Source organism: Chlorocebus sabaeus, chromosome 8, assembly GCF_047675955.1.
Source record: "Chlorocebus sabaeus isolate Y175 chromosome 8, mChlSab1.0.hap1, whole genome shotgun sequence".
NCBI lineage: Eukaryota > Metazoa > Chordata > Mammalia > Primates > Cercopithecidae > Chlorocebus > Chlorocebus sabaeus.
Genome location: NC_132911.1, coordinates 29,505,710 through 29,577,798, shown reverse-complemented (window position 1 = coordinate 29,577,798; position 72,089 = coordinate 29,505,710). Strand labels below are relative to the sequence as shown.

The 72,089-nt window shown below is 40.3% G+C and overlaps 1 pseudogene; it reads right to left on the bottom strand.

Annotated features, from left to right (window-relative positions):
* Window positions 1–41,380: 41,380 nt before the first annotated feature.
* On the bottom strand, window positions 41,381–62,658 carry LOC119618868 (cilia- and flagella-associated protein 144-like; annotated as a pseudogene).
* Window positions 62,659–72,089: the final 9,431 nt, after the last annotated feature.

The following is a 72,089-nucleotide window of genomic DNA, read 5'->3' as shown; positions in this document are numbered from 1 at the left end:
TCATTCCTCCAGAAAGGATTACTTATTTCCAGGATTCATTGTTGATTCCTCTTGCCATATTCACTATCAGTGCTTTCCACGGCTCCTCTCAAATTTGATTAGTTTTATTCTGTTTACTCTTGGGTGAATTTTTTTTTTTCTTTGAGCTTTAACTGTCACCTCTTGCTAGTCACTCCTGAATATTCAGCTGGAGTCCAGACCTCTGTCTTGAATTCTAGACTCATATGGTACATTGCACAATCTGGTCAATGCCAACCTTTCTACTCTTGTATTTTCTACCTATCTCCCCTTTACCCACCCTGACCTAGCTATACTTTCCTCCATTATTCTTTGATCATTCTAAGCTTATTCCTACCCCAGGGCCTTTGCACTTACTGTAACTTCTGCCTGGAATGCTCTTCCCCTAGAGGTGTACAAAGCTCATTTCATTCATGTCTCTGCTTAAGTATCACAGATTCAGAGAGTTCTTCACTTACCACTCCCACCTCTGTTTACATATTATCATAGAATTTATCACTATTCAAGTGTGTGTGTGTGAAGTGTGTGTGGTGTGTGAGCGCATGTGTATCTGCTGATCCTAAAATAATTAAGTTCCTCAAGGGCAAGAACTTTGAAGTATTCACTGGCATATCACTAGTACCTATAATATAGATGCTAATGATGCTTGTTTAATGGACAAATGTTTGCTTGAAATTTGTTTTTATGACTCATCATCTCTCACTAACTCCTACAAAGTGGTTTGTTACTAATATACCTGTTTATGAATTTAATCTCAAATCTCTCTATTTAGTTTTCTCCTAAATAAAAATTTCAACAGTTGAGGCTGGAATTTTATTTTCTTATAAGATTAGCTCAAAAAGCTAAATAAAACTTTTTGGGTTTTCTCATCAGAAAAAAGAAAGCTCAGGTGCACTGAGACTGGCCCCACAGTGTTTGCAATCACTGTCATGCTTGGGTTTTTGCAAGCTGGTCCCATAGGACAACTTCATCTTTCCTTTTCTGCCTGATGTCTTGCAATTGGTATTCCCACTAGTACTGCCCTAAATCCTGGCAAGAAGACCACTTGCTTTGAGCCCCATGCTTTGGAGAGCTCCACTCTCATCCTTCTTTGTTCCTTTCCATCCCCATTAAACGAGAAGTCCTTGGGATAAGAGCACAAAACCATCTGGACCCCATATATCTTCCTTCTGGAACACATTCCTGATACTTGAGACCTCAGAATTCTCTGCTCAAATGGTCACAATTAAAATTCCAAGGCCTGTGGCCCTCTTTCTGAGGTCTTTCCTCTCTAGAGTGAAGTATGCTTACTGTGTGTGCCCACTTGAGCCAAGTGATGGCCAAATCATTGACTGTTTCTTTTTTATTTTTTATTTTTTATTTTTTTTTATTTTTTTTTTTTGAGACGGAGTCTCGCTCTGTCGCCCAGGCTGGAGTGCAGTGGCGCAATCTCGGCTCACTGCAAGCTCCACCTCCCGGGTTCACGCCGTTCTCCTACCTCAGCCTCCCGAGTAGCTGGGACTACAGGCGCCCGCCACTGCGCCCGGCTAATTTTTTCTATTTTTAGTAGAGACGGGGTTTCACCATGATCTCGATCTCCTGACCTTGTGATCCGCCCGCCTCGGCCTCCCAAAGTGCTGGGATTACAGGCGTGAGCCACCGCGCCCGGCCTGTCATTGACTGTTTCAAGGACCATGGGTGAAGCTTTAACTTACGTTCTTGGTTGTACACTGGGCTACTTGTGGTAGGAACTGGAGGTGGGAAGAGACCATTTTTCAGGAGTAGATTTCTGGAAGTCTACGGATTCTGAATTCAGGTATATTTGTCAAGGTAGAAGTAGCAATGTTTTAACTAGTGATGCTAGCTTGATATATAACTCATACATTGGATGTATAATCTACATGGGCCTCCATTTGTACTCTTGGCCAAGGCAATGCCAATATTAGGGGTGAACCTGGATCCACAACTGTCTTCATAGAACTGCTGCCTTAGACTTATGTCTATGTGGATGCACTGATTCTAGATGAGGTGTTTGCACTTTTTTTTTTTTTAAAAAAAAGAGCTGAGTTTTTAGACAACTGAAATCTTACCTGGAAACCCAGCATATAAATATAGACATAAAATGAATATATAAATATAAAGATGTGAAATGAGTAGATAAATATAGATGTAAAAGGACTCTGGCTAACCACAGGAATGAAAGGCTCAGAGCTCTGTTGGCTCAGGGACTCCCCATTTTCATCTCCTCCCTCCCTTTCTTGAGTAGCCTTGAGGCACAGCCATGGAACTTCAGGACTTCACGGGCAGACACAGTTCAAAAACTAGGGCTTTGATCACCTTCTCACATTGGCATTTAGTACACTTACGTTCCATGGAATGTCCTTGGAATAGTGCTATTTAAACAAGCTTGGCAGAAGCAGGGCACTCTTAGACCCCATAGGCAATCTCCACGTCCAGCAAAGTGAAATTCCTGCAGAAGACAGGCTGGTTTACCTTGTATAACCCAGAGTTTCTCAAGCATGTCTTACCACGAAATGCTCTGCTCACAGAAGTCCTTTTAATAACTTGGTGAAATGTTGTCTAAGACAATTCCCTAATGTGAAACAGAGCTACATTCCCATAAAATCTACTCACTTAATTTTTCCCCTATAAAAGCTTAATGAGTAATTATAAATGATTAATATAAAATTTAGATTTAAAGGAATATAGCCCTTATAGAAATATTGCGATAAATATCTCTATACATTAAAACCATTTATTTTTACTACCTTAATTTTGTGTTATGTATTTTAATGCTGTATTTAAAAATGCCTTTCAGCCAGGAGTGGTGGCTCATTTCTGTAAACTCAGTGCTTTGGGAAGCTGAGGTGGGAGGGTCACTTGAGGCCAAGAGTTCAAGACCAGTCTGGGCAACATAGCAAGACCCCTTCTCTACAAAATTTTAAAAAAAATTACCAAGGTATGGTGGCATGTACATGTAGTCCCAGCTACTTGGGATGCTGAGATGGGACAGTCCTTGAGTCCAGAAGTTTGAGATTACAGTGAGCAATGATTGTGCTACTGCAATCCAGCCTGGGCAACAGAGCGAGAGTCTGTCTGTTAAAAAAAAAAAAAAGGGTTTTTTTTTTTTTGCTCTACAGAGAAAGGTCTAGCTTTCACTCATTTATTAAAAAATTCTGTAAGCTCTATTCATAGCTCCTGGCTTATTCTTGTAACTACCTCTATAGCTGGAATTCTATGTCTTTGTTGCAAACTCTGATATAACAGCAAAAGATCTATTATGTTCTGATAATCTCAGGCTGCTAAAGTTCCTGGATATTGTTTGGATGTATGAGAACTAATTCTCCATTTAAATAACTACTGTCTGCTATCTTCAACTTGATGCTCAGCTGGAAAATAGAGACTAAACACTATATTAAGTTCGCGCAGCATTTAGATTGGCAGTGGGATGGGTGGTCCTTCCCTACTGTCTCTTTCAGATTAGAAGACTCTTAGTCACTTGCCTTCTTGTCATACCTGTATTGATATTCTTTGTTAATTTCATTTAATACTTAAATCAGACACAATGAGATATTTACCCTCCGGCTCTTCTCAGATGCTAATGGTAACTTCAGTATTTCATTTTTCATCTGACCCATGTTTTTTACACAGGAGGCCATGAAATAAAAGGCTTTTATTTCCTTTTGAGTTTTAAAAGGGTTATAGACAATCAAGAAAAAAGTACAGTTTATTTTGCTCGCTTTCAATAAGTTCTCAGAATATGACAAGATGCTATAGATCATCAGTTCCTTCCTGCAGATACTTCTGGCCCGTACTATGCCCTCTAAAAATTCCACCCTGGGCTTCTCTGCCATTGCAGCATGGGTGCCAGATACCCAGAAACCCACTGGGGCTCACACATGCATAAGCTGGAAGGCACTGGGGGTGTTAACACTTGGGGCATGACCTTTGATCAATGGGTTTTGGGAACTGGTGAATGTTTCTTCCTCTATTCACAGTTCTAAAACATATTTCATATGGCTTGTCAAATAGTCCTTCAGGACTGAGAAGCCAATTACCCACAGTGCAGGCCAACTTGCCAATGCCCATTTCTATAATTTTTTCACCCAAAAACCTGAAACAGCACTATAGAGTTTAAGCTTTTATCACATGAGGAGATGCCTATTTAATTGATATTGTGTCTAATAAGACTTAAAGTGTAGTCCCAGAACATACTCCAGGCTAGCCCAATTCTCATCAAAAGTCCACAAGGAAGAAATAACATTGTGGAATATTGCCTCAAAAAGTAGCTGGGCATGGTGGCTCACACCTGTAGCCCCAGTGCTTTGGGAGGCCAAGGCAGGAGGAGCGCTTGAGATCAGGAGTTTGAGACCAGCCAGAGCAACATAGCGAGATCCCGTTTCTACCAAAAATTTTAAAAAGAGGAGCTGTCCATCCCTTGCTCAATCAATGAGACCATCAGGGAGCTACCTAAGCAACACTGAGGGATGCTAAAAGAAACAGGCCTATTACATCCTCTGCCTGTGCAGCAGGGATGTCACGGAGGGTGTTAATTGGCCAGGCATATAATACGTCTCTGTGGAACCTCCTAAGAAACTCTTCTCAGATCTGGGTATAAGACAAGCTCTGAATCTCCTGGGAAGCAGGTAAATTTTTATTTCATGGAAACTGTGACTACTATACTAATTTTTCCCTTTGTTTTGGCTGGCAGGAAGCACACATCCAGTTGTAATGATCTTATAGTCATTACACAGAGCCTATGACATGTATTTGGGTATTATTTTTTTTACCCTCACTTTTCCTTCACCCTGCCTGAGTGTCAATTTTGTCCATCCTGTTTTATGATAAATAAACGGACAGATATGTATGTGGAAGAAGAGTTCTGCAGTCAAACTTCTCATTGAGGAATTTTTAAAACTGATTTTTAAGTGACAAATAATTGTGTATGTTTATGGGGCACAGTGGGATGTTTTGATCTATGTCTGCATTGCAGAAAGATTAAGTCAAGCTAATTAATATAGCCATCACCTCACCAATTTATCATTTTCTTTTGTGGTGGGAATGTTAAAAATCTATTGTGGCAATTTTGAAATATACCATACATTGTTATTAACTGTGGTCAACATTCAGTGCAATGGATCACTAAAACATTCCATTGAGGATTAAAATTTTTTTTTCCAAGATGGTTCTTTTCTTGACTTTGATCTATTGTTTTAAACCTTTCAAAACTAACTCTAATTTCAAATTTTCTGTAAGGCTTTCCCTGACCTCTTCTGATTGAGTACAAATTTTCTTCCTCCAAGTTCCAGTGGAGCTTTATGCAAACCTTTATTTTATAATTTATTATAGTTTCCTGCTATCATTCAATACTTGAGGTCAGAGACCAATCCTTTTCCATCTCTGTTTGCGTGTTGGTTTGCACAATATTTGAAAATAGGTCTGATAGAGCTCTTTAATGTGACCTGCCTGTAGTGATCAATTTATTCTGGAACTTTTCTTTTCTTGTAAGGGATTACCTTATATATAAGATCCTATTATAGAAACCAACAGTCATCTTTTGATAGACAATGAAAACCCCATTTGACCTTCCTTAACCTTCTAAGAAACCAAGAAATTTTCTGCTCATTTGAGAACCATACAGCAATAATAATGAAGTCATGTGTTTGTAATGGGATACATGATTCCATATTGCTCTTGTCTCTCCCGAATGATACCTTAAAAGCAGATATTAATAGGATGCAAGTATTGTGTTTCCAAGTAGCATTGCATTATTGTGCTGGATCGTTGTGTTGACAGTTGGAAACTCATGAAAAGCTACAGTCACTGCAAAGTAGCCCCTCAGCTATGCAGATGCTAAACGGACCTTGCCATAGGTGTATTCCAGCTATTGAGTGGCTTATGCCAAGTAGTAAAGATGCCATCTGTTGACAAGTAAAGCCATTGACCCTAAGTCTTTGTTCTGGAGTAGCTGTGTCCATCTTCTTCCTCTACTAACCTCTACTAACCGAGCTGTATCTATCTTCTTCCACTACTAACCGATAGCACAGAACTATAACCACCTGAGAGTTAACAGTAGGCTTAGAGGGGTGAATGATTATGATCTTTCAGACTGAGAAATTTGGGTGGATTAAGTGGCTAGTCATTGTCAGAAAATGAAAGGCTGGGGTTAGAGAGGCAATTTCAGTAAAGGAAAATTGAAAAAGACATTATGCCTAGGTGGGACCAAGTCTTAGTCTGTTACTTTTAGGGTTGAGACAGCTGAAAATAATCTAAGACATTCTCAAAATCAGAGCCACGTTTTTTTTTGTTTCATGTTTGCATCACTAAGACTAGCGGAGATTATCAAGCAGATGGTAGACGATGTGAAAGATGTATAGAATAGTACGGTGGAAAGTCATGCATTTTGCGTCAAATATATCCACGTCCATAACTTGGCTCTACCACTTGTCATCTCTGTGTCCTTGGGAAAATGACTTAACCTTTCTGATCTTCAGTTACCTGGTATGTAGAAATGAGAGTAACACATATTGCATAGATTTTTGTGAAGATTACATGAGATTTTGTGTGTAATGTGTTGACATAGAAAAGATGCTCAATGATTGTTTGAATAAACTTTTGATGAGTAAATACAGATTAATGCCTCAGTTTTTCCTTCTGTGAAATGCTTTTATTAACTTTTTTGAAGGATAGAGTAAAAATAGAAATATCTGCACAGAATCTAGAATAGCTAAAACAATTTCGAAGAAGAATAAAGTGGGAGAAATCATTTTACCTGATTTGAATATGTTAAATATCTACTCTAGATCAAAGCAGTGTGATATTGACAAAGAGATAGACGCATAGATCAATGGAACAGACTAGAGAATCCAGAATGAGACCCACGCAAGTATGCTCAAGTAATTTTTAAATTAACAAATTTCAATTGTATTAAAAACACAACATAAAATGTGTCATCTTAACTATGTTTAAGGGCATTGTTAAACATAGTTAAGCACAGTTTGCTAGTGTCAAGTACATTCATGTGGTTGTGCAACAGATTTCTAGAACCTTTTCTGCCCAGCTAGTTTTTGGCAAAGATGCAAAAAGCAATTCAGTGTAGGAAAGACCATCTTTCTAATAAACGGAACTATAGCAATTGGACATCTATAGGCAAAAGAAAAAGAACTTTACCTAAACCTCACACTTTACACAAACATTAACTCAAAATAGAACATGGACTTAGACATAAAATGCAAAATTATACAACTTTTAGGAAAAAAAGGTCCCAGGAGTTGGTGAGGAGTTCATAGACTTGACACTAGTAACATGATCCAGAAAAAGAAAAATTGGTAAATTGGACACCGTTAGAACTGAAAACTTTGCTCTGTAGAAGACCCTGTGAGGACAAAGAGACAAGCTAGTGGATAGGAGGAAATATTTGCAAACCACATACCTCATAAAGTACTAGCATCTAGATTAATAAAGACTCTCAAAAGTCAGCAGTGAAATAACACACAATCCAATTAGAAAATGGGCAAAAGGTGTGACAGACATTTCACAGATGAGGCTGTACAGATGGTAAACAAGCACATGAAAAAGATGACTGTTAGCCATTAGGAAATGCAAATCAAAACCATAAAAATACATCAGTACACACCTATTAGAATGGCAAAATAAGAAGTAGTGACAACACCAAATGCTGATGAAGAGACAGAGAAACTGGATCACTCATACACTGCAGGTTGGCATGTAAACTGGCCAGCCACTCTGGGAAAGCACATGGCAGTTTCTTTAAAAACTAAACATGCTTTTACCATATGATCCAGCAACTGCACTTTTGGGCATTTATCTCAGAGAAATGAAAACTATGTTAACACACAGATATGTACACAAATGCTTATAGCAGCTTTACTTGTAATAGTTAAAACTGGAAACGCAATGGCTCAGGCCTGTAATCCCAGCACTTTGGGAGGCTGAAGCAGGAGGATTGCTTGAGCTCAGGAGTTTGAGACCAGCCTGGACAACACAATGATACCTTGTCTCTACAAAAAATACAAAAATTAGCCAGGCATGGTGGTGCACATCTGTGTTCCCAGCTACTCTGGAGGCTGAGGTGGGAGGATTACTTGAGCCCAGGATGTTGAGGCTGCAGTGAGCTGTGGTCATGTCACTCTACACTGGTCGGCAAAGTGATCTCCAAAAAAAAAAAAAAACCTCAAAACAAAAAACTGGAAACAACCCATATGTCCATAAATGGGCTAATGATTAAACAAATGGTGGTAGGTCCATACCATAGAATAACACTTAGCAATAAAAGTAGTAAACTATTGAAACACTTAACAACTTGAATATATTTCAGGGGAATTATGTGAGTGAAAAAAGTTAGTCTCAAATGTTAAATACAGTATGATTCCATTCACATACCAGTCTTAAAATGACAAAATTACAGAGATAGGAGAAGATTAGTGGTTTCTAGGGGTTAGGGAGAGGAGAGGGAGGGCGGTGGTTGTGACTACAAAGTGGTGGCAGGAGAGATTCATGTGAATCTTGACTGTGATGGTGGTTCCTGAACCTGCACATGTAATAAAATTTCATGGAACTAAATAATACACATGTACACACAGAGACATATACCCACTTGAATGAGTGCATATAAAATTGGTGAGATCTCAATAAAGTAGGTAGATAATAGCAATGTCGATTTCCTGGTTTTGATGTTGTATTATATTTATATAAGATGTGACCAGTGGAGGAAACTGGGAAAAGGGGAGATGAAATCCTTCTGTATCATTTTTTTAACAATTGCATCACAATTTGCAATGATCTCAAAATAAAAGCTGAAAAAAATACTGGCCTAGGATGCAAAGTCCTCTGCTACAGATAAAATTTAGTGCAATCCCATTTTAGCTGGGGCCTAATAATCAATAATCAATTGTGTTTCAAAGTTGCGGTGTTTGAGAAGATGAAGGAATTCACAGTCTAGCTAGGAGGAAATCTGCAGCTTCTAGAGCCGCATTGTCCACTAGACATTTCTGTGACAGTGAAAATGTTCTCCATCTGTGCTGTCCAGTACTATAGCCACCATCAACACGTGTGGGTCATGAACACTTGACATGTGGTTAATGCAACTTAGAAACTGAATGTTCAATTTTATTTAATTTAAAATAATGAATATTTAAATTTATGTAGCACATGTGGCTGGTGCTACCATATTGAATGGTGTCATTTTATTTTTATTTATTTATTTATTTTTATTTATTTTTTGAGACGGGAGTCTCGCTCTGTCGCCCAGGCTGGAGTGCAGTGGCACGATCTCAGCTCACTGCAAACTCTGCCTCCCGGGTTCACGCCATTCTCCTGCCTCAGCCTCCAGAGTAGCTGGGACTACAGGTGCCTGCCACCTCGCCCGGCTAATTTTTTTGTATTTTTAGTAGAGACGGAGTGTCACTGTGTTAACCAGGATGGTCTCGATCTCTTGACCTCGTGATCCGCCCGCCTCAGCCTCCCAAAGTGCTGGGATTACAGGCGTGAGCCACCGGGCCCGGCTTGAATGGTGTCATTTTAAAGAAACAGTGGGTTCAGAAAGTGGGAAGGAGCTTTTTGAACATAGGTAGCTCAAAGGAGTTGACTCAAACCATGTTTTCTCATTGAAGGGGAAGTTTAGAATAGGAGAAAACTTTTGGTTAGGATTTTGGAAGTTACAAAGTCAAGTGACTTAAAAAGAAAAAACAGACTTGGAGACTGAGTGTGGTGGCTCATGCCTATAATCCCAGTGCTTTGGGAGGCTGAGGCAGGAGGATCGCTTGGACCCAGGAGTTCGAGTCTGCAGTGAGCTACAACTGGGCCAGTGCACTCCAACCTGGATGCCAGAGTGAGACCCTGTCTCTAAAAACAAACACCCCCACCCCTAAATAGACTTGCAAGGGAGAGGTGAACCTAAGAGATATGACTTTCCCTGTGGTCTAGCGTAATAACAACTTTGCACTGGAATTGGTGAGCATAATAGTAGACTCTGAAGGAGAACTACACCAGACTACATCAACATATTGTATAATATGGTTGGTGCAAAAGTAATTGTGGTTTTTGCCATTAAAAGCAATGACAAAAACCACAACCACTTTCGTACCAACCTAATAAATCATACTGGTCCAAGCTGAATGGCATGTAACTCTGAATCCCCCAATTAGTATAGCATATGTGTCCTGTGGTCCTTTACTCTTACCAGTGTCAGAAGTATGGAGCATGGAAAGGCTCGGGCTTGTGGCCCCAGTTGCTAATGGCTCTGACTATACCCATGAGAGGTGGGGCCTCTCTCTGGGCCTCAGTAGAGGATTGGACTTTTGATTCTTTCCAATTCCCAGGTTTTGTTTGCTTGTTTATCTATTTTAGCATGCATACTTCAATTCAGCACATCTGAGGATATTCTATTGGCAGAGGGCTTCCGTGGGCAAAGTGCCACAGGATGACTGTGACCTTTAGATGCAGAGACTCTTCTTCCATCTCAAAAACCTTGAAAGTGGAATGCTATGCTTTCAAGAAATCAGATGAAAAATCTTCTGTTTGGTATATGATCCGTATTGTGATACTATGAATGCAATATTTGATTAATTAAAAAAATTATAAGAAAACCCAGACTTAATCCCGGGATGATTTACTCTAAAAGACAATTTTTTCCTAGAGTCCTTTGGAGGGTCTTAGCTTAACAGAGAAGTGTGATGCTTATTAGACAGTTTGTATATGGGGGCATATTTAGTGTTTTTTTTTTTTTTTTTTTTTTTTTTTTGGCTAAGAAGCTCTGCTCTGTCCCTCTGAATGCCTGCAGCACAGCTCTAAACAAGATATTCCCTCAGGGTCTCTCACACTGACAGAACTAGGAGACATCTTGTATTTTCTTCTGGCTTCTGGAGTGACATTTCTAGGATTGGTATTCAAAGGAGAATGCTTTGCAAAAGAGAATACATGCATAGACCTCTTTTTCGCAGGGAGCTCAGATCACTTGTCACTTTTCTGTGAGTGGCATAAGCGGCGCTGAGGCGCCTCTCTCCCTATTATGTACTAAAGGGCCCAATCCCCTTTATAGACATGTTGAACGTCCCTCTGCTTTCTCTATGAATTAGATTTCCTCTCTTGAGTTCAAAGTCTCACATGTACAAATAGAATGGTGTGCAGATGGAGAAGACAGAACTCTTTGAAGGAATTAAGTCCTGGAGGTCCCCAAGGAAAGGTTGGTGAGATAGCTTTTGGCTGTTATTCAGGAGTTAGCAGACTTCAGTTGGAAAGTTTCATGGCTAAAAATCCTGACTCGATGGGTGGCTGCAAACATGGTACCAGCAAACACAGACCAGGGAACGAATGGATTTCACATGTACTGCTCGATTTGTGTTTACCTTTTCTACAGGTGAGCTGGGACCACCTCAAGAGCAGAGTACCGGGATGGCTGAGGGACCTGGCATAGCTGGCTTCACATTCATGTAATATCATGTATGTTACACGATGTCATTTAGAATTTAAAATTTTATTTTAGCTTCTGGAGAAACAACTGTTAGGTCAAATTCTTATCCACAAATGTGTATAACTTTAAGTAAAGGAAATTAACTACAAAGATTAATGTGGGACTTGACCTCATCTCTAGCCGCGTTTTTTAATGAGGCGCATGCTACCTAAACCCATGTCCCAGTCAGCTGAGACAGCTGTTGCTGCGGCTTTGTCAGTTCTGCTCTTGGGCTTTGAAGGTCTCTCTTGGTTTGAAGAGAGAGAGAGAGCGCGTGTGTGTGTAGTGTTTTGGGGAAAGGTAGAGGAGAGTAAGAGGAAATCACTTTGGGTTCTTCTCTCTGGGTTTGCTGGTTTGTGTCTCCTGATTTATTAATTTCTTCAGACCGATTTCCTTCTTGGCCAGTATATTATCTCTTCTCAGCAATTAATCTTTCTATGATATGGGGAATATAGCAGTGGGATGAAGGAATCCAGTTATTTTAATGGTACAGACAACTTTTTAAAGATTTGACTTGCTTTCATTAAGTCATTTTAGAGGTGATGAAGAAAGTATAGATTATTGCTTAAGATACTCTCAACTTGTGTCCTAAAAATGAATTTTATGCTGAAATGGACAGCAGTGATGTGCCATTAAGAATTGTAGATTGTAAGGCCGGGCGTGGTGGCTCAAGCCTGTAATCTCAGCACTTTGGGAGGCCGAGACGGGTGGATCACGAGGTCAGGAGATCGAGACCATCCTGGCTAACATGGTGAAACCCTGTCTCTACTAAAACATACAAAAACACTAGCCGGGTGAGGTGGCCGGCGCCTGTAGTCCCAGCTACTCCGGAGGCTGAGGCAGGAGAATGGCGTAAACCCGGGAGGAGGAGCTTGCAGTGAGCTGGGATCTGGCCACTGCATTCCAGCCTGGGCAACAGAGCCAGACTCCGTCTCAAAAAAAAAAAAAAATAAAAAAAAAAAAAAAATAAAAAAAAAATTGTAGATTGTAACATTGGAAAAAAAAAAAAAAACCCAGTAGAAAATATGCATATTTCTACTGGTTATTCTTTTATGTTACCATCATGCATTCTTTATTGTGTCACTAGAATAAAGCTGAGTGATTGTAGGGATCACATATCAAGCTGTTAATGTTAATTACCTTTTTCAGAAATGAATTTTCTCATGTCCGTTTTTAATCTTACAGAGAATTATAGATGAGGTTTTAGGAAAATTTGCTCAGTTGTTTGGGAGATATCCAAATGCAAAAACAGAAAAAGTATTTGTCAGCTATTCAAAAAATTATTCAGATCTTCTGTTGTACTCAGAAACCTTGAAAATAGATCAATTTACATATGACATTTATTATAGTTATTTATAGCTTGATTTACAAAATATGCTCAGCATGCAAACTTGCTGGGTGCATACTGAAAGAAAGAATACTTAAAGGCATTTTAAGCTAAAGATAAAGTTTAAGCTGAACTCACGCACATGTTGGTGGAATGTGCATGTTCTAGAATGGGATATGTTTTGTCTATAAAAAAGACAAATGAATATGCCTTTATTAAAGTAAATGATTACAGGTTGAAGGCTTCAAATGAAGGCTTTTATCTTTAATTCTATTATTCATCTGTTTAAATTCTAATTTAGATTGAGTAATACCAGACACTGTAGGAAATGTAAGATATAAGACATGATTTTTTTTTTTTTTTTTTTTTTTTTTTTTTGAGACGGAGTCTTGCTCTGTCGCCCAGGCTGGAGGGCAGTGGCTGGATCTCGGCTCACTGCAAGCTCCGCCTCCCGGGTTCACGCCATTCTCCTGCCTCAGCCTCCCGAGTAGCTGGGACTACAGGCGCCCGCCACCTCGCCCGGCTAGTTTTATGTATTTTTTAGTAGAGACAGGGTTTCACCGTGTTAGCTAGGATGGTCTTGATCTCCCGACCTCGTGATCCACCTGTCTCGGCCTCCCAAAGTGCTGGGATTACAGGCTTGAGCCACCGCGCCCGGCCAAGACATGATTTCTTTTAGGTTCTTGCAGTTTAGTTAGGGAGATATAAATAGCGTGTGTGAAACATTCATTGCTGTATACGAGGCAGCGTGTAATCAGGAGGTGCATTGTGAGGTATGGGTTCTAATTACCAATGAACTTTAGAAAAGGAAGAGAAGAATGTGGATTGGAATAATCAGATGGAAGAGCTGGTATACCAGTTGTGTCAACCTGAGTGATTTAAAATTCAAGCTTTCTAGATTCATTTGGGTCCTCCAATGAATGAATGAATGAATGACCAATCCTTTCTTCTCTTTGGTTGGATCTCCTTCTAGAACTCTTTTTCATTTTATCCTTTCTGTTTCTTTCTTTTTTTTTTTTTTTTTTGTGAGTTTTTTATTGAGGTAAAATGCACATAATATAAATTGGCCATATTGAAGTGTACAATGAAGTGGCATTTAGCACATTCCCAATGTACAATCAGTATCTCTATCTAGTTCCATATATATATATATTTTTAAATTATTATTATACTTTAAGTTCTAGGGTACATGTGCATAACGTGCAGGTTTGTTACATATGTATACTTGTGCCATGTTGGTGTGCTGCACCCATCAACTCGTCATTTACATCAGGTATAACTCCCAATGCAATCCCTCCCCCCTCCCCCCCCCCCATGATAGGCCCCGGTGTGTGATGTTCCCCTTCCCGAGTCCAAGTGATCTCATTGTTCAGTTCCCGCCTATGAGTGAGAACATGCGGTGTTTGGTTTTCTGTTCTTGTGATAGTTTGCTGAGAATGATGGTTTCCAGCTGCATCCATGTCCCTACAAAGGACACAAACTCATCCTTTTTTATGGCTGCATAGTATTCCATGGTGTATATGTGCCACATTTTCTTAATCCAATCTGTCACTGATGGACATTTGGGTTGATTCCAAGTCTTTGCTATTGTGAATAGTGCTGCAATAAACATACGTGTGCATGTGTCTTTATAGCAGCATGATTTATAATCCTTTGGGTATATACCCAGTAATGGGATGGCTGGGTCATATGGTACTTCTAGTTCTAGATCTTTGAGGAATCGCCATACTGTTTTCCATAATGGTTGAACTAGTTTACAATCCCACCAACAGTGTAAAAGTGTTCCTTTTTCTCCACATCCTCTCCAGCACCTGTTGTTTCCTGACTTTTTAATGATTGCCATTCTAACTGGTGTGAGATGGTATCTCATTGTGGTTTTGATTTGCATTTCTCTGATGGCCAGTGATGATGAGCATTTTTTCATGTGTCTGTTGGCTATATGAATGTCTTCTTTTGAGAAATGTCAGTTCATATCCTTTGCCCACTTTTTGATGGGGTTGTTTTTCCTTGTAAATTTGTTTGAGTTCTTTGTAGGTTCTGGATATCAGCCGTTTGTCAGATGAGTAGATTGCAAAAATTTTCTCCCATTCTGTAGGTTGCCTGTTCACTCTGATGGTAGTTTCTTTTGCTGTGCAGAAGCTCTTTAGTTTAATGAGATCCCATTTGTCAATGTTGGCTTTTGTTGCCGTTGCTTTTGGTATTTTAGACATGAAGTCCTTGCCAATGCCTATGTCCTGAATGGTATTACCTAGGTTTTCTTCTAGGGTTTTTATGGTATTAGGTCTAACATTTAAGTCTCTAATCCATCTTGAATTAATTTTCATATAAGGAGTAAGGAAAGGATCCAGTTTCAGCTTTCTACTTATGGCTAGCCAATTTTCCCAGCACCATTTATTAAATAGGGAATCCTTTCCCCATTTCTTGTTTTTGTCAAGTTTGTCAAAGATCAGGTGGCTGTTTCCTGATAGTTTCATCTTTTTATCTCTTTGAGATTCAATTGGGCAATTTCCTCAGATCTAGCTTTTTGAACACCAAATCTCTTTTCCTGTGTTGACCTTGCTGTTTGAGGCATTTGCTGAATTTTATAATTTTGATGGCTATATCTATTTTTTATTCTTAGAAATTTTACTTATTTTCTTTTTTTCTTTTTTTTGAGATGGAGTCTCACTGTGTAGTCCAGGTTGGAGTGTAGTGGTGCAATCTCAGCTCACTGCAACCTCCGCCTCCCTGGTTCAAGCGATTCTCCTACCTCAGCCTCCCAAGTAGCTGGGATTATAGGCACCTGCCACCAGGGCTGGCTAACTTTTTGTATTTTTAGTAAAGATGGGGTTTCACCATCTTGGCCAGGCTGGTCTTAAACTCCTGACCTTGTGATCCACCCACCTTGGCCTCCCAAAGTGCTGCGATTACAGGCGTGAGCCATAGCATCGGCCCACTTATTTTCAATGTATCTTTCTTCTCAGCTTTCTCTTTCCTGATTTTAATATTTAAACAGTGTATTACTCTGAAGTTTTTTTCCCATATCTTCTTTTAGGTCCTTAATCATTTTAAACATATTATTTTATGATTTAATTTAAATTGTTTAATTATCTGAATTTAATGAAGATTTAGCTCTGCAGTTTATTGTGCCTTGGGTGGATAGATTCCTGGTATACTTATAAACTATTACTCGTGATTTACAGTTATTGAGCTCCAAGTTCATCTTCCTTGGCACTTTATTCGTGGGACTTCTATGTGGCTTGTATTGGGGCATAGCCAATACAGAGTTGTTTTGCATTCACATTCCGAGGTATTAACAACCCAGGACAAAATTTTATGTTGGTTTCTTTTTTTTCTTTGTTTTTGAGGTGGAGTTTCACTCTGTCAGGCTGCAGTGCAGTGATGCGATCTCGGCTCACTGCAACCTCCACCTCCCGGGTTCAAGCAACTCTCTCGCCTCAGCCACCCAGGCAGCTAGGGATTACAGGTGTCCACGACCACGCCTGGCTAATTTTTGTGTTTTTTCGGTGGAGACAGGGTTTCACCATGTCGGCCAGGCTGGGCTCGAACTCCTGACCTCAGGTGATCTACTTGCCTCAGCCTCCCAACGTCCTGGGATTACAGGCATGAGCTACCACGCCTGGCCTATGGTAGTTTCTTAGATTGAGAGTTAGTACATTACATGGCAGCCCAGACTCAGATACATGAGTTCCTTGGGGAGATTGTTTTTTCTACCCCAGGCTAGGCCTGAGACAGACAACTTTTAAAATTTTATTTTATTTTTTTAATGTCTGCCAGGGCTGATGGTTGTTTTTTTCCCCCTTTTTTCAGCTTTTTATAAGGATGGATTTTAAAGGGTCCTAGCTTTACACAGAGGCCTGAATTCTAATCTCCATGTGGACAAGAAACAAAAATCCCCAGGGTACCAATAACAAGGCCCATCCCCCTTCCCTGCTTGGGAAGTGACATTAGCTTGAAGGCTTACTTTTTTGGATTTTGGCTCTTTTTTTGTGTCTGGAATTTGAGAATTTTGTTTTCTTGCACATTCACCTATACTTTCAAAGAATGATTTTATATTTTATCCAGGATCTTTAGATTATACTGTAGAAGAACTGATTGCTTACTATTCTCCCCAGGAGAAGTTTTTAAAACTTTCTTTCCCTGTTGCACTTCAGGTCCGAAACGATCCCTTTACTTTCCAAAATTATCAATGAATCACTCTTTTTGGGGCATCTTTCTGTCTGCCTAATCCAAGTACAGATCTCTTTTATTTGGAAAAAGTTTTCACTTGACTCTCTGCCTTTTCTTCTTTCTGATCTTATTCTTTTCTGCCTTTCACAATCAAAGCCACTGATAGTGTTCTAATAAGACATTGCTAGCTGTATTGTCTGATGATCAGCTCATTTCTGAATGTCTTATGACTTTCCTCTCTAGCACTCACCCAAAACCATTCTCTCCACTGTCATCAATGACAACATATATGCTATATCCAAAAGGTTTTTCTCCTCCTCCAGATCTCATATATTACTTTGCTTCTCCGAGGCTTCTGTGTTGATTGTCTCCTATTTTAAATCTTATTTCTCTGAGGCTTATGATGTAAGACTCTCCGAATTCTCCTCTGGTTCTCCTTCTACATATGTAGGTCTACTCTCCTCTGACTTCTTCCTTAAATTCTTTTCTTTTCCTCATCCGTTAAATAGGAGTGTCGTTTCTCTTTTTGATCTTATGTTCTTCTTTCTCTATGTTGCCTTTAATTCTATATCACTTTTTTTTAAACAGATGATTCACAAATCTCTATCTTGTATCTCTTGAGCTAAACTCCCTGTTTTTCAGTCGTCTGTCATATACTTTATCCTGGGTGTCCTGTTGACGTGTCAAAATTGTTGGATTTCATACCAAACTTATGCTTTTCTTTTCCAAAATAGCTCATTCTTCTGATTTACTTAATTCTGTCTGTGTTATGACTACTCTTCTCATGGGCTTAAAAGTGATCCGAAAACTCTCATTTTTGTTAATTTTTTCTTTCCAATTTATCTCTGATTTGTCCCTTATTTTCCAATTTTATTGTTTCTCTCTCTGTTTGAACCATAGGCACATTATTTGTCTGGTTTATCTACCCATAGAGTCACTTTTTTATAACCCATCCTGCCCATCATCTTTAGATTAGCCTATGTAATTCATCAATGGCCCCGTCATTACCTGGCTCAAAAACTTTAAATGATTACCAAATAATAACAGTATTAATGCCAAATCCCTAACCTGATGGTTGCAAAATCCTGGAGAATTCAGTGCTGTCGTTCTAAGTCTGACTTCTTTGTTCTATGACTAATTTGTTTTGTGAACAGTGTGAAATCACTAGTCACCAGGAAATAGTTCCTTTTGCTCTAAAATGAAGTGCTAGCAAAGGAAAAAATGGCCAAAAGAGATTTTTCCAAAAAAGCAGAACCAAATGGCCAATAAAAGATGACTAGATGCTTAACCACCGTGAAATATCACCATATACCACCCGAACAGATCATATAAAAAAGACAGGCAATACCACATTTTGGCCAGGATGTACAGCAACAGGAAGTTTTATATACTGAACAGACAACTCCAGACAAAGGTGTATTGTCACCAGAAATGTGTACATATATTCACCAAAGGGCACATACAAGAACGTTCACCACAGCACTACTCAAATTAGCCAAAAACTTGAAACTACCTCAATTACCATAGAAGGGGTAAATAAATGGTGGTGTATTCACAAGTGGATAGCAGTGTTTAGCAGTGAGAATGGACCAACTACACGATATGGATGAATCTCACCAACATGATGAAACAGGCCAGGCACATGCAAGTACATGCCGTGTGACATCATCTCTATAACGTACAAAAATGGGCACAACGAATCCATGCCATGGTTATCCTTGGTGAGGGGCAGGGGTGGCAACTGAGAGGGAACACAGGAGGGTTCCATGGTGCTAGAAAGCTCTTTTCCCTGGCCTTTGGGCTGGACACAACGGTGCTTGCAGTTTGTGAATATTTACTGGGATCTCCATCTGTGACACATACACTTTTTGTATGGATATTTTACTTTAATGAGCCATTTAAAAGTGGGGACTTGGGGACAGAGCAAGACTCTTTCTCAAAAAAAACAAAAACAAACAAAAACAACAACAAAACTGGGGACTCAGAGTGCTATAGACAAATGGTAAAGTGTAGTGAATTATTCACCTAGTCCCCTTCCCGAATGAGATAACTTTACATCTGTGAAAATGCTCCCATTGGCCTGGCACGGTGACTCATGCCTGCAATCCCAGCACTCTAGGAGGCCAAGATGGGTGGATTGCTTGAAGCCAGGAGTTTGAGACCAACCTGGCCAACATAGCTAAACCCCATCTCTTTGAAAATACAAAAATTAGCCAGGTGTGGCGTTGCATGCCTGTAGTCCCAGCTACCCAGGAGGCTGAGGCAGGAGAATTCCTTGAACCCAGGAGGCAGAAGTTGCAGAGATTGCACCATTGCACTCCAGCCTGGGTGACAGAGTGAGTCTTCATAAAAAAAAAAAAAAAAAGAAGAAGAAAAAGAAAATGTTCTGACAACCATCTCTCAACATTAAAGTCAACGAATGCCGAAACTATACAGTAACTGTGAGTAAAAAGAGAAAAGTCAACAAACACCAGAGCCGTGGTCTCACATGCTCCTGTATCACATGGTGGGGTTTGAAGAAGGCAAAGGCAGATGAAATAAGCTCAGGGAAAGATGAAGAGTGGACGCCAGTGAAGGGCCTGAGTGTGGAGCGACCCCTAGCAGGATGAAATCTACCTGAAATCTGAAAATATTCAGAGTGTGACAGCAGAGAAGGGATCCAAAGTATTCAGCCCTCTTGCTTTTTGAGTTTTTAATAATAACCATTCTGGCTGGGGTGAGGTGGTATCTCATTGTGGTTTTAATTTGCATTTTCTTGATGATTCATGATGTTGAACATTTTTCCGTATGTTTTTTGGCCATTTGTATATCTTCTTTGGACTAGACTTACAATTTAAAGGGATAGACGTTCTTTAAATGGAAAAATCTGATTTAAAAGGATGGTCTTTTGGGGAGAAAAGCTTCTGGGAGAAAAAAAGGCAAAAGGGAAGGAAGGAAGAAGCAAGCTTTGAAACTTGGGTGGTGAAGAGGAAAAGAAAAAAGGGGAATTTTAGTGTCCTACAAGACAAAAGAGAACTAAAAACTGGCAGTCTCCTAACCTGCCCACTGCCACCAAAATAAACAAACAGATGAAACCCCATTGAAGTACCTGGACTTTTCTAGACAGAAAATAAATTAAACGAGAAATCTTCTAAAACACTGCAGTATCATAAAAATGAATAAAAGGAAAGTTTTTAGAGAAATAGTTCAGAAAATTAGGGAATGCATTTGCATGCAAATCCACCGAGAAAAAGTCCCTTCCTGCAGAACAACCATGAAGCAGAAGAAAATTGTAGGTCTACGTTCCAAAATGAATTAACTATACAGTCATGCTTCACTTCACGATGGGGATAAGTTCTGAGAAATGCGTCATTGGGCGATTTTGTAATTGTGTTGTGTGACCATCACAGAGTTTATTTACGCAAATCCAGGTGGTATACTTACTACCCACCTTGGCTGTGTGGTCTAGCCTATTACTCCTAGGTTACAAACCTATACAGCAGGTTACTGTACTCAATGCTGTAGGCAGTTGGAACATAATGGGAAATATTTCTGTATCTGAACATAACTAAACATAGAAAAGGTACAGTAAGAATGCAGTATCACAGGGGTGTACCTGTGTAGGGCACTTCCTATGAATGGAGTTCGCAGGACAGGATGTTGTTTGGGTGGGTCAGTGAGTGAGTGGTGAGGGAATGTGAAGGCCTAGGACGTTACTGCATCTTTAGACTAAGCTAACTTTATAAAACAATGTTTCTTTCTTCAATCACAAAGTAACTTTAGCTTACTGTAACTTTTTTTACTTTACAAACTTTTAATTTTTTAAAGCTTTTTGACTCGTAATAATATTTAGCTTAAAACACAAACATATTGTATAGCTGTACAAAAATATTTTCTTTCTTCGTATCCTTGTTCTATAAGCTTTTTTCTATTTTTATTTTTAATTTTTTTTTCTTAAAAAGAAGACACAAACACACATGAACCTAGGCCTACAAAGGGTCAGGATCATCAGTATCACTGTCTTCTACATCTTGTCTCACTGGGAGGTCTTCAGGGACAGAAACATGCATGGAACTGTCATCTCCTGTGATAACAATGCCTTCTTATGGAATACCTCCTGAAGGACCTGCCTGAGGCTGTTTCACAGTTAACTTAAAAAAAAAAATAAGTAGGAGCACACTTTAACATGATGAAAGTATAGTACAGTAAATACACAAACCAGTAACAGTCATTTAGTATCATGATCGAGTATGATATATTGTACATAATTGTATGTGCAAGACTTTTATATGACTGGCAACACAGTAGGTTTGTTTATACCCACATTGCCACAAACATGGAATGCATTGTGCTATGACATTGCAATGGCTACGACATCACTAGGCCATAGGAATTTTTCGGCTCCATTAGAATCTTATGGAACCACTGTCCTCTATGTGGTCCATTGTTGACTGAGATGCCATTATGTGATGCATGAAGGTGAAGCAAGCATTTGAGGATCTAGAATTCAAAAATTAAGAGCAGAAATAGAACAAAAAACAGGGAGAAAAAAAGAGTTCATTAAACTCAGGAATGAAATGGTAGAAAAAGACAAAATTGTCTCAGAAATGAAGAATAAATTACAAGATGTACAAGGGAGAATGGAGCAAATGAACATTTAAGAAGGGGCAGGAAAACAGGAAGACATCAAAGAAATGAAAATGAATGAAGAAAAAAGCAAAAAGCCTCACAAAATAGTAAAAATGGAAAACAGGCAAAGAACAAATAATACTCATGTTATCTGAGTTCCCAAAGAAGAAAAATAAAACAATAGAACAGAACTAACATTTGAAACTGTAATCTAAGAAAACTTTCCAAAAGTAGAAAGAGACATAAATCCACACATTGAAAGAAGTCATCTGGCAAAATTAACCCAGAAACAATGAATTCTCAGACTTATCGTGGCACAACTATTAGTTCTCAAAAAATAAAGTTCTCAAGACCTCTCTCCAGGTAAAAAGATGAAATCACTTAGGCAAACAAATTAGACTAGTGTCAGATTTTCAAAACCAGTATACAAAGCAAAGCGACAATGGATATTTTCCTATTCCTGTAAATCTCCCGGAGCTTTGCTCTGGGAGGTAGTTAAGTCACTTAGAAACGCGAAGATCCGGCCGGGTGTGGTGGCTAATGCCTGTAATCCTAGCACTTTTAGAAGCCGAGGCGGGTGGATCATGAGGTCAGGAAATCGAGACCATTCTGGCTAACACGGTGAAACCCCATCTCCACTAAAAACACAAAAAATTAGCCGGGCGTGGTGGTGGGCGCCTGTAGTCCCAGCTACTCAGGAGGCTGAGCCAGGAGAATGGCGTGAACCCGGGAGGTGGAGCTTGCAGTGAGCCGAGATCACGCCACTGCACTCCAGCCTGGGCGACAGAGCAAGACTCCATCTCAAAACAAAACAACAAACAAACAAACAAACAGAAAAAACAAACGCGTAGATCCTTTCAGAGTTTGCTTTTTAGATTGTTATGTGGGTCTGAGCAGTGCTAGTGTAGGGCTAATTATTCCATACCACTGAGGCAAGACCTTCTTCCATCCTTCCTCTACATCACGCCCAGTGAGTTTTGAGTTTCTCCATTCTGGGTGATGGGAACAGGTACTCTTCTTGGCCCTGTGTGAGAGCTGCTTCCTCTAACCCTTTTGCCTGGTTCTTTCCCTTGTCTTGAGTAGTTTGTCCATATGCACCCATTGATCAATACTCTGGTAAATACTCAAGGGGAACCCTTTACAGGTTTCTGGGGTTCTCTATTAAGTTTGAGATAATGGCAGGATGAGGCTTGAGATAAAATTGGAAAAATGACAGATGTAATTAATTGCTTTGTATCCTGGGTTTGTAGAGTTATTAATTCAGGTTGTGTAGTACTGGATCTAAAATACACCAAAGCTGGGATGAAATGAGGAATAAAGGACATGACTTTGAAGATTTAATGGCCCTAGAAGTCTAGACATACTTTTTCTTGAATTCTGAGTGTTCAGATTCCCTGAGCATTTCGATCGAGTTGGGTTGCCTCCGTCATTGGAATGAGGTCTCTTTATCATCAGAGCTCCTATTCTGTTTATTCAGACTGTTTTTCTACGAAAGAGACCTGGCAATGTGTGTTTTTGTTATGGCTAATGTATTGCTTCCTTAGGACAGTGGCCAGAGAGATAAATTAGCCGAGTTGACTAAGCTGGAACTAGTGACATTTCCATGTAATCCTATGTTTTTCTGCTCATTCCTTCTTTCATTCACTTAACAAAGAGCAATTGAGCCCCTACTATGTGCTAGGAATTATATTAGGTATCAGGAGGAATGTGAAGAAGAATAAGACATGAATTGTACCCTCAAGATGCTGGCAGCATCCCATGCAGGGCCTGCTCACCTTATAAGAAAATGAGCACCCCCAGGTAGAAGAGGTGAAATAATGGAAGTTTTTATGGCAAAGAATGTTGGTTTGGGGTGCCACTGTGGTCAGATTTGATCCCTGTGTATTAAACTTTGGGGCTGAAATGTCCTACTGTTCTCCACACCAAATGTTCCCTCGCTCTATCACAGTGACCTTCCAGGACACCTCTTTTAAAATGCTACCCCTCCTAGCAGTTTTTGAAGCAATGAATTAAGTTTTCAGAGGTGATCAAACCAGGCCTTCCGGAAGTGAGACAAGCAGGAAGGAGGCCAAGATGAGGGCTCATCCTGAAGCAGGAATAAAATCAAAGGCAAACCCAGAACAGGTGGTGTTTGGGGGGCCTGGGGATGTTATGGACCCCAAGAGGGTGCTGGAAGGAGTATTAGGTGGGTGGAGAAGGAGGAATGGGGAAACTTAATAAATCTGCCCATTTCTCATCAGCTATGGCTAAACATTTTAGATTTCGATTTTGGTGTACTTCACTTTGGGTTCAGCCAGAAGGCAGGAATGGGGTGCTTCAGTCCTCTACAAAATTTTCACAGCATCCAGCATAAGGAATCAGGAAAGGATAGCTTAGGTTCTGCTTTCAGTTAATCAAGGCACAGTGATGCACTGAGTAAGATCTGCTTTGAAGCTTAAAAGATGTGTTCAAAATCCTGAGTTTTTACTTACAAACTCCGTAGCTTCTGACACATTACTTAACCTCTTTGAACCTTAATTTCTTCATCCATAAAATGGGAAGTAATAACCCATAGTAAGGATTATCTGTAAGAATTAAATGAGAGTGTCTCTATAAAGTGCCTTGTATGGTGCATATTTCATAACAGAAACTCAACAAATATTTGCTACATTCCTCTGTATACATCCAAGAGCAACTGAAGCACAAAACTGGTCTTGAATACTCCATACTGGCATCATCCATATAAAAATGTATATGGATGGGCTGGGTGCGGTGGCTCACGCCTGTAATCCCAGAACTTTGGGAGGTCGAGGGGTGGGGGGAATCACCTGAGGTCAAGAGTTCAAGACCAGCCTGGCCAACATGGTGAAACCCCGTCTCTACTAAAAAATACAAAAATTAGCCTGGCATGGTGGCGGGTGCCTGCAATCCCAGCTACTCAGGAAGCTGAGGCAGGGAGAATTGCTTGAACCTGGGAGGCGTAAGTTACAGTGAGCCGAAATCACTCCACTGCGTTCCAGCCTGGGCAACACAGCGAGACTCTGTCTCAGAGGGAGAAAAAAAGAACTTAAATGGATGAAATCAACTGCACACTGGTCTAGATTGTTACTCAGTCAAGTGGCTGTTAATACAAATGAGTTAACGGCTATTGTTTCCACTGGAAAGGACATCTTTATTATGGGGCCTTGTGATTTTCCAGATTAAATCAATCTGGATTATTTTCATTAGCTGTTCCTTTATTACCATTATGGGCATAAGATGCAGGGAGGTAGATTTGGACGGAATGCAACATAGCAGAGACTTTCAAATTATTACTGTTTTCTGAAAGTATAATGTCCTGAAGTAAGTTCAGAGTCCTAGTTATGTTCAAGGAGAGGTTGGATTACTACTCATCCAAAATGGAACGGAGAGTTCGTCCAAATTACTTTCCAAGTATGATGTTTCCTAGACAGATAATTTAAGATTTATTACATCCAATGGAGGCGGGGAAGTCTAGTTAGCTATTGAAAAGGTCTTTCTGTTATGTGAAAAAAAAATACAAACAGCCAATCTGTAGGCAATGGGTAGTATTTTTGGAATGTTGATGAAGAATGTAGATTTTTATCTTTGAAATGCATGAACATTGGTGAGAAAAAACATTTCTTCAAGTATTATGAAAATGTTCTGATGTTTCAACAACTCAGCCACGGCTACACATTTTGGATTTTTGCTTCTGATTTATTTCACTCCCGAGTTCACCCAGGAGGCAGGAATAAGATGCTTCAGTTCTCCACAAAATTTCCATAGCATCCAGAGTAAGGAATCAGGAAGGAGTAGTCAGAAGATAAATTTGGAAACAGGAATTTTGAAATTATATCTTGACTTAGTCTTTGGTAGGTCACCTAATATAGATACCTCACCTGTAAATATCACCTACCTGTAGATAATAATGAAAATTACTGTGCTACCTTACCCAATACGATCACTGTGGGACCAAATAGGCATTTTTTAATGAAAACACTGTGCCAATTGGCTGGAACTGTACAAATGTTGGTTGCTATTATCTCAGCTTCACACGTTCAGCAACTTAGGAACTAGACACATACTATCTTTCGGTCATGTTGCATTATCTTTAGAAACGCAGAGAGATAGTTTGATTTTGTTTCTTATATTTTATTGATTTCTTCTCACTTTTATTTTCTTTCTTCTGCTTGCTTTGGGTATAATTTGTCCTTTTTCTAGTTCCTTAAGTTAGAGGTTAAGTCACTGATTTAAGAACTTTCTTATTTTCCAATATTAGCATTTAATGCCATGAATTTTCCTTTAATCACTGCTTGACCTGCATCCCATTAATTTTGATTGTGTTTTCATTTTTAAACCAATACCAGATATTTTCTAATTACCCTTGTGATTTTCTTATTTTAAAGTGTGTTTAATTTTCAAATGTTCGGGGATTTTTGAGATATCTTTCTGTTACTGAGTTCTAATTTAATTTCATTGTAGTTATAAAACATACTTTGCATTTATTTAATTCCCTTTAAATTTGTTGAGTTTTTTTTGTAGCTTAGAACATGGTTGCTCTTGGTGAATATTTTATATACACTTGAAAAAAATGTTTATCCTGATGTTGCTAAGTGGAATGTTATATAGTATCAAGAAGGTCAAACTGGTTTATACTATTATTTAGATTTTCTATATCCATACTAATTTTCTGTATATTTGTTTTATTAATTACTGATAGAGGAATGTTGAATTCTCTAACTTGAATTCTCTAACTACAGTGTCAGCTTGTGGATTTGCCTATTTCTCATTTGAGTCCATTAGTCTTTGCTTCATGTGTTTTGGAAAGTTGTGTTAGGTACATTTAGGATTGTTAGGATTGTTAAGTCTTCCTGGTGTATTAGATCCCTTTATCATTATGTAATATTCTTCATATTTTGCAGTATTCATTTTTTGGAAGCCTACTTTGTCTGATCTATATTTCTTTTGATTAGTGTTATTTTGTTATATCTTTTCCCCCCTTTTCGCTTGCTTTTGTCTTTATATATAAAAAGTGGGTTTCTTGTAGACTGAATATATCTGGGTCTTGCTACTTTTGCTACTTTTCCAATTTGACAATCTCAGCCTTCTAATGAGGAGAGATAGACTTCATTATTATTTAATAAAATTGTTGATATGGTTAGATTTAAATCTACTGTCTTGCTACTTCTTCTTTTTTTTTTTTTTTTTGAGACGGAGTCTCGCTCTGTCACACAAGCTGGAGTGCAGTGGCGCTATCCTGGCTCACTGAAAGCTCCGCCTCCTGGGTTCACGCCATTCTCCTGCCTCAGCCTCCCGAGTAGCTGGGACTACAGGTGCCCGCCACCGCGCCCGGCTCATTTTTTGTATTTTTAGTAGAGACGGGGTTTCACCATGGTCTCGATCTCCTGACCTTGTGATCCGCCCACCACGGCCTCCCAAAGTGCTGGGATTACAGGTGTGAGCCACCGCGCCCGGCCGCTACTTATTTTCTAAATGTCACCTTTTTTGTTTCTTTATTCTCTTTTCTGCCTTATTTTGCATTGAGTATTTTTTTTGTGATTACACAATTGAATTATTAGTTATACCTCTTTTATTTTACTATTTATTTATTTATTTATTTTTAAATTATACTTTAAGTTCTAGGACACATGTGCACAACGTGCAGGTTTGTTACATACGTATACATTTGCCATGTTGGTGTGCTGCACCCATCAACTCATCATTTACATTAGGTATATCTCCTAATGTTATCCCTCCCCCCTCCTCCCACTCCACAACAGGCCCCAGTATGTGATGTTCCCCTTCCCGCATCCAGGTGTTCTCATTGCTCAATTCCCACCTATGAGTGAGAACATGCGGTGTTTGGTTTTCTGTTCTTGCGATAGTTTGCTGAGAATGATGGTTTCCAGTTGCATCCATGTCCCTACAAAGGACATGAACTCATCCTTTTTTATGGCTGCATAGTATTCCATGGTGTATATGTGCCACGTTTTCTTAATCCAGTCTATCATTGGTGGATCTTTGGGTTGGTTCCAAGTCTTTGCTATTGTGAATAGTGCCACAATAAACATACATGTGCATGTGTCTTTATAGCAGCATGATTTATAATCCTTTGGGTATATACCCAGTAATGGGATGGCTGGGTCAAATAGTAATTCTAGTTCTAGATCCTTGAGGAATCACCACACTCTCTTCCACAATAGTTGAACTAGTTTACAGTCCCACCAACAGTGTAAAAGTGTTCCTATTTCTCCACATCGTCTCCAGCACCTGTTGTTTCCTGACTTTTTAATTATTGCCATTCTAACTGGTGTGAGATGGTATCTCTTGTGGTTTTGATTTGCGTTTCTCTGATGGCAAGTGATGATGAGCATTTTTTCATGTGTCTGTTGGCTGCATAAATGTCTTCTTTTGAGAAGTGTCTGTTCATATCCTTTGCCCACTTTTTGAGGGGGTTGTTTGTTTTTTTCTTGTAAATTTGTTTGAGTTCTTTGTAGGTTCTGGATATCAGCCGTTTGTCAGATGAGTAGATTGCAAAAATTATCTCCCATTCTGTAGGTTGCCTGTTCACTCTGATGGTAGTTTCTTTTGCTGTGCAGAAGCTCTTTAGTTTAATTAGATCCCATTTGTCAATGTTGGCTTTTGTTGCCATTGCTTTTGGTGTTTTAGACATGAAGTCCTGGCCCATGCCTATGTCCTCAATGGTATTACCTAGGTTTTCTTCTAGGGTTTTTATGGTTTTAGGTCTAACATTTAAGTCTCTAATCCATCTTGAATTAATTTTTGTATAAGGTGTAAGGAAGGGATCCAGTTTCAGCTTTCTACATAGGGCTAGCCAATTTTATTTATTAAATAGGGAATCATTTCCCCATTTCTTGTTTTTGTCAAGTTTGTCAAAGATCAGATGGTTGTAGATGTGTGGTATTATTTCTGAGGGCTCTGTTCTGTTCCATTGGTCTATATCTCTGTTTTGGTACCAGTACCATACTGTTTTGGTTACTGTAGCCTTGTAGTACAGTTTCAAGTCAGGTAGTGTGATGTCTCCAGCTTTGTTCTTTTGGCTTAGGACTCTCTTGGCAATGTGGGCTCTTTTTTGGTTTCATATGAACTTTAAAGTCGTTTTTTCCAATTCTGTGAAGAAACCCATTGGTAGCTTAATGGGAATGGCATTGAATCTATAAATTACCTTGGGCAGTATAATGATTCTTCCTATCCATGGGCATGGAATGTTTTCCCATTTGTTTGTGTCCTCTTTTATTTCGTTGAGCAGTGGTTTGTAGTTCTCCTTGAAGAGGTCCTTCACGTTCCTTGTAAGTTGGATTCCTAGGTATTTTGTTCTATTTGAAGCAATTGTGAATGGAAGTTCATTCATGATTTGGCTCTCTGTTTGTCTGTTATTGGTGTATAAGAATGCTTGTGATTTTTGCACATTGATTTTGTATCCCGAGATTTTGCTGAAGTTGCTTATCAGCTTAAGGAGATTTTGGGCTGAGACAATGGGGTTTTCTACATATACAATCATGTCATCTGCAAACAGGGACAATTTGACTTCCTCTTTTCCTAATTAAATATCCTTTATTTCTTTCTCCTCCCTGATTGCCCTGGCCAGAACTTCCAACACTATGTTGAATAGGAGTGGTGAGAGAGGGCATCCCTGTCTTGTGCCAGTTTTCAAAGGGAATGCTTCCAGTTTTTGCCCATTCAGTATGATATTGGCTGTGGGTTTGTCATAAATAGCTCTTATGATTTTGAGATATGTTCCATCAATACCTAGTTTATTGAGAGTTTTTAGCATGAAGGGCTGTTGAATTTTGTCCAAGGCCTTTTCTGCATCTATTGAGATAATCATGTGGTTTTTGTCTTTGGTTCTGTTTATATGCTGGATTACGTTTATTGATTTGCATATGTTGAACCAGCCTTGCATCCCAGGGATGAAGCCCACTTGATCATGGTGGATAAGCTTTTTGATGTGCTGCTGTATCTGGTTTGCCAGTATTTTATTGAGGATTTTTGCATTGATGTTCATCAGGGATATTGGTCTAAAATTCTCTTTTTTTTTGCTGTGTCTCTGCCAGGTTTTGGTATCAGGATGATGTTGGCCTCATAAAATGAGTTAGGGAGGATTCCTTTTTTTTCTATTGACTGGAATAGTTTCAGAACGAATGGTACCAGCTCCTCCTTGTATCTCTGGTAGAATTTGGCTGTGAATCTGTCTGGTCCTGGACTTTTTTTGGTTGGTAGGCTATTAATTATTGCCTCAATTTCAGAGCCTGCTATTGGTCTATTCAGGGATTCAACTTCTTCCTGGTTTAGTCTTGGGGGAGTGTAAGTGTCCAGGAAATTATCCATTTCTTCTAGGTTTTCTAGTTTATTTGCATAGAGGTGTTATAGTATTCTCTGATGGTAGTTTGTATTTCTGTGGGGTTGGTGGTGATATCCCCTTTATCATTTTTTATTGCATCTATTTGATTCTTCTCTCATTCCTTCTTTATTAGTCTTGCTAGTGGTCTATCAATTTTGTTGATCTTTTCAAAATACCAGCTCCTGGATTCATTGATTTTGTGTCTCTATCTCCTTCAGTTCTGCTCTGATCTTAGTTATTTCTTGCCTTCTGCTAGCTTTTGAATGTGTTTGCTCTTGCTTCTCTAGTTCTTTTAACTGTGATGTTAGGGTGTCAATTTTAGATCTTTCCTGCTTTGTCTTGTGGGCATTTAGTGCTATAAATTTCCCTCTATACACTGCTTTAAATGTGTCCCAGAGATTCTGGTATGTTGTATCTTTGTTCTCATTGGTTTCAAAGAACATCTTTATTTTTGCTTTCATTTCATTATGTACCCAGTAGTCATTCAGGAGCAGGTTGTTCAGTTTCCATGTAGTTGGGCGGTTTTGATTGATTTTCTTAGTCCTGAGTTCTAGTTTGATTGCACTGTGGTCTGAGAGACAGTTTGTTATAATTTCTATTCTTTTACATTTGCTGAGGAGTGCTTTACTTCCAACTATGTGGTCAATTTTGGAATAAGTGTGATGTGGTGCTGAGAAGAATGTATATTCTGTTGATTTAGGATAGAGAGTTCTGTAGATGTCTATTAGGTCTGCTTGGTGCAGAGCTGAGTTCAATTCCTGGATATCCTTGTTAACTTTCTGTCTCATTGATCTGTCTATTGTTGACAGTGGGGTGTTGAAGTCTCCCATTATTATTGTATGGGAGTCTAAGTCTCTTTGTAAGTCTCTAAGGACTTGCTTTATGAATCTGGGTGCTCCTATATTGGGCACATATATATTTAGGATAGTTAGCTCTTCTTGTTGAATTGATCCCTTTACCATTATGTAATGGCCTTCTTTGTCTCTTTTGATCTTTGATGGTTTAAAGTCTGTTTTATCAGAGACTAGGATTGCAACCCCTGCTTTTTTTTGTTCTCCATTTGCTTGGTAGATCTTCCTCAATCCCTTTATTTTGAGCCTATGTATGTCTCTGCGTGTGAGATGGGTCTCCTGAATACAGCAAATTATGGGTCTTGACTCTTAATCCAATTTGCCAGTCTGTGTCTTTTAATTGGACCATTTACATTTAAGGTTAATATTGTTATGTGTGAACTTGATCCTGTCATTGTGATATTAGCTGGTTATTTTGCTCGTTAGTTGATGCAGTTTCTTCCCAGCATCGATGGTCTTTACATTTTGGCATGTTTTTGCAATGGCTGGTACTGATTGTTCCTTTCCATGTTTAGTGCTTCCTTCAGGATCTCTTGTAGGGCAGGCCTGGTGGTGACAAAATCTCTAAGTATTTGCTTGTCTGTAAAGGATTTTATTTCTCCTTCACTGATGAAATTTAGTTTGGCTGGATATGAAATTCTGGGTTGAAAATTCTTTTCTTTAAAAATGTTGAATATTGGCCCCCACTCTCTTCTGGCTTACAGAGTTTCTGCCAAGAGATCTGCTATTAGTCTGATGGGCTTCCCTTTGTGGGTAACCCGACCTTTCTCTCTGGCTGCCCTTAACATTTTTTCCTTCATTTCAACCTTGGTGAGTCTGACAATTATGTGTCTTGGGGTTGCTCTTCTCGAGGAGTACCTTTTTGGCATTCTCTGTATTTCCTGAATTTGAATGTTGGCCTGCTTTGCTAGGTTGGGGAAGTTCTCCTGGATAATATCCTGAAGAGTGTTTTCCAACTTGGTTCCATTCTCCCCGTCACTTTCAGGTACACCACTCAGAGGTAGATTTGGTCTTTTCACATAGTCCCATATTTCTTGGAGGCTTTGTTCACTTCTTTTTACTCTTTTTTCTCTAAACTTCTCTTCTCACTTCATTTCATTCATTTGATCTTCAATCATTGATATCCTTTCTTCCAGTTGATTGACTCGGTTACTGAAGCTTGTTCATTCATGTAGTTCTTGTGCCATGGTTTTCAGCTCCATCAGGTCATTTAAGGACTTTTCTACATTGGTTATTCTAGTTAGCCATTCATCTAATCTTTTTAAAAAATTTTTAGCTTCTTTGCAGTGGGTTCGAACTTCCTCCTTTAGCTCAGAGAAGTTTAATCGTTTGAAGCCTTCTTCTCTCGACTTGTCAAAGTCATTCTCCATCCAGCTTTGTTCCATTGCTGGTGAGGAGCTGCATTCCTTTGGAGTGGGGGAAGCACTCAGATTTTTAGAATTTTCAGCTTTTCTGCTCTGCTTTTTCCCCATCTTTGTGGTTTTATCTACCTTTGGTCTTTGATGATGGTGACACACAGATGGGGTTTTGGTATGGATGTCCTTTCTGTTTGTTAGTTTTCCTTCTAACAGTCAGGACCCTCAGCTGCAGGTCTGTTGGAGTTTGCTGGAGGTCCACTCCAGACCCTGTTTGTCTGGGTATCAGCAGCAGAGGCTGCAGAAGAGAGAATATTGCTGAACAGCAAATGCTGCTGCCTGATCGTTCCTCTGGAAGCTTTGTCTCAGAGGGGTACCCGGCTGTGTGACGTGTCAGTCTGTCCTTACTGGGGGGTGCCTCCCAGTGAGGCTACTCGGGGGTCGGGGACCAACTTGAGGAGGCAGTCTGTCCGTTCTCAGATCTCAAACTCCGTGCTGGGAGAACCACTACTCTCTTCAAAACTGTCAGACAGGGACATTTAAATCTGTAGAGGTTTCTGCTGCCTTTTGTTTGGCTATGCTGTGTCCCCAGAGGTGGAGTCTACAGAGGCAGGCAGGCAGGCCTCCTTGAGCTGCGGTGGGCTTCACCCAGTTCGAGCTTCCTGGCAGCTTTCTTTACCTACTTAAGCCTCAGCAATGGTGAGCGCCCCTCCCCCAGCCTTGCTGCCGCCTTGCAGTTAGATCTCAGACTGCTGTGCTAGCAATGAGGGAGGCTCTGTGGGCGTGGGACCCTCTGAGCTAGGGGCGGGATATAATCTCCTGATGTGCTCTTTGGTAAGAACCTTGGCAAAGCACAGTATTAGGGTGGGAGTGACCCAATTTTCCAGGTGCTGTGCGTCATGGTTTCCCTTGGCTGGAAAAGGGAATTCCCTTACCCCTTGTGTTCCTGGGTGAGGCGATGCCTAGCCCTGCTTCAGTTCTCACTCGATGGGCTGTGTCCACTGTCCTGCACCCAATGTCCGACATGCCCCAGTGAGATGAACCCGGTACCTCAGTTGGAAATGCAGAAATCATCCGTCTTCTGTGTCGCTCATGCTGGAAGTTGTAGCCTGGAGCTGTTTCTATTTGGACATCTTGGAGCCACCCCAGTTATACGTCTTTTAAATTGTTTAGTAGTTGATGTAGGATTAACAAAAGACATCTTTTCATATTACGGTCTATGGTTAAGTAATTATATTGCTTCCTTTATAGTACAACGGTATGTTTTATTTCCTCTGTTTCATCTTTTGTGTGATTTTTGTCATGTATTTTACTCCTATATATGTCATAAATTTCACAATATATTGCTATTATTTTGGCCAAGACAGTTTTCCTTTAGAGAGATTAAAAATAAGAAAAAAATACTTTTCTATATATTCTGATATTACCAGTTTTATTGCCCTCTATTTCTTTGTGTGGGTCGAAATTTCTGTCTCTTATCATTCTCCCTTTGCCTACGGAGCTTTCTTTACCCTTTTAATGCAGGTTTACTGGCAATGAATTTTCTCAACTGTTGTCTTTTAGAAAATATTTTTATTTTGCTTTCATTTACAAAAGATATATTTTTCTGGGCGTAGAATCTAGGTTGACTTTTTTTCTTTCAGCACTTTAAAGATGCCTCTCTTGTCTTGTCTTGTATAGTTTTTGATGCAAAGTCTGTCATTCTTATCTTTTTATCTCTGTATGTAATGTTTCTGTTTTCTCTGGTTGCCTTCAAGATTTTCTCTTTATCTTTGATTTCAGCAGTGTGAGTATGATGGGTCTTTGCGTCTGTGTCTATTTATCTAGCTCGTGTTTCTCTGAGCTATTCAGATTTGGTGTGTTGTCTCTCATTAATTATGGAAAATCATCTGTTATTACCTCTTCGAATATTTCTTCTGCAGTATCTTTCTCTCTTTTCCATCTGGAATTTTAATTACGTGTATGTTAAACTGTTTGATACTCTACCATAGTTCTTTAATGCTCTGTTTTTTCTTTATTCTGTTTTATTTTGGATAATATTTTTTCATTCATCTTCAGTTTTACTTGTTTTTTCTTAAACTATGCCTTATTGAAAGAATTTTGTATTTCAGATATCATGTTTATTGAAAGTAATATAGCAACAACAAATCCTAAACTCATTGTATCATGCTTTTTCTTTCTAGCTTTCCATGTGAATTCTTTTTAAATTTTAATTAATTATTATTATTTTTTTTAGATGGAGTCTCATTCTGTTGCCCAGGCTGAAGTGCAATGATGCAATCTCAGATCATTGCAACCTCTGCCTCCTGGATTCAAGCAATTCTCCTGCCTCTGCCTCCTGAGTAGTTAGGATTATAAGTGTGCACCACCACACCTGGCTGATTTTTGTATTTTTAGTAGAGATGGGGGTTCACCATGTTGGCAAGGCTGGTCTTGAGCTCCTGACCTCAAGTGATCTACCTGCCTGTCTTGGCCTCCCAAAGTGCTAGGATTACAGACATGAGCCACCACATCTGGCCATCCATGTGACTTTTTGATAGTATTGCTTTGCTAAAATTTCTATCTGTTCATGTAAGTTACCCACTAATTCAGCTAGATTATTTAAAATATTCTATTTTATTTTAGTTGTTTAAAAATCTGTCTGATAATGCTAATGCCCATATCATCTCTGGGTCTTATTAATCTATTGGTTGCTCTGTGTCTTCATAGTGGTTTGCTTTATATTGTTATTTTGTCTGTCTTGTTATTTTTGATTGACTTTTACACATTATATGTAAAAGAATAGTGATATCTGAGGTAAGTTGTATTTATGTTCTGAAATGGGCATGACTTTTCTTATTTCATCCTATTAGTGTACAAGCTTGAGTTACTCTTGTCAGTACATATGTTGAGCTTAGGTTTTGTGATTATTGTAGTTACCTTCAGTAGACCGTGAGCTTCAAATTCCTTTGGGGGTGAACTGCTTCTAACTTGCACTTGATATGGGGCCTGAGACATTGAGAATTTTTCTCTATATTTATGTTTCATCATTAGTTTCTAGCAGCCTCTGCATGTTTCCATCACAGATAGGATATTTATTCATATTCTCGCCGTTATACCCTCAGGTGTAGACTGCTGTTGTATGTTATTTGGTGTGAGGCTTGTGATACAGCGGGGAAGATCTTTGTTCTTCTGATTCAGCACTTGTCTTAGGTAAGTCCTGTGTCATTGAGCCTCAGTCGTGGCACTTTCTCAGTATTCTTATCCCTCCCCTCCATTTCAGCCAAACTCTGCCTTATATTAGGTTGGTGCAAAAGTAATTGTGATTTTTGCCATAGCTTTTAATGGCAAAATCCACAATTTCTTTTTCACCAACCTAATATCGATGGGAGCTCTTGTGTAGTCAGATTTTTCTGTTTTGCCTTCAGTGGCAACAGGCCACTGCTTTGTATGAGTGTAGGGTCCTGGGCCATAGAGAGTTTCTCACTGTTCCAGAAGTTTTCTTACCCTGTAGCAGAGAACTTATGCTTTCTTTCTCCTTGAGAAGCAGGGATCTTTGCCAGGGCTCTGAAAGCAGGAGGTTTTCTTGCCTTCTCTGCAGCAGCTTTAGACTTTTGCTTCATGTAAAAGAAGTGGGCGAGACCTTGTGCTTGTTCCACCGCAGCAGCAGATGTTCATGACTAGAATGTTGGCACCATTGAAGAGACTCACTCAAGTTTCCTATCCTGTCTGAAATCCTTCTCAAGAGTACCTGGTAAAGGTTTAAGAACAATAACTGGTGAGTGGGTGCAGATACTGCCTGTATATAAGGAGTCTAGGGATTGCACATTGTGTCATTAACCTACACTTGACCTTAAGAATTTGTTAAAATTGTAGCTGTTTTCTTTTTACTTGCTTTTATGGCACCTGCCTTTTCTTTTTGTGTTCTGCCAAAAGAGAAATAGTTTGTGTGCTCCATCTCTCCTTAGAGGGGTCTATGACTCACTGGAACTTACTTCACTTGGTTGCTTTGTGTTCTCAGCTCTCTGATGGGCTCAAGAATAGGTTCTTTGGCTTTTTCTCATTATTGGGGTGGGATCAATATTCTGTTGGGCTTTCTATATCCTAAGTGGAAGTGGAACTTGAGGAAAGTTTAGTAAAGGAATTATTTGTAGGAATGCAGATCAGATCCATGAAAACCACAGGATAATGCAGTACCCTGGGGCAAGTAGTAACAGGACTTTGTTACCATCATGTTATGGGTTAAATTGTGTCCCTTAAACAGACATGTTGAAGTCGTAACCTCCTGTTCTGGTGAATGTGATCTTATTTGGAAAGGGAATCTTTGCAGACATAATCAAATGAAGATGAGATCATTATGGTGGGCCCTAATCTTGTATGTCTAACATCCTTATAATAAGAGGAGAAGAGATATAGACAGAGATACAGGGAAAACATCAGGTGAAGCTGAAGGAGAGATTGGAGTGATGCATCTGTACGCTAAGGAATGGCAAGGATTGCCAGCAACTTTCAGAAACAAGGCATGTGCAAGGAAGGATCCTCACTTACACCCTGCAGAGAGAGCATGGCCATACTAAAACCTTGATTTCAAACTTCTGGCTTCAGAGCCATGAGACAAATGTCTGTTGTTTGAAGCATGGAAATTTCTTATGGCAACCTGAGGGAACTAACATACACCCTTAGGCCTGAAGGGGTAAAGAGACAGAGGGAAAGAGCTGTGTGGAGCTCTCATCTCAGGATGACACTAACATGGGGCTGAAGGGGACTCCAGGGAATAAGCAACCCAACCTCTCCATCCTCTATCCTTTCATCCTCTTGCTAGGGGGTCATCTTTGATTAAACTCAACTGGAAGTCAGGGGCAAGTGTGTCAGTTGAGGTAGTCCATATAACTCAGCCTCCTGGGGCAGACAGCAGAGTGGGGAAGACTGACTAGAAGATGTGAGAAATAAAAAGAAGATAGTGAGTCCAGCAGGGCTTTGTGTAATAGACAATGTAACCCTCTAAATTTGTTTCTGAGATGGTATGGTATCACTAGAAAGACCACAAAGTTGGTAGATCCGTGGTGTGTTCTGGCTCTGCACTGACTCATTGTGACTCGAACACTTCATTTAACCTTTCTGATATTCTATTTCCTCATCTGTAAGAAGGGATTAAGCTAGATGACCTCTGCGGTCTCTTCTCGGCCTTTTATCGTGTGTACAGGAATGAGTAATCTTATGTCAGACAAAATGAGGTCTAAAATAAATGGTCTGAGTTCATAACTTGGAATTTTTATGATTTTTCAACCCAGTTCAGTGAAGAAAACGATGATTATTGTTGATGATAATTATACCTTTACTTACCAGCTGTTTTTAAAAATGTGTTTTCATGTCTATTATCTCTTTTTAAGTAGTAGCTCTGTGAAAACCTTGCTACTTAGGGGTTAAAATTCTTTATGTCTTTGTGTTTACAGTCCAAATGGCTCAACTCAGAGAAAAGTTGAATTGCTTGTTAATGAGACTTGTTTTTGTCAAGGAACTCACCACTTACTCTTTGTAGTTCTTTCCTTTCAGGTACCCTTTCAGTATAGAGTTGCAGAGAGAGAGAGAAAAAGAGAAAGTTTTTGGGCCTTATGTATTCTCTAGTCACTAAGGAGCCAAAAGTTTTTTTTATTGATTCTCTTTCAGTCTTTGAAGTCAAAGGTCTTCTTTCACATGGGCTGCAGAATTGTTGGTGTGGGGATGCCTGTGAGGGCTCTGACATTGCCGGTCCAGATGCTAGAGTTAGCTTTGAGCAAAGGCAAAGACTAATGACCCAGTAATGTTATACATCACAGACAAACCAGATGGAATCAGTTTCAGACTTCCTGGTGTCTGCAAAGGGAGATTTTTCTTTTGTGTGAATCTCAACTCAATTGATACCTCATTCAGAATGGCTCCTCTTATCACACAAATCCATGTTTATCATTTTCCTTCTGCTCTCCAAATATTCTCAGATAATATTTCATCACAGATGACCTTCTGATGTCAACTCATTTCTCAGGGCAGGGATCAGGAAGACCTCCAGTATGGTGACATGGAGAAAGATATGCTGATTTAGGGACAAGCAAAGCAATCAAATTCATGATAGACACATACTCATGAGAATATATGATTATGTTCTTTCTTGAATATTGTAACAGGTCTATAACATGTAACTGTGCATTGGATGACTGAGTGGTAAGAGATGCCCTTGTAGGAAGCAACAGGGCAAGAGATATTAGCACCGGGTGGGGAAAAGGAATGAGAGTAAGTACGGAAATAAAAGAGAAAAAGAGACGGTAGTATTAGTTTATATTCATTCACTTTCCTTAATATAACCTACCTCTTACGATTTTGGCAATGGTTCATTCATCTGATATGAAGTAGCAGATTGCAAGCTAGCTAAGTGTGAGTCAATGACCACAGAAAGAGGCATCGAGGCAGAGGGAAGCCCAGGATTCAGAGAGACCAGCTGGTAGCAGCGGGTGACAGTTTGACCACTGGAGAGGGTTCGTGTTTACTTCTAAGAAGTGGTGTTTTTGGAACGTCTGGGGCAGAAAAGAAGTCTCAAGTAATCTTAGGTCCATAAACCAAGGGGTCTGTGGATAGAACTCAATTTTAATGTATTTGTTTCTTTTGTGATCCTATGTGTTTAAAAAACATTATTCTGCCAGAGAGGTCTATGGTACAAAAAAGGTTAAGAATTTCTGAATTGGTGGAATTGCAAAATACGGAACCAACCTAAGTGCCCATTGACCAACTAGTGGAAAAAGAAAATGTGGCATATATACACCATGGAATACTACTCAGCCATAAAAAGGAACAAAATAATATCTTTTGCAGCAACCTGGATGGAGCTGGAGGCCATTATTCTAAATGAAGTAACTCAGGAATGGAAAAACCCAATACCATATGTTTCCACTTATAAGAGGGAGCTAAGCTATGAGGGTGCAAAGGCATAAGAATGATATAATGGACTTTGAGTACTTGGGGAGGGAGGTTTGGATGGGGGGAGGGATAAAAGACTGCATATCGGGTACAGTATACACTGCTTGGGTGACAGGTGCATTAAAATCTGAGAAATCATCACTAAAGAACTTATCCATATAACCCAAAACCACCTGTACTCCCAAAACTATTAAAGAAAATAGAGGATACTTAATGGTTCAATGAGTGAGATAGATTTATGTATTTGTCAACTTTGTTTTGTAGTAAATACACTACAACACTTAAAAAAATTCTGAATTAGGAAAAGAATTCAGTAAAGAGGCACCTAGATGACTGATGTTGGTTCATTTACTAGGTTCCATGCCAGCAGGTAAACTGAGGTCTGAATCGGCAAGCTGCACACACTGCTAGGTCATAAAGGCAGAACAAACAGCTGGTCAAGGTTAAGGTGATCAATGAAATGTCAACATGTTGCACAGCCCTTACACATTTAATATATGATATGTGCATAACACAATTTTTTTGATATTTGAACTTAGCATAGTTTCCTGGTAAGAGTAACTCTTCCACCTGGTAAAGCTTGTTACTTACTTCCTTTCTTACATCAAAATAAATTCCAGAAGGATCAAATGCTTAAATGTTAAAATATGAATCTATAAAAACACTAGAAAAAACCTTCATGAATTACAAAAAAAAGATCTTAGAATGGGTAAGACTCTTTTAAATATGATATAAAACAAAGAATCATAAGGAAGAGGATAAACAGATTTGCCTACATAAAAATAAAAAAATTTACTTGAAAAAAGTACTATTGGAAAGTCAAAAGACAGCCTGGAAAAAAAATAATGGCAACACTTGTAACAAAAGGACTCATTTTCCACAGTACCAAATTGCTTCTAAAAACAGGAAAGAAAAAGACCAAAATTCAGAGAAAAATGTGTATAAAACATAAAGAGGGAGTTTGCGTAAAAAAGAATGAATCTGTCTTACAGAGACTCATGCTCACTGATAATGAAAGAAATACAAAATAAATGGACAGATTATCATATTACCCCCATTGAATTGGCAAAGATTTAATAGTTTGATCTCTCCCTCGGTTGGCTAGGACCTATGCAAACAAATATTCTTGCACACTGTTGTTCCTGGGAGAACAAATTGGTACAAGTGTTTGAAGATCAATTTGGCAATATCTATAAAAATTCTAAATGCTTCATTCCTTCGACTCACCATTTCTACTTTTATGAATTTATTTTGTAGATAAATTCACATAAATTTGCAAAGTTATGTGTACAGGCTGTTCCTTGCTGCTTTCTAATAATAACAAAAGCAAATATATAGACACAAAGAAGTAGCCTACATGTTCATCCAAGGTGGCAGTGTGCCCTCATGATGCTACATTAATATAATGGCTTATAGCTATTAAAATGGGCCACACATACTGTATTAATATGGAAACCTCTCTAACATATATTATATTAAAAAATAAGTTGCAGAATAGTATGTAAGAAATGATCTTATTTGCTTTAAAAAACATTCAGAATATTCACAAAGCTTGGAATGTTAGCAGTGGTTAACCTGGTAGTGCAGAATGGTAGGTTGGGATGGGGAGTGAAGAGGGAGCAGCGGAAGATTGGAGATTTGCAGAATCTTTGTACCTACTCCCACTCTATAGCTTCTGTATTATTTTAAAAATTTAAAGCAAATTTATAAAATATTTTAGAAAAAACATTTTTTTTTTAAGAAAAGGGATTACTTACTGCTATGGTTTGAATGTTTGTGCCCTCTGAACCTCATGTTGAGATGTAATTGATGTGGGGTCTTTAGGATGTGATTAGGTCATGGGGGCTCTGCCCTCATGAATGGATTAATGCCATTATTGCCAGAGTGGGTTAGTTATTGAGAGGCTGGGTTTGCTATAAAAGCAAGTTCATCCTGATTTCTTATCTCTGTCTCACATGCTGACTTCTGCCTTCTGCCCCCCAGCATGGGTTGACCCTTGCCTGATGCCAGTGCCATGCTCTTAGACTTCCCATCCTCCATATCTGTGAGAAATAAATTCATTTTCTTTATAAATTATTCGGCCTGTGGTATTTTGTTATGGCAGCAGAAAACAAACTGAGACACGTACCAAGAAAAAAGAATGCCTACCTAGATATTAGATATTCCCATTTATATGGTGTTGAGAGATTGGGGAGGGACATATTAAGGCAAGTTTGGTGGCTTTAGGAATGCCTCTAGACCCACCTCAGTGGTATATGTTCACCCTCTTGTATTTTTCTAAAGGTAATATTTCTGTGGGCCATGCAAACTCAGGGTACTAAATCCTCTGGGATGCTACTTGTGGTCATTATCTTTTCCTAAACTCCATATTTTAGTCTTGTACAGAGTGATGTCATTGCAGACCCAGAAGTTACCTACTTCCTTTCTTACCTGTGATTCAACCTGTGGTTGTGGCATTCCGGGTTGACCAGGAGAGGTGACGTTGAGAGATGCTCATTGAGTGTGCCTTCCCCAGTATCCCAGCATTGCAAAGCCTAGGAAGATCTGAGCAGGACAGCCCTAGCTGGGCCAGCCACACTTATCCTTCCCGCTATAGCAAGCCTGCTACAAGATGTTGTGAAATTTTAAAGATACAATGCTTCCCCATGCACACTTCACATCCATGCGAGCCAGGTCTTTACTCTCTCCCTTTTAGATTTAGATCTTTTGTTGTGTAAGTGGTGTGAGCTTCACCTAGAATGGTCTCTCTGTCTTCCATAATCTCCTGTCTCCTAGGAGAGGTGCCATATCTGAAGAGGTGCTGTTGCAAATGATCAGTGTATTTACTCTCCTCCTCACTGGTAAAACCTGGGCTTTACTGTGCTATTTACTCAAGTCTCTGTGAAGCAGCCCTGCTTCAGAGCTGCACGTTTTAGACTGGAGTTGGGTGAATGAATGAGAAGGCTCGGCTCCAAGGGCTCTGAATCCCATCCGATTTCCTTATTTTTCAGTCTGTGTCTCTGGATATTTCTTCCTTGATCCTTGGGAAGCATGATGAATGAGATTCAGAAGCCTGGCATCTGTAGGTTTCTCCAGGTTATCATGCTGAGACATCTGCTTCCAGGTGACTATGTGACCTGTGGGTTGTCCAGGGAAGGTAGCTGGGAGGTAGTTGGGCATGGGGGTCTGAAGATCCATTTGAGGTCCAGTCACATTTAGAGGGAGCTGATGTGAAAGGCCCAGATGAAACTGCCCAAGGAGCATCTGCAGTGGCAAGAGTCGAGGGTGGGGCTGCAACATCAGGGGAGCACCATGGGCCCAGAGGCTACTACCCCTGAACTTTCCGAAGGTCTAAGACAATATCAGAAGCCCTTGTGGAAGGATTCATGTGATATTGGGTATAGGGTTTCTGCATTCATAACTCCTTGAGGTCCAGTCCCTGCAAGGTCTGGTTCTGGGATGGAACTCATCTGGGATTGCCTCCTCTCTTGGGTGTCCTACTATGGACTTGGCACTGCTTGTCTGGTCTGGTCTCTATCAGCGTCTCTCTCCAGCCTTCTGTCATCTCCAGGCAATGGTCTGCTGTCTCCAGGCAACAGTGTCCCTGTACTGCCCTGCCCCAGCTTCTCAGAACCCAGCCTGGTTACTAGAATCACCCCCGCATACTGCCAGGAAAGGGCTCACTGTCAAAGGGCAGGCTCAGGAAGTATTGGACACATGATTAGACCTGATGTTGGCCAATTATTTTCCTCCTGATCATATGCTTTCCACTTCTCTCTTCCACCTTCTCTGCTACTTGTCCTGCAGTTTGCTGTGTGGTTACAGACGAGTTTCACAGAGAAGCCAGTTCCAAATGTAGAGGCTAATGAAGTCTGGCTGATCACGCAGGAGACGAAAGGAACAGACTGTTGAGGCTGAATGTCAGTTTGCCATTGTCTTGCATTCCCTATGCCCACCATGTTAGGCTTCCAGGAATCCACAATCCTGGCCCAAGAACTGTCACAGTAGTAGGGAAACCATGTCTCTAGGATGAGGTTTGTGAGCCCCCTACAGGTCTGGTTAGGGGTGACTGGAATGGGGGTGGAGGCTAGAATACAGAGGATTAGAAACTAGGGCTAGGAGGAGAAGTAGGGTGAAAAAGAAGGCAGTAGTGGAAATTGGGACCCTGATGAACATAATGGTGGCAAACGCACAGGTTAAAACCAACAGAGGAGAACTAGGCAGGGCAATCCTCAAGGTAGGGTAGTGGGCAGGGATGACGTTAACAGGTAAGGCAGAAATGGAAAAAGTTGGATGGAACAGGAGAGTAGGGTGCAACCTGAGAATTGAGAAAAAATGAGAGAAAGGGCTGGATGATGAAAGCAGCAAGGAATGGAAAAAAGTGAAGGCTGGGGTTGAGATGGAGAAATTCAAGATAGCTGTCTTGACATGTTTTCATATGAGAGCTCTAGTTACTCACTTGTCCACAGGGGTCAAAATGTGCCCCAGACCTACCTCAACATTTATCTCACACACCCACTCCTTGCGTCACCCCATGACTGAATGCCCATTGTGAAACTTATATGCCCTTCCCTTTTGATCTAGTGAATAGGCTCCACCAACCTAAAAATGTACCAGTTTCTAGGTTTAAGTGTAATCATGGGGGCCGGATGTGGTGGCTCACACCTGTAATCCTAGCACTTTAGGAGGCCAGGATGGGCGGATCGCCCGAGGTCAGGAGTTTGAGACCAGCCTGGCCAACATGGCAAAACCCCATCTCCATAAAAAATATAAAAATTAGCCAGGTGTGGTGGCAGGCGCCTGTAATCCCAGCTACTCAGGAGGCTGAGGCAGGAGAATCGCTTGAACCCAGGAGGCGGAGGTTGCAGTCAGTCAAGATTGCACCACTGCATTCCAGCCTGAGTGACAGAGTAAGACTCCTTAAAAACAAACAAACAAACAAACAAAAAAGAACAATCATGGGAAATAAAGAGAAGAAACGGGCTATAGTATTAGTCTCTGTTCTTGGGATGCCATGTAGTTTTGCCCCTCAGTAGGCAAATATTTACCAAAGGGCTAGAAAAGAGTTAGGAGGTTGGGGCCTAGGAGAGCAGTTCTGAAGCAGCACTTGGGAAACTGGGAGAAAGTCAGTGCTCTTTAACTTACCACATTGTTCAAAGCCCTTTCCCATCATTTACATCACTGCTTGAATATGTGGGATTAGAGAAGGGATATATATTATGTTCATTTTACCCATGAGGACACTGAAGACCGGAGAGGGAACTACCATAGGCAGGCAGTGGATGACAAAGCAGGTGGGACTAGAATTTGGGGCAAAAGGAGGCGCAGGTAGGAGGGAGTACAAATTGGCTGAAAGCACCGACCAGTAGTATTACCTCCACCTACGTCTCTGGGCTGGGTCCTGTAGGGAGGAAGTGCCTAAGAGCAGAACTGTACTTTTTGAAGCTTATCCCTTGCTCCTGGTGGTCCGTTGGTTTGATGCATTACTCTTAACCAGAACCAGAAACGTAGAGCTGAAGCTAGTAGAATAACTGCCCACTCCTGAGTGCCTAAAGACTACATTTAGGTTTCCTTGATCACTACCTGAGCCATGATTGTGTCACTGCACTCCAGCCTAGGTGGCAGAGTGAGAGCCTGTCTCACAAAAATAGTTCCTATTGGTATTGATTTCTAGCTTTATTCCACTGTAGTCTGAGAAGATACTTAATATTATTTTCATTTTAATTAATTAATTTATTATTTAATTTTTGTTTTTCTTTATTTCTTCTAAAAATAAAATGGGATACATGTGCAGAACACGCAGGTTTGTTACATAGGTATACGTGTGCCATGGTGGTTTGCTGCGCCTATTGACCCGTCTTCTAAGTTCCCTTCCCTCACCCCCTATCCCCAACAGGCCCTGATGTGTGTTGTTCCTCTCTCTGTGTCCACGTGTTCTCATTGTTCAACTCCCATTTGTGAGTGACAACATGCGGTGTTTGGTTTTTCTGTTCCTGTTAGTTTGCTGAGGATGATGGCTCCCAGCTTCATCCATGCTCCTGCAAAGGACATGATCTCATTCATTTTTATGGCTGCATAGTATTCCATGGTAAATATGTACCACATTTTCTTTATCCAGTCTATCATTGGTGGACATTTGGGTTGGTTCCATGTCTTTGTTATTGTAAATAGTGCTGCAATAAACATATGTGTGCATGTGTGTTTATAGTCAAATGATTTATATTCCTTTGGGTATATACCCAGTAATGGGATTGCCAGATCAAATGGTATTTCTGGTTCTAGATCCTTGAGGAATTGCCATACTGTCTTCCACAATGGTTGAACTAATTTACGTTCCCACCAACAGTGTAAAAGCATTCTTATTTCTCTGCAGCCTTGACAGCATTTATTGCTTTCTGACTTTTTAATAATCACCATTCTGACTGGTGTGAGATGGTATCTCATTGTGGTTTTGATTTGCATTTCTCTGATGATCAATGATGTTGAACTTTTTTCATGTTTGTTGGCTGCATAAATGTTTTCTTTTGAGAAGTATCTGTTCATATTTTTTGCCCACTTTTTGATGGAGTTGTTTGTTTGTTTTTCTTGTAAACTTGTTTAAGTTCCTTGTAAATTCTGGATATTAGACCTTTGTCAGATGGACAGATTGCAAAAATTTTCTCCCATTCCATAGGTTGCCTGTTCATGCTGATGATAGTTTCTTTTGCTGTGCAGAAGTTCTTTAGTTTAATTAGATCTTATTTGTCAATTTTGGCTTTTGTTGCAGTTGCTTTCAATGTTTTTGTCATGAAGTCTTTGCCCATGCCTATGTCCTGAATGGTATTGCCTAGGTTTTCTTCTATGGTTTTTATGATTTTGGGTTTTACATTTAAGTCTTTAATCCATACTGAGTTAATTTTTGTATAGGGTGTGAGGAAGGAGTCCAGTTTCAGTTTTCTGCATATGACTAGCTAGTTTTCCCAGCAGCATTTACTGAATAGGAGATCATTTCTCCATTGCTTGTTTTTGTCAAGTTTGTCAAAGATTAGTTGGTTGTAGATGTGTGGTGTTATTTCTGAGGTCTCTTTCTGTTCCACTGGTCTATATATCTGTTTTGGTACTAGTACCATCCTGTCGTAATGGAGTTTGAAGTCAGGTAGTGTGATGCCTCCAGCTTTGCTCTTTTTGCTTAGGATTGTCTTGGCTTTATGGGGTCTTCTTTGATTCCATATGAAATTTAAAATCATTTTTCCAAATTCTGTGAAGAATGTTAATGGTAATTTGATGGGAATAGCATTGAATCTATAAATTACTTTGGGCAGTATGGCCATTTTCACAGTATTGATTCTTCCTATCCATGAGAATGGAATGTTTTTCCATTTGTTTATGTCCTCTCTTATTTCCTTGAGCAGTGGTTTGTAGTTCTCCTTGAAGAGGTCCTTCACATCTCTTGTTACCTGTGTTCCTGGGTATTTTATTCTCTTTGTAGCAATGGCAAATGGGAGTTTATTCATGATTTGGCTCTCTGCTTGTCTATTGTTGGAGTAAAGGAGTACTTGTGATTTTTGCACACTGATTTTGTATCCTTAGACTTTGTTGAAGTTGCTTGTCAGTTTAAGGAGTTTGAGCTGAGATGATGGGGTTTTCTAGATATAAAACCATGTCATCTCCAAAGAGAGACAATTTGACTTCATCTCTTCCTAATTGAATACACTTTATTTCTTTCTCTTGCCTGATCGCTCTGGCCAGAACTTCCAATACTATGTTGAACAGGAGTGTTGAGAGAGGGCCTCCTTGTCTTGTTCTGGTTTTCAAAGGGAATGTTTCCAGCTTTTGCCCATTCAATATGATATTGGCTGTGGGTTTGTCATAAATAGCTCTTATTATTTTGAGATATGTTCCATCAATACCTAGTTTATTGAGAGTTTTTAACATGAAGGGTGTTGAATTTTATCAAAGGCCTTTTCTGTATCTATTGAGATCATCATGTGGTTTTTGTTGTTGGTTTTATTTATGTGATGGATTATGTTTATTGATTTGCATATGTTGAACCAGCCTTGCATCCCATGGTTGAAGCCAACTTGATCAACGTGGATAAGTTTTTTGATGTGCTGCTGGATACGGTTGCCAGTATTTTATTGAGGATTTTTGCATTGATGTTCATCAGGGATATCAGCCTGAAGTTTTCTTTTTTTTTTTTGTAGTGTCTTTTCCCAGTTTTGGTATCAGGATGATGCTGGCTTCGTAAAATGAATTGGAGTGGGGTCTCTCCCTTTCAATTGTTTGGAATAGTTTCAGAAGGAATGGTACCAGCTCCTCTTTGTACTTCTGGTAGCATTCAGCGGTGAATCCATTTGGTCCTGGGCTTTTTTTGGTTGATAGGCTATTAATTACTGCCTCAATTTCAGAAAAGCTTGTTATGTGTCTATTCAGGGATTCAACTTCTTTCTGGTTTAGTCTTGGGAGTGAGTATGTGTTCAGGAATGTATCCATTTCTTCTAGATTTTCTAGTTTATTTGTGTTTAGGTAGTTGTAGTATTCTCTGATGGCAGGTTGTATTTCTATGGGGTCAGTAGTGATGTGTCCTTTATCATTTTCTATTATGTCTATTTGATTCTTCTCTCTTTTCTTCTTTATAAGTCTAGCTAGTGGTCTATCTATTTTGTTATTTATTTATTTATTTTCAAAAAACCAGCTCCTGGGTTCATTGATCTTTTCGGAGGGTTTTTCATGTCTTTATCTCCTTCAATTCTTCTCTGATCTTAGTTATTTCTTGTCTTCTGCTAGCTTTTGGATTAGTTTGCTTGTGCCTCTCCAGCTCTTTTAAATGTGATGTTAGGGTGTCAATTTGAGATCTTTCTAGCTTTCTGATGTAGGCATTTAGTGCTATACATTTCCCTCTTAACATTGCTTTAGCTGTGTCCCAGAGATTCTGGTACATTGTCTCTTTGTTCTCATTGGTTACAAAGAACTTCTTGATTTCTGCCTTAATTTCCTTATCTACCCAAGAGTCATTCAGGAGCAGGTTGTTCATTTCTATGTTATTGTGTGGCTTTGAATGAGTTTCTTAATCCTAAGTTCTAATTTGATTGCACTGTGGTCTGAGAGACTGGAGACTGTTATGATTTCTCCCACAACCAAGGTTCTGTTGTGTTGCCTTTTGATTCCTTTCTCTTCCTCCCTTGTGTGATTGCTTTATAAAAACTGTTAGTTTTGTATTTCTATATGTTTTTGTGTGAATATCGACCTTTTGTTTCCATGCTTAAGACACTTTTGAACATTTTCTGTAGGGCTGGTCTGGGAAATACTTTATTTCTTCATTGGTGAACTTTATCTTGGTAGGATATACAATTCTTGGCTGACAGCTTTTTTTTTCTTCCAGTATTTTGAAAATTCCATCTCATTCTCTTCTGGTCTGTAAGATTTCTGCTGAGAAGATCTGCTGTCAATCTGATGGGGTTTACATTGTAGGTTACTACAAGCTTTTCTCCCGGCTAATTTTAAAAATCTTCCTTTCATGTTGACTTTAGATAGTCTGAATATAATATGCAGTGGTGAAGTCCTTTTTGTAATGTATCTGTCTGGAATTAGCTGTGCCTCCTATATCTGAATGTTTGACTCTTTTGCTAGACTTGGGAAGTTTTCATTGATTATTTTCTTAAATGGGTTTTCTAAACTTTTTGTTTTCTCTTCCCCCTTGGGAATACCGATAATTTGTAAGTTTGCTTGGCTTAGGTAGTCCCAGATATCTCAAAGGTTTTGTTGATTGTTTTATTTTTTTTCCTCATTTTTGTCTGACTGGTTGATATCAAAAAACCTGTCTTTAAGTTCTAAGACTCTTTCTTCTGCTTGGTCTAGTCTGTTATTGAAGTTTTTGAATGTATTTTGTATTTTCTTCATTGGATTTTTTAGTTCCAAAATTTTTTTTTAAAGATACTTTCTTGGTTAATTTTTCATTATATCCTGAATTGGTTTTCTGATTTCTTTGTATTGATTTTCAGATTTCTATTGCATCTCACTTAGCTTCTCAAAAATCAGTATTTTAAATTCTTTATCTGGATTTTTGAGGAATTATCTTTTATTGGAATCTGTTGCTGAAAAGTTGTTGTGATCCTTTGGTGGTGTCATATTTCCCTGCTTTTTCATGTTTTCTGTGTCCTTTCATTGGTATCTGCACATCTAATGTAGCAGTTCCTTGTTCCAGTGTTTTGAAGTTGCTTTTGTAGGGAAGAATTTTTCCTGAAGATGTATGTGTGTTGTTGGTTGAGTAGGATATTTTGGCTTTTATTTGGGGTACCTACAATAGTGTGATTTTTAAAAATGACTTCTTTGGCAGTGCATAGGGTGAGTGATATCTGTTATTTCCTCGGTGGCTTAGGGTATAGTTATTAGCTTAGGTTGTGGCGAAGTTTTGTTGGAAACTTAGATGCTAACTGAGCCAGTCTTTAGGCCCCAGTAGTTGCAGCAGTGGAGTGAATGTTCCTGTTTTAAGCTCCAGAGCAGCATAAACTGGCTCTGTTGTTAGCAGATCTTGAAGGGCTAATCCTTGAGCCTCCATGTAACTTGCTTAGAAGCTAGTAGACGGAGTGATGTTTCATGTGTGTGGGTGAATTCTCAGGCCCCTGGGCATCTGGTGTGGTGTGGGTGATGGCAGTAGTGGTGATGGAGCAACCCACTGGTACTCAAGTAGTCCATGTTGGTGTTCCTAGCAGCTGTGATGGGTTGGGTGGGCTAGTTCCTGTTTCCACAGCCACTCATAGTACGATGGTATGTATTGTGCTAAGTGTGTTTAGGAAAGCTTGGTCTTCTCTGTCCTTCCCCTGGCTGGGTGTTGGCTGCAACCACATCTCCTTGAACTCAGCCTAAGGGTGGGTCACAACCTACAGTTAAACCCTCAAAATGATGCCAGTTCTGGGCTTGTGACCAGAGAGGGTGGGGCCCTCAGCCCTCCCTCAGGTAACCAGCATGGACAAGAAGCTGTAGGGAGTGTGATCCACTTAGTCTTAATCTCACAGCAGCATATAGCAGGATGGTGAGTATTGTCCTAGGCATGCATGCATAGGGTAGCCTTGTTCCCTGTTCATTCTTGGTCAGTTGGCAGCTGCAGTGATTCAGTCTGAACTCAGCCTGAGATCAGGGCACAGCCCAGTGTTAAACTCTCAAAATGGTGCCTTGGGGCCAAGACCAGAAAGGGCAGACTCCCTTCAGATAAGCAGCATGGGCAAGAAGTTGTGTGGAGTGCAGTCCACTCACGTCTCAGTCTCAACAGCACCCTGCAGCAGGGCAGTAGGGACCCTTCCAGGGAGGGGAGCATGGAAGTGCCTGGTCTCCCCTGTCTCTCCTTGGAGCAAGGCAATGGCAGCAGCCATGTCTGTAGATCTCTAGTATCTAGGCCTCAAAATGGCACCAAGCTGAGGCTGTGGGGATGCCTCTGAGATTCCATGTGGGTTCCCTTTATGGAGCAACATTTCTGTGCAATTGTTAGGCAGCTCTGTATGTCAAACACAAAGGCTTAGTGGGTCAAGGGTTTTTTCCATAGCTAAGATTGTAAAAGCCAAGACCTGGGAGTTTCTCTTTTACTGTTTCTTTGCATCCAGGAGCCTCTCCTGGCTCTCCATCAGTCCCCAGTTGGGAAAGCTGTCTCAAACCCTCTCCTTACTTACTTCTGGTCCTTCTTGTGCCTTCTCTGGTGAACCCGAGATGATCTCTTCAAAATGTCAGTATCTTCTGGTTCCTCTCCATGAAGGAGGCACATGCTACCTGTTAGTAGTGAGTCATTTTGATTTCTCTCTCTACTTCACCTTTCTGAGACTTGTAACAGGGAGAAAAATAATAAAGGCTGCCTGAACAAAACATGTAAAACAAATAGCAAAGTAAAACCTCTCCGGGTTAATCCCATGGAAAACTGGGAAACTATTTCAGACTCTCTCCACTGTATCTCAAAGCCTGTAGGCATTATTGGGCAGCACTGAATAAACAGAATGAGAAATTTCATGTAGTAAGAAGCCAGTGTGCCCTTCCTAGAGTGTTGGTGGGATGGTCTCCTATGGAGGTCCCTGGCAACTTCCCCTCAGCTTTATGAACTGTGAGAAGCCAGGTAAATGAACACCTTGAATAGAAAGCAGGTAGGCATCTTGCCTATTGTTTTAATTTGCCATTCCACAATGTTCCTGGACAGAATTGTTCCCTTCTGGATTCAGGGGTGGGTGTTTGATTTCACTGTGTCTGTGTTTCATGACAGATTCTGAGTCCCCAGCACCGGCATCTAAACCGGACTCTGGACTCTGCAGACTTTGGACTTGCTGGCTTCCACAACTGTGTGATCCAATTCCTTAAAATCAATCTTTCTTTCTCTCTTTCTTTTCTTTTCTTTCTTTTTTTCTTTTTCTTTCTTTCCTCTCTTCTTTCCTTCTCTCTCTCCTTCCTTCCTTCCTTCCTTCTTTCCTTCCTCCTTTCCTTCCTCCTTTCCTTTCCTTTCTTTTCCTTCCTTCCTTCTTCTCTCCCTCCCTCCCTCCCTCCCTCCCTCACTCCCTCCTTCCTTCCTTCCTTCCTTCCTTCCTTCCTTCCCTCCTTCCTTCCTTCTTTCTCCCTTTTCTATTTATCTATCTATCAATCATAAACCTACTTCTCTGGCTTCAGGACTGTAGACTAGTTTGGGAATAAGGCAGCGTAAGAAAAATTCAGAATTGGCCAGGTGTGGTGGCTCACACCTGTAATCCCAGTACTTTAGGAGGCTGAGGTGGACGGATCATGAAGTCAGGAGATCAAGACCACCCTGGCCAACATGGTGAAACCCTGTCTCTACTAAAAATACCAAAAAAATTATTTGGGTGGTGCGTGCCTATAGTCCCAGCTACTCGGGAGGCTGAGGCAGGAGAATTGCTTGAACCCAGGAGGTGGAGTTTGCAGTGAGCCGAGATTACGTCGCTGCACTCCAGCCTGGCAACAGAGCGAGACTCTGTCAAAAGAAAAAAAAAAAAAAAATTCAGAATTAACTTTCCAGAGACAGGATTGTGGTAGAAACAGGGCATATGGAAATGGGAAAAATCTTAGTGGCTTTTATGGTGGTGATAATAATTGTATTACATAGGCAAAAAGAATAAGAGTTTTGGGATGTACCATGCTTTAATAAGAGTCTTTGAGACAGACCTATGTGAATCTTTCTGAGCAAAGAATTACAATAAACTAAAACAAACATTCCTATTTTCTGAGTGAAAGGAAAAGAGAAAAGGCTGAAATAGCTTCTCACTCCATCCAAGTACCCCTTAAGCAGTTTTTGTCAAGCATCTGCAAGTTGACATAAGGTTGATCCGTTCAATCTGGTTCTAAATTGTTCTGTTAAATGCTAGACAACTTTTGTCACAGAAGCTGCCCCCACCTCCTTCAGGATGATTGTCTATAATTAAGGAGGAAACCAGAAAATAATGATAGGGTTCTCTTTTGCCTTTCTAATGGCTTTCTTATTAAGCATGTCTGAAAAAGCTACTGAGATGTTGATTTCCTACATAACCAAAAGAAGTCAGCCATTATATAATTACTTCTTTTTAAAAACGACAAAGGGAAATGTGTCAGAAATGCTTTCAGTGGGCTAAAGACACCATGAAGCACAATGAAAAAAAAATTTTCTCCAACAACAAAAAAGCAGTGAATAAATTAGTCATTAAAGAAACATTTTTGGGAACTCTTCTGAGGTGCCAGTTGCATATCATCCATGGGGTGATCTTTGGGGCTTGATTGTGGCAGGAAAAGCAAAATAGGAAGGAGGGAATGTGGAAGAGGGCAGTGGGGCTGTGGGTGGTATAATGCTATTTGTGCCTTTTAATGGTAAAAAGAGTCCTCACATTTTCTCTATTGGAAGAGACCAAGATGCTCACAAACTGAGACTTGATGTGGATCCCTGGTGTTATTGCTTGGAAAGTGGCAAGGTCCATGTTCCCAGTGCCCCTTGATTACCAGCTTAATTCCTATACTGGGTGCTCAAGGAATAGTGAAAAATATTTGGTAGGAGGGATTCTCTTCTCCCTTTGCTGCCTTCTTTTCTCTCCCTTTTTCTTCCCCCTAGACAGAAGAAAGAGAGAGACTGTTAGGATAATTACCCATCAAAGTCACTCAGTGAAAGCGGGCCAATATTAGAAGAACATGGTTTGTCTGTCTTGTAGGCATTTATTCTGTAGGGCGGAGAGGCCTATAGAATCCACAGGTTATTTTAGGCCAAGGCCACACACTATAAATGGCTGGGGATTCATTTCCAAATTCTGCTGTAATTTCCTCTCTGGTGACCTGGGCTTCTCTTTAAGTCTTCTTTCTCTAGAATCACACTGAGTGCTTTCAGGTTGAGGCTGACTCCATGCTAAGTAAAGGAGAGGTGATCAAGAAGAGCTTTTGTGCTGACCCAATATACACATCACCCTTTTATATAGCAGCTCCATTTTGTTCTTTGAGTTCATTTTATGCTTTACTTGTAAGGAGCTGCTCCTCTTTGAAGGTGGGCTGATGAACAGGGTGGAAATAAGCTTGGAATGGTATCAAGAAGTGAGAGTGTGTGGCTAGTGATTGCCTTGAAACATCTTGTTGGCATCTCAGATCACACTGTCATGGAAAGAGCCTGGATTGAGAGACCTGGATTTTAGTCCTAGGACAAGCCGTTAAACCCCCTCAAATCTCAATTTCTTCATCCATAAAATGAGAAGGGGGAGGATTAAATTTTTTAATATTTTAAATTTCTTGGAATTAAAAGTAGTTTGCATGAATTACCTGTGTCAATTATAAAATAATAGGATATTAGAATCAGAAGAACATGTAGAGGTCACTAGAGATCCTAATGTCCTGTGCAATAAAGTTATTTTCTTTGCAATATCCCTAATAGGTGATCATCCAACATTAATTTGAATATTCCTGGTACAAGGAGCACATTGCCTCACAAGTGAGCCATTTCAAATTTTTAAACAACCCAATTATATGGCAAAAATATGCATCCCTGTAATATTTAGTCATTGATCTAATTCTTGCTGTTCCAGGGGCCCTGTTTGTGATGGTTAATTTTACGTATGAACTTGACTAGGCCAGGTACCCGGATATTTGGTCAGACACCAGTCTAGATGCTGCTGTGAAGATATTTTTAGAAGAGATCAACACTTACATCAGTAGATTTTGAGTAATGCAAGTTACCTCCTCATAATGTGGGTGGATCTTATCCAATCAGTTGGAGGCCTCAGGAAAATACAGACAGATCCCTCAAGGAACAGGGAACTCTGCCTTAAGACAGTCCTCAGACTCTAGCTGTAACATTAACTCTTCCCTGGGTCTCTGGCTCACTGGCCTGCCCTGAAGACTTTAGACTTGCTGGCCTCCACAGTTGTGTGATTCAATTCCTGAAAAATAAACCTATATGTATGTATGTATCTATCTATCTATCTCTCTGTCTATCTATAATTATCATCTCCTATTGGCTGTGTTTCTCTGGAAAACCTTGATTAAAGCACCTAGTACAATACTGCAATACTACCTACTATAATACAATACACCAATACTTCAGGCCTTCAAATATTTGAAGAAAGTATTCATATCAGCCCATGTGAAGTTGGGTCCTGAGAAGAGATGGTTTAATGGAGCCTTTTCTAGGCAAAGAAAAGCAAACTTACCTCTGGATTCATGGGTTGAGGGGACACAGGCAACAACAAAATGCCAAGAGATAAATGAGAAAATAAAGAATGCAAAGTGCTGAAGGTGTTAGCAGAAAGCTTTGCACCTACTATATCCTCCTTTAATGAGAGCTGTTACGATGAATAAAGACATGCCAAGGCCAGGCAGACAATACAATCATCCCCACCAGTGTCCTCTAACATTTGTAGAGTTTGTGGGGCTATCACAATATTTGCTTTCACGCTTGGGAGATAATTGGCACTTAGCTGTTACAGCAGCAGCAGTAGGGGAAAAAAAACACACACACATGGGGAAGGGGGTAGGTCTGGTTTTCATCTGCTGGATCCGGCACATGCCCATGTGAATGAAAAATAACAGCTATAGATGGCTCAGTGCCTGGACATCTGTCGTCACCCTGTCTGGTAGCTGCGCTTTCTTCCTTAACCATGAATGAGGTGACTGTAGGGGAAATGGAAAATCTTTGCAATGTGGGAGCCAAGGACAGTGTTCCTGAGGCAGCACTGAAATTTGCTGCAGTCTGATTCTTTGCGTGGGAGCTTACTGTTGAATGCTTGTACTAGGAAGGGGAGCTGTGGCTGCTTTTCCTCGGGCTCCCATGATGGGCTTCTCTGGCCCCAGCTGAATCTGTGGAACCAACACTCTGAGAATCTTACAGAAACAAAATGAAAATAAACATCTTACAAGCCCACTACCCAAGCCATAACTGTTTTTGTTTTTTTTTTTTTTCAGTTTTTACCCACCTGCCAACATCCTTTAGCGTAATTATAATCAGTGTGTGAATAGAATTTTGTATAATATATATTGTTTTCCCTTAAAATTTTATGATAAACATGTTCTTACATTGTTTCTCTCCATCAGCACTATTTTATAGCTGTGGTATTATTTCAGAGCGGATGTACCGTGGTTAAGTTCACCCTCCCTCATTGTTAAACATTTCCAATAGTTGTTATAAAAAACCCTACAATGAATAACTTTTTGGATATAGCTTCTTTCCTCTTTTGAATAACTTCCTTCAGCATTTCCAGAGAATGAGTCAAGAGATGTAAGTATTTTTATGTCTTGATATAGATCGCTGTATTGTTTCCCAAAAGGGTTTGTATTGGTATAAATTACCAAAAACAAGGCACAAATAGGTCACTCTGCCAGAATATTCCCAGATTGGGTATTAATTATAGTGAATATAAAATGATATGATAGTGTAGCTTTTTTTCATTTTTAAAAAAATTAACAACCGTCATCTTTTTTTGTGTATTACTTCCCAATTACATTTCTTCTTGTGTGTATTGTTTGTGCCTGCTGGGGTCTATTGGGGTACTGATTTTTACAAATTAATTTCAATGAGCTCTTCCCATGTTAAAATCAATAGAAATAGTTTTCTAATCTATTATTTTAATTTTTAGTTTTATTATTTCTTTTTGTGTAAAAGGCGAATTTTTTTTATCTTAATGGGCTTTCCAATTGTTTTCATTGTCTTACTAAGAAAAGCCCTTTAATCAACCCTGTGTTATCTTGCACTTGTTTTCTGTTTTCATCTGTGCCTTGAACTTGGTAAAATATTGCCTAATTTCTGAGAACATTTTGATATTCAAGTTTAGTTCTGGTTCAAAATGGTTCTGGTTCCTCCAAACACAGTCAACCAACAACAAAAAATTCAAAAATAAGCTTTGGCTCATTTTATTATTCAGAATATGCAATTAATAGTTCCATTTCTGCATAGAAGTATGGTTCATTCCTATTTTTTGTTAAAGTCCTTGAACAGCTTTAGTATCTTTCATATGTGCTCCATATGTATTCTTTAGTAGGGGGAAAAGCCTTTGAAGGCAGGGTTTATGTACTCAGTTTACTTGGTGTGGTACCCTCTCCTCAGTCGGAGTAATTTTTAGCTTGTGTGTCTTCCTGGCTGTGTTGCCTGGGATGCCCTTTACCCTGGTTACCATCTGGATCAAGGTCTGTCATGAGCAACCATTGGTGTAAGGCTTATATTCTGACCAGTTGGTTTGTGGCTTGCCTGCCTCCCTCCCACATAGCAGCTGTGAGGTTGGACAGGAACTCTGTCGTCATTTGGTAGGCTTGCATATGGCCCTCCTCTGCTCTCTCTTCTGGGTTAAGGCCAAGTCCCTGCCATTCATAGCACAGGCTGTGGTTAATTTGCAAGTGGGATCTAGAACAGGAAGCTGAGAAACACTGTCCTATGGTGCATTGGCTCGTCATAGCTCTTTAATAAGTGGTATTTGATCATTTATTGACAATCTGGAGATTCTTTTATGGCTTAGCCTGGAGGCTGCCTTAGAATGGAAGCCATCCTTACAGGGTTAACAGGAATTCTGGACAGACATAGAGTTATAATTAAGCATTAATCAGGCTGCACTTTGACCCACTTCCTCGTAACCAAAAGTCACTAGATACTGACTGTTTGCATCCCCATTGTTCCTATAGATAGGATCGCTGATGTTAGCATCATAAGACTTTGGTTTAAGAATTGATTAAGATGTTTTTCAGTTCTTGAATTCCAGGGAGACAACTGATGTCAACCAATTTGAAGACCCCCACAGGGGAATGAATGGAATCAGCATGAGAATACAGTTTCTTCTTTTCTCTGTTTTGACTTCGCCATGCACTCTTTGGCCAATCAATGATCTCCATGCTTCAGCCCACTCCAGACCCCTTACAAACCCTAGCCCAAAACTCCTCAGGGAGATGAATTTGAGGTTCCCTGCCATCTCCTTGTTTGGCGGTCCTGTGAGTAAACCTTTTCCTCTGCTGTCCCAGTATCTCAGCACACTGACTTGCTGCAGACATTGGGCAGCAGACCTGTCGTGGTAACAGAACCCAACAGTACAAGGACAGAGCAAGGCAGAAGGAGCTGTAGCTCAGACTGAGAACAGGTTCCCCAGATAGTTCAGTAGTTCAGGTTAAAGTGTCCACAGACTGTAGCCATCAAGGGCGCAGCCCAGGCTGGAGGTAGTACCTAACACCTGGTAGGTGAAGACAAAGCCTCTGGGTTCTTTGGTGGAAAATTATATCTTTGACAGACAAGTTACTGAGTTATGGTTCTTGGCTCTGGGAAATGAGAACAAGGAACAGCTAGATGAAGGATGATTCAAGGTACTGTAATCACCTGACAGGGTTGATCTTCCCATGGATTATCTTAAAAGTGTATTTCCTGAAATTGCATGTTGGCCTGTCTTGCTAGATTGGGGAAGTTCTCCCGGATAATATCCTGAAGTGTGTTTTCCAGCTTATTTCCACTTTCCCCGTCTCCTTCTACTCCAGTCAGTTGTAGGTTTGGTCTTTTTATGAAGTCCCATATTTCTTGGAGGTTTCATTCATTCCTTTTCATTCTTTTTTCTCTATTCTTGTCTGCATGTCTTATTTCAGTAAAGTGGTCTTCAAACTCTGATATCCTGCTGCTTCGTCAATTTGACTGTTGATACTTGTGTATGCAAGCTCTTGTGCTGTTTTTCAGCTCCATCAGGTCATTTATGTTCCTCTCTAAACTGGCTATTGCAGTTAGCAATTCCTCTAATCTTTTACGAGGTTCGTAGCTTCTTTGCATTGGGTTAGAACATGCTCCTTTAGCTCATCGTAGTTTTTTATTACCCGTCTTCTGAAGCCTATGTCTGTCAATTCATCCATCTGATCCTCTGTCCAGTTCTGCACCCTTGATGGAGAGACATTGTGATCATTTGGAAGAGAAGAGGCACTCTAGCCTTTTGGGTTTTCAGCATTTTTACATTGATTCTTTCTCATCTTCATGAGTTGATCTAGTTTCGGTCTTTGAGGCTGCTGACCCTTGGATGGGGCTTTTGTCGGGGCTTTGTTGTTGTTGTTGATGTTGTTGTTGTTGCTTTCTGATTGTTTATTTTTCTTTCAATAGTCAGGTCCCTCTTCTGTAGGGCTGCTGCAGTTTCCTGGGGCTTTACTTCAGGCCCTATTCATGTGTTTCGCTCCCATGCCTTGAGATGTCATTTAAGGAGGCACCTCCCTTGGCTGTGGGGAGGGGCTTCCCTTTCCCTGCGTGGCTTTCAGGTGGGTCACCGCACCACACTCTGGGTCACGCCAGCCTTCTAGTCAATTTTGATGACAGAACCGGGATACCTTGGTTGCTGGTGAATGATTCACACACTTATTATGGTTTTTTTCTGATGGTAACCTCCAATCACTGCTGCTTGTTGTCAGCTATCTTGCTCCCGCCACCTATAGTACATTTTTTTATAGTAGCAGGAACAGAGTGAGATGGGGTCTTGTCCTGCTTCTCTGCTGTGGTGTCTGTCTTGCTCATCTGCTCAATAGAACTTCTTTTTTTTTGCAGAGATTCTGACTCACTCCTGGGGAAGCATTTCAGCTCTGGGCTTCCTAGAGGAGGCTTCAAGACCTGTTCTTTTTACCAGACTGGATTTTATGTACCTTCTATTACTCCCACAATATTCTGCATAATTTTTTCCTTCTTTCTTTTCTGTTTTTACACAGAGTCTTGCTATGTCACTCATGCTGGGGTGCAGGGACGCAATCTTGGCTTACTGCAACCTCTGCTTCCCAGGCTCAAGCCATCCTCCCACCTCAGCCTCTTGGGTAGCTGGGACCACAGATGTGTGCCACCATGCCTGGCTAATTTTTTTGTATTTTTGGTAGAGATGAGGTTTCACCATGTTGTCCAGGTTGGTCTCAAACTCCTGAGCACAAGTGATCCACCTGCCTTGGCCTTCCAAAGTGCTGGGACTACAGGCATGAGCCACTGTGCCCAGCCCTGTGCAAATTTCTAACGTCACTCCTAACACAGTTTTTATCATCATCATGATTATCATAATGATCCAGTTTTCAAAGCAATGTTTATATACTATTTCTAATATATAAGAAAAGCAGAAAAATAATATAGCACATACCAATGTACTTGCCATTTAGATTTTCTAAGTATTAATATTCTTTTTATTAGGTTTTATAAAGGAATAAAACATTACAAATACAGCTGAACTCCTGCCTTTCCATCACATTCTCCTCCTTCTTTCTTTGGGCAGAGGTAAGCTACTAACAATTCAGGATGTAAATCTCTGGAGTGTGTGTTCTTGGAGTGCAGCACTATATCTTATTCATCTGGAATTTTTACCTAATAGCAGTCCCTGACACTAGAAGAGATAAATAAATATTCAAACAATTAAAGAATAAATGAATGAGAGGGACTGTTTTTATAATAATAATAATAATAATAATTTTTATCCTTTGCCATATCTAATAGGGGTTCTGTAAATGATGAGTTTGAGAATTAATAAAAAAGTTCTGGTCTCTTACTGAGAATAATTTGCTCCTAGCTCCTAAAAAAAGCTTATGTTTTGGCATCTTTAGGCTTTGTGTACAATGTAATTTTTAGGTTTCGTATGCAAAATATGCAATGTAGAAGCATGATCTACCTTAAGAAACTTACAATGTATGTAGAATTAACTTCAGATGCAAGACACAAAAGATGTGTGATTGCATGAAATGTATTAAGAAAGAAGTCAACTAAATTAATGTCATTAGAAACCCTTCACATTTGATTTGAATGGAAAATATTCTGGGCCACCAGTTCACCGAAGCTGTTGTCAGGAAATGCCAGCCCCAATAACTTGATACACATGGAGGTGACATACACACACACGCCCTCTGTTCATTTGTGTCTCTTCTTCACTGTGCAGGTCCATGAAATCTCCTGGGGACTGTGAAGAACTGGGATGGATAGTGTACAAAATAGCAGTCCCCAACAATTTTGGTACCGGGGGACCGGTTTCATGGAAGACAATTTTTCCATGGACCTAGGCAGGGGGTGGGGGGTGGGGGGAAGGACTGGGGACGATTCAAACTCATTACACTTATTGTGCACTTTATTTCTATTATTATTACATTGTAATATATGATAAAATAATTACACAACTCACCATAATGTAGAATCAGTGGGAGCCCTGAGCTTGTTTTCCTGCAACTAGACAGTCCCATCTGAGGGTGATGAGAGATAGTGATAGATTATCAGGCATTAGATTCTCATAAGGAGCACACAATCTAGATCCCTCACATGCACAGTTCACAATAGGGTTTGTGCTCCTATGAGAATTTAATGCCACCACTGATCTGACAGGAGGTGGAGCTCAGGCAATAAAGCAAGTGATGGGAGCGGCGGTAAATACGGATGAAGTTTTCCTTGCTTTCCTGTCATTCACCTCCTGCTGTGCAGCCTAGTTCCTAACAGGCCACAGACTGGTACTGGTTTGTGGCCTGTGGGTTGCAGACCCCTGGTGTAGAAGAAGTAGAATTTTAGCTCTTGTTATAGGAAGCTTCTCATGGTAAGTTAATACAACCAACCACACAGTAGGCACACTTTTTATTTTTTTTCCTGCAGGACACTAGCAATCTCTTCCATGTTTCCATGTCTTCTTAACCACCTGTTTCCTTGATGGAAGGATATTGATGTTTCCACACAGATTTGGAGTAAAAAGCTTGGTTTTATTCATTTTCCCCTCTGAATTAGGGAAGCTTTTCAAAATGAACATACTGAACAGCAAATTATCATCCCATTAAGCGCTTAAAATTATAGGCAGCTGAGCCAAACCTGCTACCAGCCCCCGCCACCCCTTCCCTGGATACAGTCTAACAAGCCAGCTACAAATTCCAGATGATCAATTTGCTTAGCTGTGATGGTAATTTAGAAACTCAGTGTTTTGCTTCAAAGTCATTGAGAGGCAATCTCGAATGATAGGCTGTGCTTCATGCACTCTTTGGCAAGAAATTTACTTGGGCTCTTCCATGTTTCTTGGTTTGGTGTCCAGCAGTTCTGGGCATCAGAAGGGAGACCCGCACCGTTGGTTACTGCTGCACCATGGAATGACTTTCTGGTTCTCCTGCTGCTTGCACCACCACCACATTTTCCCTAGATATAGTTTCTCCATATGAACTGCAATTGTTTTCCAGTACTTTTTTGCATAAGTCAAGTGGCCATGATGAGTAGGGTGCATGCTCATATCTGTTAACTCCTTAATTTAATTAATCTGTTCAACATTTACTGAGCACCTTCTATGTTTTAGGCATTGTGCTGAGTGCTGAGGATTAAAAGTTGAGTCAGAAACAATCACTGCCCTCATGGAGCCCACAGTCTAACAAGAAAGAGAGACTTGTAATGAAAGAATGGCAATGCATTGGCCTATCCTGGAAACAGAAACAAGGTGCCACCATGAGATCTGTATTGATCAAGTAGGTACTAAAGAACACAAGGCACTTTTCCAAGAGTCATATTTCTTCTATCCTCCCCAGTTGGTGGGGCTGTGTAATTGTTGTCTACAAAGGTTAAATGAAAGCCCCTTGATATAGTTTTGCTGTGTCCCCACTCAAATCTCATCTTGAATTGCAGTTCCCACAATTCCTGCATGCCATGGGAGGGACCTAGTGGGAGGTAATTGAATCACGGGAGCAGGTCTTTCCCTTGCTGTTCTCATGATGATGAATAAGTCTCATGAGATCTGATGGTTTTATAAAGAGGAGTTCCCTTGCACAAGCTGTCTCTTGCCTGCAGCCATGTAAGACGTGCCTTTTGCCTTCCACTATGATTGTGAGACCTTCCCAGCCACATGGAACTATGATTCCATTAAACCTTTTTTTCTTTATAAATTGCCCAGTCTCAGGTATGTCTTTATCAGCAGCGTGAGAATGGACTAATACAGGCATTCATGATAGAGTCTCCAGGAATTCCAATTTCTCAGTACTCTCTGTTTGCTCCCCTACATAGTAGACTCCAAATGAATTGGATTCACTCACCACCCCCAAAGACACATTGCCCTGCCTTTCTTCTGTTCATGCTCTTGTCTCTGCCTGGAATGCCTCCTTCCTGTTGCTGTGTTTAGAAATCTTGGCAGTACTTCAAGGCCAGGCCCACTTTGCTCCAAGTTCCTGGAGTACTTGGTGCTATTTAGAGTAAGGAGCATAGAGCACGTGGCCTTGCCTGAATGCTTTAGGTTCAGCTGAGTCCCCATTGTGGACTGTGAACATCACAGGGACTCGCAGTCCCTTGGAGAACATAAAGCGCCCCCATACAATTTTCAGTAACCACTTGTTTACTGAATAGGAACATTTCAATACCAAGGATAGAAAACTCAGCTTTGATTTTCCTGGCTGAGCTGTTACCTGAAAATTCCCTAGACTCACAGTCTGAATTTCATCACCCCTAAAGTGAGGAGTATTTACAAGCCTAATGACAGAGTTTCATTATCTGGAGACAAGACCTGGAGAGAGATAAAAAAAAGTTTTGTTTCTCTGTTCTGTTTTCTTAGGGTAGAAACATTCCAAATAATTTTATGCTAGGCCAGAAAAGAAATATTCCAAAAAATTTTATGCCAGGACTCTGTTCCCAGGATAGGCCAGTGCATTGCCATCCTTTCATTACATGTCTCTCTTTCTTGCTAGACTGTGGGCTCCATATTTTGTATTAAATATGGAGGACCTACCTCCAAACACAGGTGTTAACTCTGATCTAAAGTCACAGACATTGCTGTGGAAATTCTCTTGTTACCAGTTTTATGCAGCTGTGGTGGGAGGGTCATTCTATCAGCCCAAGGGGGTTCTAGTCCCGCAGCTTGTCAGGAGAGTCTGGTGAGTGGAAACAGAATCCTTCATCCTATAAATCACAGATGTGATCTTGACAGTCATGTTGGTTGGAGTCTTGAGATTCAGGTCCTCAATACCTATTAACCTCACCAGGATATGGTAACCTTTGTCTTCTTTGTCATTTTCGTAGTTAGCATGGTAACAGTGTTTGATAAATGACAATGAGTAGTTAATTCCATTGTGGGATTGAAAGGGAATACACGTAGTTTTTAGCTTGAGAGTCCTACAACTTAACAGGACAAGACAAGAAAAACACACATTCCAAAGACATGAAGGCAAAGAACAAACACCCCTAATTCCACATGGTTTGGATGCTCTGCACTTTGCTCCTGGCTATGCCAGGTGGTTGCTCAGGTTGGTGGTGTCTCGGTTCCTGGGACACCCACCAGGAACCTTTTCTGTCTCGGCTCACTGCAACCTCCACCCCCCGAGTTCAAGCGATTCTTGATGGTGTTAGATTCTGCAGATAGTCCTGGTTCTGAGAATACCAAAAGGATCAAAACACAGTAAGTAGTCCAAGACAGTATTGTTGATACAAAGAAATCACTTGGTTAATTTTATTGGCATTTATAGGACATATCCAAGAGTTGGAAGTAATGTAAGTGACGTGGATATCTGGGTGTTGGCGAGTATGATGGGTGGGGATCCTGACTACATTAGGTTGGAGTAGTTGGATCCTGACTACATTAAAATCACAGCCCGATTTTAGGATGATGGTCCTGGTTCATGTGGAAGACATATGAAAAGTTAGAACAAAAGTCTACTGAGGGCCGGGCACAGTAGCTCACGCCTGTAATCCCAGCACTTTGGGAGGCTAAGGTGGGCAGACTACCAGAGGTCAGGATTTCGAGACCAGCCTGGCCAATGTGGTGAAACCCATCTCTACTAAAGGTACAAAAATTGGCCAGGCATGGTGACTGATGCCTGTACTCCCAGCTACTCAGAAGACTGAGGCAGGAGAATCGCTTGAACTCGGCGGGTGGAGGTTGCAGTTAGCCGAGATCATGCTATTGCTCTCCAGCCTGGGCAATAAGAGCAAAACTCCATCTAAAAAAAAAAAAAAAAGAAAAGAAAAGAAAAAAAGTCCTCTGATGTGAGGCTTAAAGCGTGAGGTCCAGGATTCTAGGCAAGGAGGTTAGGAGTCAGCTGCTGGGTCAATGGCTAGAGATTCTTTTCAGGTTTCACTGAGGCAGTGAACTTCAGCAGGGTTTTGGAAGACAAAGGAGCACTTCTTTACTGAGGGTATGAGTGTATGTGAAACAAGGGGAGATGGTGAGTGATTTCTGTCTGCTAACTGAGCAGACTGGTCCAGGACGCTACTCTGTCCTTCTGGGAAAAATCTGAAACATCAGCCTTGGTGTCTTACAAACCCTGCAGAAGTCAATGTGTGGGGTGGCACTGTCAACCTAAGAAATGGGCACTTGCCTCTCATTTTAAAACCACCATTAGGATTATTTATTTGGCTTCCTTGGCAGTCAGAGAGAGTTGGCAGCTAACTCCCTTGGCATGGCAGAGTCATGAGGCAGTCTTGAAAATCTGTTGCATTTTAAAAATTGTATTGGAAATTCTGAGATATTTTAATCAGTTTAGAATCAATCCACCTCAGAAAAAGAGGATGCAAGTCTGAAAACCATGCCAGTGTAGCTCTTTAATAGCTAATTATGCTATAGGCAGGGAAATGGTCAGGCGGTGACTCTTAGAATGAATAATGACATTAGATGAAATACAAAACAAATCCATATAGGTTTTATTGGATTGGAAGTAAGAGACAGAGAGAGGCTGAAAATTTACCCAAATCTGATTAGGGAAATAAAACCTCAGACAGAAAAATGATGGATGGTGTGAGCTGTTTAACTTGAGTCCCATAGAGAGGTAATGTCCTCAGAGAAGGCACCACAGAGTTTCAGAGCTGAAGGAAGTTCAGGCATTTAATCCAGATGCTCATTTTTATAGATGAGAAAACTGAGGCTTAAAGGAACAAGCAATGTGACCAAGGTCTTACTAACTGATAAGGGATGGAGTTTAATTTTTTTTTTTTTTTTTTTTTTTTTTGAGACAGGGTCTCACTCTGTTACCCAGGCTGGAGTACAGTGGTGCCATCTCGGTTCACTACAACCTCCACCTCCTGGTTTCAAGTGATTCTCATGCCTCAGCCTCCCAAGCAGCTGGGATTACAGGTACCTGCCACCACACCTGGATAATTTTTGTATTTTTAGTGGAGATAGCGTTTCCATGTTGGTCAGGCTGGTCTCGAACTCCTGACTTCAAATGATCCACCCACCTCAGCCTCATAAACTGCTGGGATTACAAGTGTAAGCCACCAAGCTTGGCCAGAGTTTAAATTTGAATCCAGATTTTTTTTTTTTTTTTTTTTTTTTGAGGCAGGCTCTCACTCTGAGGCATGATCATTGCTTACTGCAGCCTTGACCTCCCGGGCTCAAGTGATCCTCCCACCTCAGCCTCCTGAGTAGTTGGGAGAATAGGTGTGCACCACCATGCCTAGATAATGTTTTTTATATTTTATTTTTTGTAGAGAGAGGGTCTCACTATGTTGCCCAGGCTGATCTTGAACTCCTAGGCTGAAGTGATCCTGCCACCTTGGTCTCCCAAAGTGCTGGGATTACAGGTGTGAGCCACTACTCCCGGCTGAATCTAGATCTTATGACTGTTGAAAAGTCTGAGGCCATTTGATGAATCACAGTGCTCAGCCCGTTGACAGACAGACCTACCGGCAAAACGTGCTCAATAAATATTTATCAGGCTTCATGAGTCAATTTTCTTTGTCATCCAAGCCCCTGTGTCACCTGTCAGGCACGCGGGGATCCCGGTAGCCGAGTAGCTAATACCATGCAATGTACCATCTTGTGTCTTTTAGGCTTTTCAGTGGACAGCAGGACACTGGGCTGGATCCTGGTTCCCTTGTTTCTCAGATTAGGCTCTCAGTGTCTAGGTTGACTCATTTGACTCTGTTCCACGTGCATCTCCCTTGCAGACCCCTTAGTGTACCCGAACTACTGTCAGCTCAGCTCTACCCATCAGCGTCATCACTTTCCCACAGCCATAAGCCAGAGAGCCTGCAGAAACGTTTGTCTTCCTGTGTCCTTTATTTTGAACATGGAATCAGTCCTAAATTCAGGCTCTTCTTAAACTGTGCATTCAGCATTGCCTTTTCTACTATTTTTCAGGCCATGGTTGTACACCAGGAACTCATTGTTTTCCGAACTACCTCTTTTGCACTCTTTTTTCTCTGCTATGGATCTGATCAGAGCATCTTTTTTCATTAGGTCTGAATGTGAGTTTCCACTCCCTTTTGGATCAAGTCTAATATTTCATTGTGTACCTTTTCTTATCTTTTCATCTTTTATATTGTATTTCAATATCTTTCCACCTCAAAGAGTAATATTCTATGGAGGCACCTTGGACACCCAGAGAGTAAAATGTGGTGTGTTTATATACAAACTGGTCCTCCCACAGTGACTGGAGGATTTCTTCTCTAGTTCAAGAGACAATCATGTATCTTTCCTGACATTTCTTAAAAGGGACCTCTAGAAAATGACGAGCAGGTAACCTTCCATTTATAGTACTTTATCATCTTTGTTTTGATAAAAATGACTCATTTTTAAAAGGTTCAAAGTAGCATTCTATTTTCCATGCAGTCTGTTTTTGTGGGTTGAAGATGGTTTTGGATTTTTGAAAGCTTTTAAGTCCTCATAAATGTATGTTGGAATGTAACATGGCCATAGTTTTCCCAATATGTCACTCCTTTAATCATAATGATCAAACAAGAATTCTGAGGTTTTGGCTTCTGGTTGAAGATCAAGGATTGGATGAAGATCTATTAGAAGTTGGGCATGTGGAAGGTGGGCAGTGACTAGAGGTGAGTAAACCCACAATACTGTGTATGACATGCTCAGGGGAGATCTGTGATGTCACAAAGCCCTGACTTGAATTTTGCTTTCCCCTCTCAATTTCCCAAGTGCTTTCTCATTATTTAATTCTGACAATATTGATTAAGGATGAGCTGAATTTCAGGTGCTACGTTAGGTGCTAGGGATTCACAATTGAATAACATCCTATTTATACTGCAAGCACAAATCAATTCCAGATGGATTTCAGCTTTAATTATAAAAGGTAAATGAATAAAACTTTTAGAATATAGGTGACCATTTTATGAACTTGGAATAGGCAAAGATTTTTTATTTAAGAAAAGCAGGACCTGGCTGGGCATGGTGACTCACACTTGTAATCCAAGACTTTTGGGAAGCTGAGGTGGGCAGATCACTTGAAGGCAGGAGTTTGAGACCAGCCTGGCCAACATAGTGAAACCCTGTCTCAACTAAAAACACAAAAAAATTAGCCAAGTGTGGTGTCACGCACTTGGGAGGCTGGGGCAGGAGAAGTGCTTGAACCCAGGAGACAGAGGTTGCAGTGAGCTGAGATTGCACCCTGCACTCCAGCCTAAATGGCAGAGTGAGACTCTGACTAAAAACAAACAAAAACAAACAAACAAACAAAAGGAATTAAAAAATAAAAATAAAAAGCAGGACCTAAAAAGGAACGAATAAAGGAAAAAATTGACAATATTAAGATTTAAACTTTTTGTTTATCAAAAGATATCATAGAGAGTGAAGATATAGGTGAAGGAAACAGGAAAAGATTTGCCATACATATGAATCCTTTCCACAAAGCACTCATGTTCAGAGCATATAAAGAACTCTTACAAATCAATAAGAAAAAGAAACACAAATGAAAAATGGACAAAATACTTGAATAGGCACTTTGCAAAAGCACGTATCTAAGTGGTCAATAAACGTGAAAATTTGCTCAACTTAGTACTCAGGAAAATGCCAATTAAAACCACAGTGAAATGCTAGTACCTATACACTAGAATGGCTAAAATGAAACAAACCAAAAATACCAAAGGTTGGTGAGGATGCAGAGCAACTAGTTCTCTCAAACAGTGTTCATGGGAGTATACATTTGTAATTTGCAAACCACTTTGGAAAACTGGCCTTATCTACTGAAGTGGAAAAAATGCTGAATTCTGACCCATAAATTTCAGTCCTAGGCAGATATACATGCCCAACACAAAGTGTACATATGATCCATTGCAATGGGTTGAATGGAGAGTAACTAGGGAGAAAAGAAACAGAGACACAAAGTATGGATTATTCTTTTGAGACATTTGGCTGTCCAGGGTGGGAGAGATGGGGACACAAGAAGGAAACTCTAGGTTGAAGGAGGGCTTTTGTAAGAGAGATATGCTCAAAAGATAAAGGTTAAAAATATAGGAAAGGCCAAGTGTGGTGGCTCACACCTGTAACCCCAGCATTTTGGGAGGCTGAGGCTGGCAGATCACTTGAGCTCAGGAGTTCAAGACCAACCTGAGTAACATGGTGAAACCTCGTCTCTACAAAAATTAGCTGGGCGTGATGGTGCATACCTGTAATCCCAGCTACTCAAGAGGCTGAGGTAGGAGGAAGCTTTCAGCTTGGGAGGTTGCAAGATTGCAATGAGCCAAGATTGCGTCATCGCACTCCACTGGGCGACAGGAATGAAACACTGTCTCAAAAAAAAAAAAAAAAAAAAGACTAGAATTGACTTATGGATAAATCCCCAGATGAGAAGAGATTCTAAGTTAATAAACAAAGGTGTTTGAGTGAATTGGTAGAAGAACATGTCACCCGGCAGATTAGGAAGAAATGAGAATTAATGTAGATATGCAAACATGGTATGTGTGGAGGGAATTTTCTGTGGATAGTATCTATTTTAGTGAAGTAAGATGTGAGCTGATTTGCAAAGTGAAAGATACAAAGATTATGTTAGGGACTGAAAAAAGTGTTGATGTTTTGGAATAGCCACTATGTGAGAATGGGAGAGAGAAGTGATTTAGGAATGCAAGGTGGTTGAGTGTCCTACAGGATACAGTTGCGATGGGAGAGCCTGTGTTTGCAGTGGCACCAACTTAGACTCTGACATACTTTCCTTTAGGAAACCTGCCAAGAACATGCTGAAACACTGCACTGCCAAGTGTGGGAGATCAAAGTTAAGGGTTTGTAGTGAGGGTGCTACAGAAGGTCGAGGGGAGTTTATATGAGTTGAGCATTTTGGGAAAATAAAGATGTTTTTGGAAATTGGGTTGGATAAGAAAGGATCCAGCGAACAGGCAACCTACAGAGTGAGAGAAAATTTTTGCAATTTATCCATTTGACAAAGGTCTAATATCCAGAACCACAAGGAACTTCAAACAAATTTACAAGAGAAAAATAACCGTATTAAAAAGTGGGCAAAGGGACATGAACAGACACTTCTCAAAAGAAGACATTAATGCCGACAACAAACATACATAAAAAAGCTCAATATCACTGATCATTAGAGAAATGCAAATCAAAACCACAATGAGATACCATGTCATACCAGTCAGAACAGTGATTATTGAAAAGTAAAGAAAAACAGATGCTGGTGAAGTTGCAGAGAAATAGGAACGCTTTTACACTGTTGGTGGGAATGTAAATTAGTTCAACCATTGTGGAAGATGGTTTGGCAATTCCTCAAAGACCTAGAACCAGAAATACCATTTGACCAGGCAATCCCATTACTGGGTATATACCCAAAGGAATATAAATCATTCTATTACAAAGATACATGCATATGTATGTTCACTGCAGCACTATTCACAATAGCAAAGACATGAAATCAACCCAAATGCCCATCAATGATAGACTGGATAGAGGAAATGTGGTAAGATTGCACACTGGAGAAAATTCCACATTGGAAAAAATAATTCCACATACACCATGGAATACTATGCAGCCATAAAAAGGAACATGATCATGTCCTTTGCAGGGGCATGGATGGAGATGGAAGCCATTGTCCTCAGCAAACTAACGCAGGAACAGAAAACCAAACACCACATGTTCTCACTTATAAGTGGGAACTGAACAATGAGAACACATGGACACAGGGAGGGGAACAACACACACTAGGGCCTGTTGGGGGGTTGGAGTCGGCGGGGAGAGCATTAGGATGAATAGCTAATGCATGCTGGGCTTAATACCTAGGTGATGGGTTGATAGGTGCAGCAAACCCCTATGGCACATGTTTACCTATGTAACAAACCTGCAGATCCTGCACATGTACCCTGGAACTTAAAATGAAAATAAAAATAAATAATAAAAAAGGGATTCATAGCAACGCAAAAGATGATGAATAAATGGCAAAGAGACCAGCTGAAAAACTGAAGGTTTTGATGGGATGTCATGACAAGAAAGTAGACTGGACCTGAGGGAATGAGCTGGCCAGAAGGAATAGGGTCTTCAGTCAGAAGTGGGCATTTTGGCCTTTGCTTTCACATGATGATAAGGTCCAAGGTATGGCTGTGAGAATGGGTAAGAGTGGTGATTTTTTCCTTGAGGTCAAGAGGTCAAGGAACTTTGTACCCATTGTTGGCCAGGTCATCTTTTGGACACAGAGGCTGGCAGGATGATGATGGGAGCAGGACAGGAGAGAAAGACCAGGAGAAAGAGACTGAACTTCTCAGTTGAGTTAGGGACAGTGACCAGGTGCTCGGTGACAAGAGTGCAAGGAAAGTCAAAGGTGACAGGACTGGGAAGCAGGAGTTTCAGAAGAGGGAGTGTTTTCACCTGCAGGTACCAGGGGTGAGAGCTTGAAGAGCTGTAGTGAAGAGGAGTGATGCAGAGCCTAATGCCGGATCATGTGGAATGAAGGGGTTCAGAAGAAAGGAGAGTTTCTGAACTTAAGAGGATTCTTGTCCCCAGGATTTCTCCAAGGCTAATCCATAATCATGCTGGCATTCAGCACAAGAAGAAGGCATGTGACTTATGAGAACAGGTGACTTCTGTGCAGTTCACACAGCAGTAGGCAAGAAAAAAGCATTCCAGAGAAGAATCACATTTGGGGTAAGATCCTGGACATCACCACTTTTTTCAGTCCCCAACCTAATCTTTGTCCATTTCACTTTGCAAATCAACTCACATCTTACTTTACCAAAATAGATGCTATTTTCCACATATAGAGTGTATGCATATCTGCATTAATTCTCATTTCTTCCTAAATCTGCCAGGATGACATGTTCTTCCATCGATTCAGTCAAACATCTCTCTGTTTTTTTGTTTTGTTTGTTTGTTTTTGACGGAGTCTCGCTCTGTCGCTCAGTCTGGAGTGAAGTGGTGCAATCTCGGCTCACTGCAACCGCTGCCTCCCGAGTTCAAGTGATTCTCCTGCCTCAGCGTTCCGAGTAGCTGGGATTACAGGTGCCCACCACCACTCCTGGCTGATTTTTATATTTTTGGTAGAGACGGGGTTTCACCATGTTGGCCAGGCTGGCCTTGAACTCCTGACCTCAAGCGATCCTCCTGCCTTGTCCTTCCAAAGTGGTGGGATTACAGGTGTGAGCCACTGTGCCCGGCCCATCTCTGTTTTTCAACTTAGAATCTCTTCTCATCTTGTGCCTTAGCTGCTGTGCTCTACTGCAGTGCTTAGCACCAACCATTCTCCCAAAGGGCTTTTCCTCCTTATTCTAATGAAATGTACTGTGTGTAAAGTACAGTAATGTAATATATGTACAGGGTGCACATCCGCTGTGTGTGCGCATATGTGTATATGTATATACATATGTGTGTATACATGTACATATTTGCACACATTATATATGTATGTATATATACACACATATATGTATGACCTCATTGAGTTTCTTAACGTCATATAAGTCAACTAAGTATTGTACCCACTTTAGAGGTATGGAAAATGAGGCTTAACTAGGTGTCTTGTATGAGAG